This window comes from Pelodiscus sinensis, chromosome 10 (genome assembly GCF_049634645.1).
Source record: "Pelodiscus sinensis isolate JC-2024 chromosome 10, ASM4963464v1, whole genome shotgun sequence".
Lineage (NCBI taxonomy): Eukaryota > Metazoa > Chordata > Testudines > Trionychidae > Pelodiscus > Pelodiscus sinensis.
Window position 1 is genome coordinate 16,472,786 of NC_134720.1, and position 52,086 is coordinate 16,524,871.

The window sequence follows — 52,086 nt, forward strand, 5'->3', positions numbered from 1 at the left end:
TTGGTTTCATATAGTTTAAAGACTTCTAGTACAATGTGTCTTTTCTGCTGAATAGATCAGCCTCCTATAGAGCCATAACCAATCATCTTATGTGACCAGATTGTCAAAGGATTCCATGAAGCCTCAACTCCAAATTATATCAGGAAAACTGCAACTAATCAGCATCTTCATTAATCAGGCCAGTACGTGACTGTGGAGCCCAGAAACATTTTCTGCTGAATGATAATATTCCTAGTTTTGATTCATTTTTAGAAATTAATTTTCAAATGTTTTCGCCTAAAAATCAGTCTATCAACTGTCATAAAGAAGCACAGTCTATTGTCCAGAAATAATATTTATTCATCAACAATAAAACACAGAATAGAAAAAGCCTTGTAAATAAAACTATATATATGCTGTATTTTTATTCAGTACTCCACAAAAACACTACAGACAGTAACAAAATAATCGAATTAATTTAGAAAACTTCAAATATGATAGCACTGTTCATTTATCATGTTTTATCAACAATGCAATGGTCATTTGTTTACATATTACATTTTTACTTAAATTTGTAATCTTGCTTCTTAAAACTATGGAACCAAATGTTACTTGATCCAAGACTTATAACATATATGTATATCCATAAACAATAACAACTCTTAGAAATTTATGCAGTCTGTTCAACGGTAACTGCAAGTTGTTTGGGGGAGGAAACATAACTGAATTGGTGTAAAAACCAAAACACTGAAGAAAAATTATATTTGGGGTAACAATTACATATTTTCCATTGCCCGTTTAGTAATGTGATCTCTTCCTTTTTCTGATTGCTCCTGGTTTAGGTACTCCAGCACCTTTACCAGCATATCTTCATCCAGAAACTTCCTGTTTTGTGTGTCGTCGTTCTCCGGGGCCATGGACAGCCTTTTGCTGAGTGAAGTGAGTTTTTCAGATTCTTGTGGTCCCAGCTGATTTAAATGTTCTTTAATTGCTTGCTCAAGCTGGTCATCATCCTGTAGTTCATTTTCAGAGGAAACTGGGCCGGGAACACGTTTCAGCTGATTTGTATTGATAATTTCAGGGTATTTTGCCAACATCTTTGCCAAGTAATCAGCTAGTTCTTCATCTTTCTCATTTAGTTTTTCATATTCCATTTGTCTTCTTTCCAAATCATTAATCCAAGTAGCTTTAGGAAATTGATGTCCTTTAGGTCTTCTAGGGATGTAGGAAAGTCTTGGCAAACTGTTCTCGTCATTAAGCTGATTTATAAAGTAGGAGGCTTTCTGATTAGCTAAACTACCAGTCCCTAAAAGATTGACAATATCTTCAATATTAAGATCTTCGGGCAGTATTTCTGGCATAACATTAAGTGGCTGCTTCATGTAACCATTTTTATGGTTCATTTTATTTTTAAATACATCTGTGCGGTCTAGATTAGTTTCAGAGATGTCATCATCCAGCTCTTCTGGGAGCTCTGGCTCCTGTTCTGTCTCTACCCTGTCACTCTGATGTTGCTTTTCTCCAGTTTTCAACATGTCTAGTAAATCCTCTGGAGGGATTTGTAAATTCCTTGAAATTTCTATTAGTTGAGATATAGACTGAGGATCAAGTTTTTCCAAAAATGTACCTGCCCTTTTTTCTTCATTTCCAGTCCTTAACCTCCCATTTCCAGCATCGCTCATCAGCCTCTTCAGATAATAATTAATTAACTTTGTAATGTCATCAGACATTTGATCTTTACTGTCTCTCCTCATATCATTGTCCAGGAAGCCTTGCTTCCCTGACCTATTCATTTCATCATCAATCTCTTCTTCACTTTTATCAATTTCCTCTTTATGATCTTTTATCTCTTCTTGCGTTTGGCTTTCCACTTTTTCCTCTATTGGATTCCAGTCTTCTCCTCCCACTACATCTTCATAAGCAATATTATTCACTTTATATACATCATCTTCATCTTCTGTGTACAACTTCTGGTCCTCATCCACTTTCTCTTTTTTGTGATTACTTGGTCCTGTCATCTTCCCCAGCTCCTGAAAGACTGATTCCAAAGTAGCAAGACTTTGGGGTGTGTACTGTTCTTCTACTATTTCATTGGTCCGCTTGAAAGGACTGTCTCTTGAACTTTCTTCATCATGTACATGTGGCATTTTGACAAGTTTATGACGTCTCTCAGGCCACTTATAAGCCTCATAATCATCACTCACATCTGCTGGGAAGTTATCTGAACTCACAGCATATGGTTTATTTTCTTTTGATCCAACCTTTGACTCTTTTTCTGTTTGCCTCAAGGCTTCCAACATTGACCTAACCCACTGGGACTCATCTTCTGTCAAAGAATCTCTTATATTATCTGATAGATGACTCTGATCTTTGCTTTCCTTCTGCTGCAGAAGGAATGGGGCTCCTTGATAGAAATTATAATCTGGGCCATTTTCTTCCTTGTTAGCTTGTTTGTGGAGATTTTCTATATATTCCAAGGCTTTGACCATATCTGGGCTTGGAAGCCTTTGTAAATTTTTCACTAAGTAGTCTGGGTCTTTCTGAAGCAGCTGATAGTGTTGGATTGAAGCTGCTTCAACACAACAGATTAGGACAAAGAAAAAAGTGAAAGAGGATGCTGCTCCATGCCAGCACATTTTAGCACATGCCATGTTTGAAATCTTGCCTTAAAAAAAAAAAAAAAAAAGGACAGTTAACATACAGAGATAAAATTTGAAAATTATGAAGCAAAAGCAAATTTGAGATTACTGCTTTGAACTGGACCTCATGGTATTAATAAAATCTTTATGGTTTTATTAATTATGAAAAGCCAATATAATTCCCTTTATGGCAGTCCTAAAATGATAGTGAGAATTTGTAAGTCTTCCAGGTCTTTGGCACCTATTGGTTTGCAATGGTAAAACCATTTTATCTTTAGTGTGAACTTTTTATCTGCCAAAGACTAAAGTTAATTTATAAATTAAGGAGCTTGGTTTTCCCAATATAGGTGCCAAAAGAAGAAAATCCAGATCCTACATAGTTTATTTTATAGGCATCCAGTATGTAGATACTGATTTGAGCATCAGCATTTGAAAATTTGGCCTAAAATATTAGGACAAGCTTAAAGATAAACTGTTCATTGAATCCTGGTGCCCATTTGTCCAGTCTGCTACACTAACTCCGCTGAAAGATTTTGTTCCAGGTTAATTCTAAAGTAATAGTGTGGACAATCTGGCCAATAAAATCATGAGGTTTACTTGTCTCAGTATTGTAAATATATTAAAATATTCTCCTATGCTGGTTTTCAAAAATATTATTAATATCCAAGTTTGTTAATTTTTCCATAGGCAGCAAGGAAAACTAAGCCCCTTTGTTCTGGTTAATTTATTTGGTCCCTTAAGGGTGTCATGTTCATAGCCTCCTAAATCACTCTTTTGTAAATGGAAGTGGTCAGGCAGAGACTGAATGGCAATTTCTTCTGTGGTAGCTAAACTGTATTTCATTTTTGTTTTGAAATGAAGATGGGCATTTTGTCATTTACTTCAAGGCAGTAGGATGGATACACATGTGAAATCTTTGCATTACAAACCAAATTCTCTGATGGGTAAAAGCCTTATGAGTTAGTCATATATAAGCATCACAGTCATGTCACTGCAACATATGAAAATATTTCTATAAAGGGTCCAATCCTACAAGGTGCTGGGTATCCTCACCACCTACTGATGTTAAAGACTCCACTCCCAGGAGATGCTTAGCATCTCATGGGAATGGGCTGTAACAAATACTACCCTCTGATTTTACCCAATTCAATTATATTATTCTATGAGTCATGAATAAATATAGTAGATGAAAAAAAAACCCCACCCTTAGCTTAATTGACTTAGTTTGTTTCATTCACTTTCCCCATGAGCCTATGGAAAACATCCTGTTGAGATGTCAGTGACTCATACTACTAGGCCAACATACATAGACTAGAATTTACCTATGTCTGTAAGTAAAAAAAAAAAATTACTGTAGGTATGTTCACTTCAATTCACTCACAGGGTTTCCATTCAGATGATTATTGTAGTTTGTCATAAAATAAGTTGACAAAGTAAAGCAAATGAAATAAGTTCAGCTACCCAAAATTACTTTTTTCCCTCTATGCATTCAACAAATTAATTTTGAATATCAAATACTTTCCCTGGTCAACTATTAATACACCAGACTGGATTATTTTAGAGAAGTCTATAATACAGTCTCTTTTTGTCCTTATACAAAAGCAAGAGAACCCCATACCTTTTGTTATGGAAAAGGCTTTGGTTTTGAAAGAGATAAAATCAGTCAAAAACAAAACAAAACAAAAACCTGCATAGTTACAATTTTTATGTTGATGCCTAAAGTTGCAATAGAATGAAGCTAATATTTTTCAATGGAGAAGCTGTATATTGTTTAACCATTAACTTATTAATAAATAGAATATTGTGCATTTTCAATAGCCGAAAAATTATTTCATAATGATAGATATAGCTCTTCCTGGTAAGAAGTCTGCTAAAATCCTTCCTCTGATGAAGATGATTGTTTCAGCCTCTGACAGTACATACAATTCATGTAGTGTAAAACTCAGGAAAATTAAGTAAAATCATGGAAGAGAGATCCAGAGGCAAAGTGTAGACAGGCATTTTATTCAAAAATATTTCATTTTGAGAATTGACACCTTATTAATTCCTTTCTGAATATTTCAGATGAAGTTCGTTCAGGATTAGTTTCACTTCCAATTTATTTATACATGATATTTGAAATATTTTAAAATATTATTTGGATATAATTTGTTTTATACCTCTAAAACTAGATTATTTGATTACCTTAGGTAGAGGAAAAGGTTTTCTCACCAGTCTTCAGACCTTTAACTTATAAATATGAAAAAATATAATACATTTTTTCATGACTTCACATCTAGAAAAAGCATTCTCTATTATTTATCACTTTTAAAGCACATTACTATAAAACAGTTTTTTTCCTAAACGTTGTAGAATGGTGGTGCCGGTCTTGGTGGATTAATGTATTTATCTTTATTGTAAAATCTGTCCAGTTAGCATCCAACAAAGAGAGAAGTAATCTCTTATTTGGACTCTTATTCTTTAAATTAGATAGTCACTGTTTGTAAAATGAGGTGTTTGAGTTCTCAGTGTAATATGCATTGTCAAAGGAAAGGAAGAGTGACAGTGGGGAGTCTTCTGAGAACAGGCAAACAACCAAAAACAAAATTCCCTTTCTGGGGTGTTTCCATGGCAGCAGTAATATTTCCCACTGAGCCCCTTCCTGTAGATTCACATATTGCTCTAATGGGAATATAATATCTCCAATTACAATTTTGCATAAAAACTCATAATCTTTTCTATGGAACTCACACATAATGCATAATGCTCTGTGAACTACAGCAGAAATCTCTATGAGATTGTCCATAAGGAAAATATGAAAATGCAATATATCCTCTTTATCATTTGTATATTTCTGAGCAATTAACATTGATTGCAGTCAATTAGCATTCTTAAGAGTTTGTCTTAGTGCTAATATACAAATGAGGGTTTATATTAATTTAATTTCAGTATTTTGCAAATCAAGTGGTTTCTGAATTGGAATACTGATTGTTTAAATGTGTGAAAGACTAATTGAACTGAACATGTATCCAAGGCAACCTCTTATTTTACACATGTCAGTGAACCACTGAGAATGAATGAAATTACAAAGAGAAACATCAAATGATGTTTTCCCTTCAGAGAACAAATAAAGCTGATGTCAAATTGTAATTACCAGCTGTAGAACCATTAACTTTCCCCACTTATTCAATATTTTAATTATTCCCTTTTAAATATTTTTAAAACCAGATTTAAATCCATATGTATTTTTAAATAATAGGTAAGAGGGATAAAAAAGAGAACGATTCAGCCACCTGGGAAGCACTATTTCTATGCTAACTGAAGTGCATCAGGTTGTCATTGTGGTCCCTAATTTTACTGGTTTCCCAGTGTAGCATGGAATGGGAAAAGCTTTGAACAAAGAACATTACATTTAATCTCCAAAAGTACAAAGGAAAACGCTCCCTTACCTGTATGACTTAGAGAGCAGAGTGAACCCAAAGCATGGTCTTCCTTGTCTTTTTGCGATGAGTTTGTGGACTGTTTTCAGCACTAGGACAGCTCCCTCTGCTTATACTGTACATCACCTGACTCTGCACTGCCACATTGACGTCACCTCACCCAGTCACAAACCACAAGCACAGCAGAGCAGTTGAGAGAATGCTGGAGAAAAATAATAGTTTGGGCTATTTTTGAGTTAATTTTTCTGTACAATTATGCCCCCTGTCTGCCTCTAGAAAACACTACAAGCTTCATAACATCCTAAAGCCTCAAAGCCAAAGAGACTCTCTGAATAACAGAGACTTAAATCACTGGGGGAAAACCCTCAACAAAAGTAAAAAGAGCCACAAAAACCATTCTGCAATCTGCACACAATTAATAAACAGCATTGTTAATTTCAACTCTCGGCACTCTTTTTGAGAATACCAGCCAGCATAGCTAACAGATGATTTTCCCAATCTAACACAATAATACATGCTTCAGTTTATAAGTTTATATGTTCAATATTCACCTACCTTAGCTTTTAGCCTGTGTACAGCCCCCGCCGTGTACCCATTGCAAAGAGTCCACATTACGGTTTCCAGTTTAATTTCAATAGGCCCACACTGGTGTAGGATTATATAGCAAAGAAACGTAGCTAATACATACATTTTATAAACTGTCCCCCAAACATTAGGACACAGTTTAGCATGTGCCTTTTCTGTGGGTGCACTGTGTCTCTGTGGAGGTGGTTTTCCACAATCTGAGTGGGTCATTCCTGCCATTCTCATCTCCCTCTGCACTGGCATGGTATTCCCCACTCTCCCCCAAAAAAACAGTGATGAGAGAAACAGAAACAGGCCAGAAAGAATGTTTCTACATAGGTTGTATATTGGGGAGGAGGTGTTATAGCAATTCCACTACACTATTCACTGACCAAAAGCTCAGCACAGAAGTGCAGAGTACCATGCAGTCTCTACTGCATACTCATCATGGCAGTAGAATGGCTCTTATCTTAGGAATGGAACAAAGGTCCAGAATTAGCTCTCCCTTTTTGTTTCCTTTTTGGGGCAGAAGTGGATAGGAAGGGCTCTTGCTCTTAATTATTCACGTAGGGTCCATCTACACAGCACCCTAAACTCGAAATAAGATAAGCAAATTGCATATCTTATTTCAAATCTATTTTGAAATAGCATATTTTGAAATTTGGCCCATCTACACAGTGCCAAATTTCAAAATAACACGCTATTTTGAGTCATCCCTTATCCCTCATGCAATGAGGTTTGCCAGGTTAGTGAAAAAGCATGCCCATTACTTAGAAAAATATTTTGAAATAATGGGTAGCTTGTGTAGACGTGGGGTAGCTATTTTGGGATGTGTAGACTTACCCTTAGTCACATGTAAACATTGATGAGTCATTTTAGTAAATGCTATCCTCAGTTATCAGAGTACGAAGACGTGTACATGTAAGCAATTCAGACAAGAATGCTATTTGGCTGTAAATCAGAAAGCACAAAATATAAAAGCCATTCCTTAAACTGCAGTTTTATCTGTTATTAATGCTTTCAACTTCCTTTCTATTCTGTAATGGTTATTTTACTTCCGCCAACAAAACAAGAGCTTCTTTTCTCTAAATAAATCTTTCTTGACAATTCTGACCTTTTGCAGCACAAAATTTAAAAACTGGGATGAATGCCCCTTCCAAACCAATAAATAGTACTAAACTAAATTGTTGTAAGAAATAAAGAAATTCTACCCTGAAACAACCCACCCACCCACCCCCCCAGTATACTTGTTGCATTTAGAGTGCCTGGTATGGACCTCTAAACAATATAACAGGCTTTGCTTCCTTTTCACCTAACATACTTTGATAAAATACATACATGTTGTGTCTGGCCCCTGTACAGCTACACAAGGGAGACTGTCTTTTCCCATTGCATTCCCTATTTAGGATCTGGTTAAAATCCAGCATTTTCTGTTAGGAGCTCAAACCAAAGGGGAAGGAAGCGACAAGGCCCTTTGCAGTTTCCCTGTTGATAAGCATGCAGCAATGATTCGGTTGCAATCTACGCAAAAGTGATTTTCCTCATTAGAGATATCAGACGTATGCTGTGTAGGCTTGTTGACTCTCAGGTTTACAGACTGTGCAGTGTTGTGAGGCCTCTTTCCCTCACACAGTCCAGCTAAACCCTGGTCTGGATTAAGCAGCTGTGGAATGGATTGCCGAATACAATGTACTCTCACTCACTCAGCATGGACGAGCACTTACAAGAGGCTACAGTTATAGGGGTGCTCCTCCAACCGACTGAGGAATACTTTGAGGCATTAGACTTCTTTAGGACCGATTTCCCAATATAGCAAAGCCACTCTGTAATGCAACAATGCTACAGTGGCACTGAAGGCCCATGAGACAAATACAATCTGTGTTATTTTCATTACACAGTTATAGGCCCCCTCCCAGTGTTATCAGTGGCATAGATAAGCTTAACCTGCTCTCCTGAGCTTCTAGCAATAGGGCCAGCATGAGACTCTGGCTTTGGAAATATATCAGCTACTGCAGCTGTCAGTCTGCATTTTCCTTTCTCAAAATACCAGTCACCATTCTGGATCTCTAAATCACATCTCTCTTTATAACACCTAATCTCAGTTGAAATCAATGGATGTTATGCACCTAATTATCTTCATGAATTTGGGCCTCAGGGCACAGCATTGTAGGATGCTCAGTGTCTCTAAAGAGCTACTATGAAGCCTCCACTCCTATTGAAATCAATGGCACTACATGCATGAGCAAGTCTTCGATGGACAGTGTACCCGCCTGAAGTCCCTAACTAAGTAATTATGTCTTGACAGTGGCTTTCCAAAGCATTTTAGCCATATCATGCTCACCACTAAACTTGGGGCAGCCAGAACAGCCAAATCCAATGTTTTAAAAATGATGTGTCTACATGGCATGTTTGGCAGTGCAGATAAGGTTTAAGTGAGTGCCCCAAACACACAGATATTAATATAGTACGTAAAGTCTCCACCTGACCTGGTGCTGCATGATGGAAAAGCTGGAAGAATCAGATCCTTGTGTATAAGTTTGAGAGCAAACTTTAAAAAGAGATTTTGGGTACGTCTAGACTACCGCGTTTTGTCGACGGAAGTTTTGTCGACAGATACTGTCGACAAAACTTCCGTCGACAATTTGCATCCAGACACATGGAGTTCTGTCAACAAAGCAAGCCGCTTTGTCGACAGAACTCCGTAGTCTGGACGCAGTGTTACAGGCAATAACACCTTCTGTCGACAGAGTTCTGTCGACAGAAAGTGTTATGCCTCGTAAAATGAGGTATACCAGCGTCGACAAAACCGCGGAGTTCTGTCGACGTTATGTCGACAGAACTCCGCGGTAGTGTAGACGCTGGTATTGTTTTGTCGACAAAAGTCCACTTTTGTCGACAAAACTAGGTAGTCTAGACACACCCTTTGTGTCACATGTTAAGGAAAACATGTTTTTATTGCAATCACATCCAAAGTGACTTCAAATTGCAAGTGTCCCTCACCATCAAGGTAATAATAATGAAGAGGGAAAAATAAAAACAATTTGGAGGAGCTGTTGCTAGAAAACAAGAGAGAGACAGCATGGACTGGAGGGCTGGGAGTCAAACTGTCTGGGTTCTATTTCCACTCAGCCCCTGATTTGCCAGTTGACCTTGGCCACAGCCCTTCCCCTCTCTGTGCTCATATTACCTTTCTAACCCTTTCTCTAGTTTGTCTAGTCAGTCTAAGCGCTTTGTGGTAGGATCGGTCTCTCATCGCGTACACACACAACCTGTAGCATGATGAGGCCCTTATCTTGGGTGGTATAAGTAACAAACAACAATTGCGAGCATGCTTATTTGTTGATGCATCTATGTTTGCCAACACCAAAGAGATTGTACTTTGTAAAGAGTTAAACTCAGTCTATTACCTACTTCATATAATTGGTATCAACAAAGGTCAATGCTGCCTAAAAAATAAATTGGATTTTGTCACTTTCCCCCTGACAACTAAAAATAATGTACTGTAAATGCATAGTTAATATGCAGTCACAACATTTCAAAATTGCTTTCCTATCTGACATCAATATGCATAACATTTTCCTCTGGGAAGGAGGAAAGGGGAGCTTTGCTTTAACTCAATACATGATGTCTTTCTTTGTAGACAGAAGTTGGTCCAATAAAAGTTATTACCTCACCCACCCCCCAGTCTCTCTAATTGCCACTATTGATATTTTACTTAGTTCATACATTTGACAAGAAAATCTAGTCCTATATTGGACCACATTGTTCCAGCACATGGTTGGTGCTCAAAATATCAGCTATATCTATATGCAAATCTCTCTCAGCTCAATAAATGTAGTTCAGAATAAAAGGCTTGCATTTGATTGTCTGATTCATACAGAAAAAAAAAGAATAAGTTTAGGAAACAGTTAGGGCTTTGCTGGTTTCCAGTTGTAAGGGCAATCTTGAAGGACCAAAGAACCAGAGTAAGGCAAGAGTCTGTGGGGGTCCTAGAACATTAGGAGAAATTCCACACTGTAACAGGATTAAATAAGTTCAAAGTCAGGTGGGCCAACATGCCTCACTGATCAGCTAGTGCTAGTTCCACAGGGCCACTTTTAGAACATGGATTGCTGAGAATAAGCAAAATCCACTTTCATCCAACATTTACGTGTTAAAGATCTTAGTCCACTTGCATTTTTAAAAGAAGCCTAATCCTGCCTTCCGATACATGGGTGAATAACTACCGCAGCTGCCCTGACCTTGTAGTCCTTTCCTCTAGGGTATTCTCCTGAGCACCCAATTCTGTTTTAACTTCAGTTAAGTGGAGTTACATCAGTAAACTGGGGTACGCGAGATCAGATTACGTATGCAATGGCGTGCAAACTCTCCTGTCCCAATGGCTATGGGAAATATTTGTCCTCAAATACACACGTAACTTCCACTACCAGTGGTGGGCTCTTCCCTTATATGGCTATGACTATTTCAGGGTAAGTTGTTCTTTACACCCTTTTTAATCGCTCTCATGTACATCCTTCTCATAACAGCTTTTGCTATCTTCCCCCCTCTGTAGATGGTAGCCCACCCTGAGACTATATCTGCACTACTGCAGGATTTGACAGAGTGGAGATCGATGCACTGGTGGTTGATTTAGTAGGTCTCCTGAAGACCCACCAAATCAACTACAGATCACTTGCCAGTCAATCCTCGTACTCTTCCCTGTATGAAAAGAGTAAGGTAAGTCAATATGAGACTGTCTCCCATTGACCCTGAGTGGTATAGCCTCTACAGGTAGTCAATCTAAGGTATGTCGATTCCAGCTATGTTATTCACACAGCTGGAGCTGCGTAATTTAAGTCAACTTCCTATGGTAGAGTAGATGTAGCTTTACAAGTGGTTACCAAACTTTTCAGCATCACGCACCCTTTTTGATTTTTGAGAAACTCTCATGCCCCTCTCCCCAAAAAATAACAGCAAAACTTTTGAGGGGGTAAAAAAAAGGAACTGAGCGGGGCCGAAAAGCAAAACTTGTTGGGCTCTTTCTTGGGGTGGGGGGATTAACAGAGGGGGAGCTGGTTTGCCTTGTGCTCCCCCTGGAATTCCTTCATGCCCCCCAGGGGGGGCATGTCCCCCAGTTTGGGGACCTATGCTTTAGACTTAAGCTCTAGGTTTGCAGCCCTCTGAAATTTGCCACCTCTGAAAAAAAAGGAATAGCATAGCTACATTTGGCATCTGCAAGATCTTTCTCTCCAGGATCCTAGGATCAGTAGCTAGTTAAAGGGACTCAAAACAGTTTCTTCAAAATACAGTATGATTGATTCACCCAAAGGTTTATACCTTCAGAGAAGTGAGGCCTACATACCTGGGTCAACCGAAACACTATACTTTCTTTGAAAGTTTTGGCAAGTTTCACTTGGTCCAAACACCACTGCTCATAGACTGGGAGATATTGGTTGCTACTATAGAATACTCTGCATCTCTCTTAGTCTCTATCCTGAGTAATTACTGCTCACTCACCTCCACCCTTATTTTCTAGGCCAGAGTCTAACCATTTCATTGGGGAGGGAGAGGGAGGTTTTACTTTTAATCTTAAACTCAATCTGCTGGGCATTCTTGAATTCATAGCTGTATTATTCTCTTAAGGCCCTTTGGTATTTTTCCTGGCAATAGCATAACTCTGTCACTGTTCATTTCCTAGCTTCCATTAAATTAATTCTGTGTAGTCAGGCAGAATAGTATCAGGCAGGGAACCTGAGTGGATATAATAGTCATACAAAATAATACAGTTCTCTCACTCATTCTTCCACAGTGTTTTACGTCAGAGTTTTGCTCAAAGTGCTTGGTTTCTACAACACTTGCTTGCCTCAGTTGCTTAGGAACCAACACACCCAAGATCACGCCCAAAACAGGAATCTATGAAAATATAATGGTTTAGCTGGGATGGAGCATTCACATATAACAATAGTTTCACGGCACCTGCTCCCATTCCCACAACTGCTTCCTATGGCACCAATATGCCTGGGGAGCTGAGCAGAAAATCAAAACACCTTCAAACCCAAATAAAGAACAAAGAAGAGCATTGGAAGAAGAGGTCCAGCACCATGACTATTTTGCTTTCAAGCACTTAGAAGAAGTGTATTTCATATGCTAGAGACTGTGATTCTGAAACCTTAGCACCTTCCCACCTCAGGACAGAGGAGAATTGGGATAAGGCTAATATTATGTTTTTAGAGCACATAGAGGCTCAAATAGAGAGCTTGGCACCATAGCTTGCCCAAAGCCAGTAGCAGAGCTGGGAATGGACCCCACTACTCTTTGAGTTTCAATCCAGTACCTGGTCCACTAGCCCATATTGCCTGTTAGACCCCAATTAGTTGTTCCCTTTATGGTTTCATTGCACCAGTCTAAGTGGTTTTGCCTAACTGCAAAAACCCACAAAAGGCCAGAAACGACGTGTTCAAACCCAGTGTCTTTGAACGGATATCTGTTTTCAGAGGGCTCTGAAATGATACTGATCTGAGTTGCTGCCATGCATATCACAAGTAATCCCACTGCATTTGATGGCATTTTTCACTCCCATCGCTGATCAGAATCTGGGCCCCTGGATTTCCCCTTCCTTTAACCCTTCAGGAATCTCTTGCTTCACTTGTATTTGTAGTTGTGGAGTTGTGCCCACGCATCTCAATTTGTCTAGCTTTACAGACAGGGCTGTCTGTGATAACATAAGGCGTAAATGCTAACGACCATGGGCAAGATTCTCAGCTGGTGTAAATCTGCTCCACTCCATTCAAGTCAAGCCAATGTTCATGTTGGTGTACCTCCTTTGAAGGCAAGAAATTCAATACAATTACACAAGGAAATAATTTAGCCACCCATGCCAAATCTCCATCAGACTCATGGTTCTCTAGAAATGCTGGAAGGTAGGGGGAGGAGGCAAGAAAGAGGCTGGGTGGGAGTTTGAATGAAGGGGTGAAGTGGGGGCAGAAGGGAAGGTCATACCCTGCAGCAGAGAAGAGGGTCAAGCAGCCCCTGGCAAAATGAGAAGGGACACACATTTAAAGCAACAGCACATACGAGATGCATGCTGATTGCACTCATCATTGTGAGAACCATACGCTCCCTCTGCTCTTTTATGTTACATTTGCCGGCAATTTAATTTGCCCCTAATAATGGATCAGTTTGTGTTGAAAAAGGCATCATAAAAGGAGAAACAAGGGCAATCTTATATCTTGCATTAGGGTCATGGTTAGTGCCCATGCCTGATTTCAATCCTGCAGCCCATTGGATGAAGAGGGCCACTCATGTAGCCCACTCACTAGCCCATCGCTGTTTTACATGGAAGCTTGTGTGACCCAAAAACTAAATACACAGCACTTCTTCTCATGAATCAGCCCATATTTTTACACACACCTATATTCAACTCAAATCAGACCTAACATTGAGGCAGCATGTATTGGGACCTATTCCAGTCCTCCTTTAGCAGCTCTTGCAAGGACTTGTGTCTCACCCTAGCAGAAGCAAAGTTAATCTTCAAATAGTACCAGGGTGTCATTGTCTTCCTGAGTCTGCAGACACCCCAAAACACTGAGCCCATTCTTTGGATCTGACTGAGATGCCACAGCCCCTGGCATAACATAGAAATGATTTTCACCAGCTGGCAATGGCCCTTAACTCCGACAGCCTATGAGACACCACAGCAGTGCAAATTAGACCAGAACAGGGCCCTAGTTGTGCCCTGGTTCTGACCCAGCACTCGCAGAGAGATGTGAACTAACCACTTCAGCTCAACTCTTAATGATTTCACTATTATCAATGTAGTTAAAGATCACAGAATTTCAAGATGGGTTGAGCCTGTGCCCACTAAACTCATTGACAAAGCTATTTTTTTTTAATTTCATGATAAAATTAGCTCCTTAATTTGCTCACTACCAGTATAGGTTTGTCTCTTACACTAGTTCTTCCAGCATTTGTTCATTTCAATTATGTGCCTTCCACTAATTATTTTAAGACTCTTCCATGCTATGGAGGTGCCTGGAAGCAGCTCGTGATTTCATGCCTTGTCTCTTAGATATATTCCTGGTCTTGAACAGAGAAACCAAAATGAGGTCAGCAGCCACCAGAAACGGAAGAAGGGGACAGCACCTACCACAGGAAGGAAAATGTAAACAAGAAAGCAAAACCAGCATTAATAGAGTTCCACTATTCTTTTCTAATTCAGCCCCCGAGGTGAGTAATGTTCACTAACGCAGCAAAACATTCTAACAAATGAAAATGTGCCTTTTCTTATAATTAGCAAAGTATTTTTATTCCCTTCCTGTCTCCTCCACCCTCTTCCCCGGCAGTTTAGATGCCTTCATGGGCATATGACATCGGCTTTCCAACATGCGGTGTAAAAATATCAATATCTGTTTTGCATAACTGCTATGAGCGAGTTACATTTACCAGCCAGCAAAGATCAAGAGTCTTCTGGGAGCTTGCTGGATCAAACTGTCATGGTTTCAACACTGCTTTGCGTCAGACAGCTGAATTTAAAGTCAAAACACACAGTTTCAGGGAATAAGACAATGAGAAATTCTGAGTCATACTCTACTGAGGGTGAAGAGAACAGATTAATAGACAGCAAACATGAATGAAAGTGAATGTCTCATTTCAGTCATGCTGCCAGTTCTTAAACTCAAAATAGGCTTTATTTTTAGACATCCGGAATGAAGAGGATTTCTTTGCACCTTGCTAAAGAGAGTTTAGAAAAGATTTTAAAATAACTGAGCGCCAAACTTCGGTTTCATTTACACCACTCAGGAATGTGGTTCTATACATTCAGAGAAGATTTGCTGTTCACAATTCACTCTTAAATGATATTTCTTCAGCCATCAGCTTTAGCACAAATTGCTCTTATCGTGGCTTTCAGAGGTGTCAGGGTGCAGTATGAAATAGTCCTGTCCCACCAATTCAGCCAGAAGGGGAAAAGTTGTGGCAGACATACCAAAGTTCAGTCACAATGGAAAAATAAAATAGGTTATAGAAAATAAGGCTGTGTAAATCCTCACTTGCTGGGTCACAAGAGAACCACCAGAGACGCGTGTTGACGTGAACCAAGCCTCTGACCTCTTCCCACCAGCAATGCTCACGAGGGGCAATGTTAGATATTGAAGGACCATTATTTCTGCTTTTCAGAATAAAGGTAATAGGCTGGGTAGCCTGATTCTGCTCTCACACACACTGGTGTAATGCTACTGACTTCATGGGTGTTATTTCAATTTGGCAGTCCCTCTGAATGTGGGTGCTTGAGATTCAGTAGAAGAATTTACGCTGCCATTTAGGCCTTTTTAGACCAAGGCCACTGAGCATGTGTGTGTCACAGTTTGAATTAATCTCAGTGCATTAAACCACCTCTAGTGGCATCACAACCCACCCCCCAGTCACAAATTTTCCTAAACGTTAGCAAATAAGCAGAGCTTGCGCAAGGTACCAATCGCCATTTCTCCCATAGCAGGAAACTGGGGTTGTAAGACACAGAACCTCCCCATACTGTGAATAAAATAAATCAATTTGGGGCTTATGCCAAAGAATATCCCCTCCCTAACTAATCAGTAACCTTGTATTTACATCCTTTATGGCAGGGCCAATTAAAAAACTGATTTGCAAGCCCACCCAAGAATGCAAAGTTTGGCTCCTGTGCCGAGCTCCACAGAAAAACGAATGGAGAAACCAACCAATTTGCCTTTGATAATACAGGCAGTCCCAAAGTTATGTGGATCCAACTTACGTCGGATCCGCAGTTACGAACTGGGCTTTTCTTGACCCAGAGGACGGGAGCGGCGGGACGCCCAGATGCGCCGCGGTCTGCCACCCCCGTCCTCCGGGGCGAGAAAAGCTGCTCCCCATCTCCCTGGTCTGCAGGGAGACGGGGAGCAAAGCCTTGGAGCACGTCTACAGCGGGACAGCCTGGGCGCGCTTGAGCTGTCCCCATGTGGGCGTGCTCCGCGACTTTGCTCCCCGTCTCCCGACCAGCAGACCAGGGAGACGGGAAGCAAAGCCGCGGAGCACGCCAGCAGTGGGACAGCCCAAGTGTGCCCGTGCTGTCCCGCTGCGGGTGTGCTCCGTGGCTTTGCTCCCCGTCTCCCTGGTCTGCTGGGGGGGGGGGGTGCTGCTAGTGCCCCCCCCCCCCAAGCAGACCAGGCTTTTCTTGCCTACCCCTGGGGTAGAGCAGCTGGGGGCTGCCGGGTTGGTCCCGCAGCGCCGCTCCGGACCAACCCGGCAGCACCCCAGCTGCTCTGCCCCAGGCGTCCCCAAGTCAGCCGCTGCTGAAACTGACCAGCGGCTGACTACAGGAAGCCCGAGGCAGAGATCCTCGTTTGGTGTAAAAATCAGTGCAGTAGCATTACTGGCAATAGAATTAGGCTATGGCTCTGCCTTCTGCCACCACAAATCAGTAGAAGGGCTTTACTTCTGTGTGAAGGAAAGGCTGGAGTTGTTAAAACACTGAGATTATATTGCACATTTTCTGTGCTTGTTCCTGAGACTTCAGCAGAGCATAGCTTTAGAAAAACCCACCCTGATTAATAGCTCCTTGATGTTTTCAGTAAGTTAAGACAGGCAAGGCTTCCAGAATCTGTGGTGAATTCACTTGGACATGTCAACCCTCGCCCCTTCAGGTAAGACATTGTAATAGAGGCATTCATAAGTTAAAAAAAAATCAAAAAGAGCACAGCATCTTTGAGCTGCCTGAATCTGAGTCAAAAATATTTGCAATAAAAATTTGATTACAAGACACTCAGATTTTTGAGGCAAAGCTCATGTGGGGGAGGGTCAATCAAGAAGAGGTTTGTAGAAGGGATTTGTTAACCTTGTGGAGATGGCAGGGGGCAGAAAATATCCATTTCTCCTGCTTGCACGTTATCCTCCCTTTACTCTCACCTGTGCACTGTAGTCCTGTGCTTTGCATCTCTCATTCCTCCCCACTCTATATTGGTCATCATTACTGCTTTCTCTGCCTGGCTTATTCGTTCTGGGTCACATTTCTTTATGTTTCCCCTCACCCTACCGCAATTTGCCAGGCACTTGAGCTTAGGGAGAGGTTAGCAGGAGCATGGGGGCTGACCCTAGCCTCCATCTTGTATGAATGGGGAGCAAGTTAGGCTGCTTTCAGTCTTTCCACCAACATTTGTCTGTAGATGGATCAGTTGCTATGGGGGGGAGAAGGCTGGCTTGAGAAGGCTTCACTGCGAGCTTCATAGAGATTACGATGACAGCACTACTAGAGATAGACCTGGGGGGTAGTCCCTGAAGTGCTCTCCCCCGGCACCCCTTTCCCACTCCAGTCATTTAAACCAACTCATCTGGCTACTCCATGAGGCAGTGCCTACGACTGGGTTTAACAAAAACCAGCAGCTCTGTTTGCTGAAAAAGGAATGGGCATTACCTGGGGTCTAGGGACTTATGCTTAGCCTCTTTCTTTGTAACCAGAGCGATTCAGTCATGCAGACAGGGCTGTGATATTCCTGGCCAAAGGCTAATCTGGCAGCATCCATAATGTTGAGGCTGATGGTATGTGGGGGGATATGTGGCAAATGGGTCACACTCCTGGCAGAAGAATGTTAAAGCTGGCACTGGAGATACACAGCTGAGGCCACAGCATTCTGCATAGTGTTCAAGTGGCTTTGACAAGCCCAGGAGGAATTAATGAACTTCTTTTCATACCGGTGTGCTTTTAGGAAATAAAACCTACATTTTCACAGCATATGCCATCAACAATTTACCTTGAATGAGGGTTTCATGAATGAACAAATACCCAGTGTGGGAGTGCAGAATCAAATTAGCTCAGCAAGGGAGCATGTATTAGACTCCTTCACTGTAATCACTGGGTTGGGCTTGCTACATTTTAAACACGTGGATAGAACAGTTGAAATGCTTACGGGCAAGGATTATTTACAATGACTCCTTATTCTGATAAAGGATTTGCAGGTACTTGGCTCCACGAGATTTTGAAGCTAAAGCCATTCGTATCCCTTAATTATACCAAAACCTCATTCAGTGGCACATTAGTCATTTGCAAACCCAAAAATGTTCAGTGATTTTTTAACCCGCTGCTGGCTTACAATGCCTTGTATTTTTATCAGCATGTCCATCTGGGGATATGAGGTAGCAATTTATAGTAACACAATTGCCATTCATTGTTTGCAATATTAAACGAGTCACAAAGCGTAGCCCAGCAATAATCAAAAAATTCACCAGGTGACTGATCTTGTATCCGTTGCTGTGATTGCTGACATTCAACATCCTTGCCCTGCTCCCCACTCCCATTCTTGCCTGCCTTGTCGCTGAGGCCCTACCACCTGCTCACTCCATACCTTCACTCACTCATTTTCTGCTCAGGTTGCTGGCTCTGGGTGGGGCTGGAGATGAGGGGTTTGGGGTACAGGAAGGGGCTCCAGACTGGGGCCAAGATGTTCGAATTAAATATCCTAATTTGAACTACCTTTAATTCTCTACTTACTCCGTGTCGCGTGTAGCTGCGGGCACGGAGTTCGGACTAAGGGGGATTTAAATATGGTGGTGCCCGGGAACATGCAAATGAAGCCCGGGATATTTAAATCCCGGGTTTCATTTGCAACTCTACTTGCCCTAATTACCCTACCTAGCTCGAACTAATGAGCTAGTGTAGACGTACCCTTCGGGATATGGAAAATCATGCTATGGACTGATGATAGTGGGCGTCCTGGAAGGCATCACTTCTGTCAGTAATGTTAGGATTGATCACATGAATATGGGTTATAAACATAGGTCCACACAGCCCACTAAAAATAGTTGGAAACCAGAATTTCTGTTCCCCAGGAATTAAAAAATTAAATTTAAAAAGTCATTCTAAGAACCAAAAGGTTTTCACCAGAACAGAAATCTCCCCCACCCTCCTCAAATTGGAATCATCAAAACATTTCATCGGGATAACGTCAGTTAATTTAATTTAAACTTTCATTTTACATATTTAAAGTTATAGATAAATATTTTAATAAATATTATTTTAAAATACATTTCATATAAAAATCAAAACAGTCAAAATGATAAGGTGGAAAATTGAAAATTTCATCAAAATTAATGCAATCCAGCTAAATGTTTAGATGAAGCAGTGTCTTTTCCTGGGAAATTGTTCCCCTGAAATTAATTTTTGACCAGGCCTAGTGTTCTTTGCAGATGAGAGTTTCTATTTTATCAATTACATTATTTTATTCAAATCATACATAAAAGAACAGCAACATGAGCCTTCTCATTCCTCCATCCCACCCTAATCTCTGGAGTCCTGGCCCCACTTTCCAAAATGATAGGTAATATTTGATCTCTGTAGCCATAGCCCATATTCTTCTGCTCGGACAGCTGCTCTGCAGGAGAGAGTAAGGATGGGCTCTAGAACTGCCAGGAACATGTTTGATGAAAGTTTCCAACTGGAAAATGCTCTTTCTGTAAAACTGATTTTGTTGTTGTAGAAAAATCATCTTGATTTAATCAATATACAGTGACAATTTTTTTTTATTATTTTTTTTTGGGGTAATTCCAGATTTTTCATTTTGGAAAAATTTTGAAGTTTCTCTTCAAAATGGAATTTCATTTTATATTTTACTTTTATTATCACTGTCCTTCTGGCAGCCTCAGATTATGTTCTCAGAGTCCTAAAAATAGCTGCATCTCTAATCAGTAAAATGAATGTTTATTCTTCCTTTCTTGTTTGTAAAGTCAGTAAAATGAATGTTTATTCTTCCTTTCTTGTTTGTGAAGTCAAAGTGTCAAATAATTTCATTGCAACAAAAAACAAGCAACACTTTGAACAAGAAGAGATAAGAAAATGTTTCAAGCTCCACTAACCAACAGCTGCTCTTAATGATTTTAAAAATAAAATAGAATATGCTTTCTATCATAGCATATTGTAACATGTTAGTAGCACATAATGTGCCTTGCCATCTCATAATATATGTCATAATATATAACTAATATTATGAAATACTGTAAAATAAAATATAAAGTTTAAAATAATTTCAAAGAGAGTTTACTTTTAAAATGAAATTTCAAAAAAATAATTCTAAATGGAAAAATTGGATTTTTTTTGTTTTATTTTAAGTTTCAAAAACTGGACCAACCTTTTTCTATGCAGGGTCAATTGTAGGGTCCCATTATTAGAGGAAAGTGAGTATTTCGGGGCTCTTGGATGTCACTATTTAACAAATGTAATCAATTTTCCAGGACTTCAGGGACTAGTTAAAATCCAAGATTTTTTACAGGGTATTATCTTAGCTGTGATTTATAATTTATATAAAGGATTTTTATGTACATATAAATATAATATAATTTTTATTTATATATAAAAAGCACCAACCTGCTGCTGTTCACCTGCTTAATACTGGATAACTTTGTCTCTTATTTTGGTATTCCAGACAATAATTTGGAGCCCATTATGGATCATTTTGGGGGCAAATGTTCCCTTTTCCCTCCTTCCCTTCTAATAGGAACAGGCCTATGTCTATGGAATCCTTAAGATACATGCTGATTTGCCCAATGCACTCTGTGGTTTTCATTTGAATCAAAGTGCCTGTAGCTCTGGTTAACCTAACAAATTTGGCCATAAAAAAAATCATTACAATATTATTCAATGCATACAAGTCATCAAGAAGGTCATTGGACTTCAGTAGGATTTTTGCCTGAGTAATGAAGGTAAAATCAGGACAACTACAGCCACAACTCTCAAGAAACTATGCGAAGAGAATAGAAGACATCTAGGTTAATAGGCTACCTCCAGACTTGTATTTAAAATACTTGTTAATCAATACTGCAAGGTGTTCTACATCAAACTTCATAGATAGTTTGTGAGCACGTTTGGTACCTTTAACATTCTGACAGAAATATGGAATCCATAAACCTGATGTAGAATTGGGAATGGGAGGGAGAATTTTTTGAGATAGCAATGGAGCTGACAAAGCCTACATTTCTCTGCCATTTGCGGTTGACATTTCTCCATATTGATTTTGGCTTTAAATGATTTTGACTGCCTTTGCAAATGATTGACTAGGTCCTTTTAAAAAATATTGAAAATCGGGGAAATGCAAAAATGTTGCAGCTCTCTGGGGCTGCAAACAGCCAGAAATTAGTTCTGTGATGTTTTATCATTTTGAAAATGGAGTTAATTATTAGGCTATGGTGTTTCATATCACTCAATCTAGAAAAGTTCATTTGAGCTAGACGAAACAGACAGGTTGTTCTATTCAATATCCATCAAAAGTCAAAATGCAATCAATCAATATTATTCCAACATACTACCTGCAAGACAGCTGAAAAGTAATAATATATCTGCAGGCTGAGGAGGGAAATTGCCTTAGACTTCCAAACTGTACTCCAGATAATCCCTGATGGATGAGAAGTAGAGCATTAATGATAGACTCCTCTGCTTGAGCTAGTAGTTGTATAAAATCCCTACTTTGCTTCTCTCTCTGGTTGCCAGGTATAGTCTATATAAAAGTAGAGGAAAGTACTGTTATAGTATATTACACTACAGTAAATATGTTGCTCTATAGCAGCAATGGGCAACCTAGGCTAGTGAGTGGGCTGCATGAGTGGCCCTCCATCTGAGTGGATGATACACAAATATTCCCCAACGACAACAGGAACACACTAACTCCTAAACAATAAGATCAGCATGATAATATGTAATAAAAATCATAGAATACTAGGACTGGAAGGGACTTCGAGGGGAGTTATTACCCATTACCTTGTATGTTTTGGTTTGAGTAAAACATTTTGTGTCGGAAAGATAGAAAATATGGCAAAAGATCACATTGGCTTAACCACGAGATCTTGCATGATCTAAAAATAAAAAAGGAGTCATATAAAAAATTGAAAGTAGGACAAATTACAAAGGATGAATATAGGCAAACAGCACAGGAATGCAGGGGCAAGATTAGAAAGGCAAAGGCACAGAATGAGCTCAAACTAGCTACAGGAATAAAGGGAAACAAGAAGACTTTTTATAAATACATTAGAAGCAAGAGGAAGACCAAGGAGAGGGTAGGCCCACTGGTCAGTGAGGAGTGAGAAACAGTAACAGGAAACTTGGAAATGGCAGAGATGCTCAATGACTTCTTTGTTTCGGTCTTCACTGAGAAGTCTGTAGGAATGACTAACATAGTGAATGCTAGTGGGAAGGGGGTAGGTTTAGAAGATAAAATAAAAAAAGAACAAGTTAAAAATCACCTAGAAAAATTAGATGCCTGCAAGTCACCAGGGCCTGATGAAATGCATCCTAGAATACTCAAGGAGCTGATAGAGGAGGTATCTGAGCCTCTAGCTATCATCTTGGAAAATCATGGGAGACAGGAGAGATTCCAGAAGACCGGAAAAGGGCAAATATAGTGCCCATCTATAAAAAGGGAAATAAGAACAACCCAGGAAACTACAGACCAGTTAGTTTAACTTCTGTGCCAAGGAAGATAATGGACCAAGTAATTAAGGAAATCATCTGTAAACACTTGGAAAGTGGCAAGGTGAGAGGGAACAGCCAGCATGGATTTGTAAAGAACAAATCATGTCAAAACAATCTGATAGCTTTCTTTAATAGGATAACGAGTCTTGTGGATAAGGGAGAAGCGGTAGATGTGGTATACTTAGACATTAGTAAGGCATTTGATACAGTCTCACATGATATTCTTATCAATAAACTAGGTAAATACAACTTAGATGGGGCTACTATAAAGTGACTGCATAACTGGCTGGATAACCGTACTCAGAGAGTAGTTATTAATGGTTCACAATCCTGCTGGAAAGGTATAACAAGTGGGGTTCCACAGGGGTCTGTTTTGGGACCGTCTCTGTTCAATATCTTCATCAACAATTTAGATATTGGCATAGAAAGTATGCTTATTAAGTTTGCAGATGATACCAAGCTGGGAGGGGTTGCAACTAATCTGAAGGATAGGGTCATAATTCAAAATGACCTGGACAATTTGGAGAAATAGTCTGAGGTAAATAGGATGAAGTTTAATAAAGACAAATGCAAAGTACTCCACTTAGGAAGGAACAATCAGTTTCATACATACAGAATGGGAAGCGACTGTCTGGGAAGGAGTACGGCAGAAAGGGATCTAGAGGTCATAGTGGACCACAAGCTGAATATGAGTCAGCAGTGTGATGCTGTTGCAAGGAAAGCAAACATGATTCTGGGATGCATTAACAGGTGTGTTGTGAGCAAGACACGAGAAGTCATTCTTCTGCTCTACTCTGCGCTGGTTAGGCCTCAATTGGAGTATTGTGTTCAGTTCTGGGCACTGCATTTCAAGAAAGATGTGGAGAAATTGGAGAGGGTCCAGAGAAGAGCAACAAGAATGATTAAAGGTCTAGAGAACATGACCTATGAGGGAAGGCTGAAGGAATTGGGTTTGTTTAGTTTAGAAAAGAGAAGACTGAGGGGGGAAATGATAGCAGTTTTCAGATATCTAAAAGGGTGTCAAAAGGAAGAGGAAGAAAACCTGTTCATCTGGCCTCTGGGGATAGAACAAGAAGCAATGGGCTTAAACTGTAGCAAGGGAGGTTTAGCTTGGACATTAGGAAAAAGTTCCTAACTGTCAGGGTGGTCAAACACTGGAATAAATTGCCCAGGGAGGTTGTGGAATCTCCATCTGTGGAGATATTTAAGAGTAGGTTAGATAAATGCCTAGACAATAGGCATGGATGGCCAGGGATGGTCTAGACAATATTTGGTCCTGCCATGAGGGCAGGGGACTGGACTCGATGACCCCTCGAGGTCCCTTCCAGTCCTAGTATTCTATGATTTTTATTACATATTATCATGCTGATCTTATTGTTTAGGAGTTAGTGTGTTCCTGTTGTCCTTGGGGAATATTTGTGTATCATCCGCTCAGATGGAGGGCCACTCATGCAGCCCACTCACTAGCCTAGGTTGCCCATCACTGCTATAGAGCAACATATTTACTGTAGTGTAATATACTATCACAGTACTTTCACTGGAAGTCTGTACCCTTTGACTGTACACACAGTGGGGCAGAGAGGAGGAAAGATTGTCAGGATGGACAGACCTCGGAGCAGGGGTTGCCAACCTATGGCTCGTGAGCCAAATATGGCTCCTAGAAGCCAGATATGGCTCTTCCGGAGCCCCAACTCAGCCATCCCTTGCTCCCCCCACAACAGGGAGCCAGCGCAGCCGCCACAGTCGCGTGACCTCCTGCAAGACTGGACTGCCAGTGCCAGCTTCCTGGGAATGGAGGGGAGAGGAAAGGGGGAGCGAAAGCCCCAAGCCTCCACACCGGATCTGGTGTGCAGGGAACAAGCAGAGCCAGAAATGGCTTGGCACAACAGCATTTTCCTTCTCCTCAGTGTGCAGGGAAACCAGGAAACAAAGATGGCTCCCTGCACGCTGATAATTTGTTCCCCTGGGACACACTTCCCTGGAGGCTTCTCTTGCAAATCCTGCCTGGATGCTTCCTGCTGGGGAATGGGAGCAGTGGGAGACGTGTTACATGGTGCCTGCCACGTGGCACAAAAACAAGTAAGTTCCCCCCCACATGCCCAGACCCCCTTCACTCGTTCTGCCCGGTATCCCGAAATAGCCTTGCAGTGTAGACGTACCCACACTGATCATGTGGGGGCAGCATGCTCTGCCATACAATGGGATGAAAGGGGAAAGAGAGAGAGGATAAAAGAAGGAAAAAGGAGTTTCCATGTTCTTAAGAAATTGAAAAGGATCAAAACTCTTCATCTAATTATACTATAAAACAGGAGGATAATCATCCAAAATCAGAGGGGACGGTTTCTTGACTGGTTAGTTGCTCACTATGGGTATGTCTACACTACAGCATTATTTCGAAATATCTTATTTCAAAATAGTTAATTTGAAATAAGTTATTTCAAAATAACACGTCTACACACAAAATGCATTTCAAAATGCATTCCTCTGTCTAGTGCGGAGATCATGGATGTTGGGGGCATCCACCCCAAACCTGAATAAGGTCCATGATCTCTACCCTGGACCAGGAAGGCGCCTGCCTTCTCCGGGCCCTGGCAGGCTCCCAGGAGCTGGCAGACTGTTCCTGGGGAGCGGTGGAGGGCTGGCTGCCAGTGGCTTGCTGGCTCATGTTTTGGGAACCCATGGGTCAGAGGCAGTGACTGCTGGCTCTGGGCTGGCAGGCTTGGAGCTGGCACAGGCACTGTGGCCAGAGTCAACTCCTTTAAGGGCTCCAGGGAGGGGGGAAGATGAGGAGTGTTCTTGGTTGAGGCTGGAGTGGCCACCAGAGCACCCTGGGAAGGGCTGGAGGCCCCGTATTTTGAAATAAGTGTCTACACAGCACTTATTTCGAAATAGATATTTTGGCTTTGGTATTATTCCTCATGAAATGAGGTTTACCAAATTGGAAATAAGTGCTCCGCTATTTCAAATTAATTTCAAAATAGTGTTTTGGCTGTGTAGATGCTAGTAAAGTTATTTCAAAGTAATGGCTGTTATTTTGAAATAACTTTGCTGTGTAGACATGCCCTACAATAGCAGTAGGTGAGCATGTTGGACTCTCTCCAGCTTAAGTATACAGCCAGAGGAAAGGGAAGGGGGGAAATATATGGCTTTGCGCCCAAATAAAAGAATTGAATGAAACTTTGAAAGATTTTACAGAAATTGTCATTTCCACAGTAACACAGAAGAACTATACGCGATTTAGAAAAATGTTAGACATATGCTATTTTTCCAGTCTAATGAAATGTTCTCAAACATTGTTTGTGTCAAGGGATCCTCAGCGACAACAGAAGGTTTGTCATGAAACCAGCTGTCAGAGTGTTGGTCTGATGAGTCATTTTCAAGAGGGTATGAATTCTTGAAGGAAACAGACACCCAGTTGATTCTCCTTCTCCAAATCTGCCGCATTCCTACTTCTGTGATTTCTCCCATGGCAGATTTAAAAATGAGCATCAGATGCAACAAGCATAAAACTTCACAGGCACTGGATGACTCAATTCCAGGAGTCGGAATCCACCATTAGGTTCTAGTGGAAGTAAACAAACTTTCCATAGGATTCAGCTAGATTATTTATTTTATTTAATTTAACTAGACTAATTCAAAGGGTCTTTATTCATAGCGAGTAGTGCCTTAATCCACTCAAGGTTCCACTGATGTCATTGATGCCACCCATGGGGTAAGTAATATTTGAATGAGTAAGCACATTGGAGTCTGATAGCATATTAGAGTGCTGGACCACTTTCTCTTGCTTCTGACCCTAAACTACATCGCTGTTCTCAAACATACAGTTTCTTGCAATCGCTCATCACTTTAATTTGCTCCATTCACATCACATATGTCTGCAATCAGATCTGCATGTCTGCATCTGTGAAAAGCAGAGTGGTGCTTGCATTTATGAGTCTGGACTATCAAAGTGTTCATCTACCAGTCTTCTGACATCCTCCAAATTGGGCAAGTCTCTGCATTTTCCTCTCCTTACTTGTGCAATGAGGGTTCCATTCGAAGGAACATTGTTCATCCAAAAAACGTCTGTTTTTCACTCAAAATGATTTATTCATTAACTATTGTCTAAAAATATGAGATGGTCGGAAGTGACTGCCAGGCTTACCAGGAATAAGCTTTGCGTATGTGCCTGTGTCAATGTGTAGACAGTCAATAGGGAGTTGTCTGTGACTTTATATTGCTAAATCTTACAGTTAAATCAGAGAGCCAGATACTAAATCTAGCACTCCAAGATCTTGTCTTGAAGACTAAAGGGATTATGCATCCATGCATGGAGGTTTTCTCCATCTGTTGCAGATGTAATATTAATGAGTTGCTTAATGTTATTTAACTGCTTCAGCATATCCTGTGACAAACAGCTCACTGGGCGCAGAGGACTTTGTGTTGTGCTGTAAACAAACCCCCATATTGCACTATAATTAGCCATTTTTTTCCATTTAAATTAAGGGCTATGTCAATTACTCACACTCAATCTTTGTGTGGCAAGGCTCAATTTGCTGATTTTCTCATGGGCAGAGGAGATGTCCTTTCCCACTCACTTGACCTTTGTTCTGCTGGCATGACTCATCTGCTGGCACAATACTGGTTGAATGCTGAGCAGAGGTGATTCTCCTTGCTAAAAAGGCCATGGAACAATTTCCTTTTCCTTCTCTGTGTAATGATGTTGTGAAGGTTGGCAAATCCACTTTCTTTTTCTAAGTAAATGTATATGTTCTAGTCAGTGACTATTAAAACTTCATTTAAGATGTTTGCAGTTACGACATCTAGATCACATCTACCACAGGGATTTGAAATGCTTAACCCTCACTTCTCATTTTTGAAGCCTTGAAAGCAGGGCTTGGTCTAGAAGGAGCATGCACATGTGGAGAAAAAGGGAGAAGGTCTTGCCTTGTACATCAAAGATGCTTGCAAGTGCACTGAGGTTGAATTTGAAGCAGAAGGCAGAGCTGTTCCTGGGCAAAGATAGAAAGGGTTAAAAAACAGTGACGTCATGGCAAGTGACTACTGTACTATAGAACATATAACCAGAAAGAAGAGGTGGGTGAGGGTTATTTTTAAACAAGATCATTTTACACACACCCCAAAAAAACACCCCACCACAGAACTTGGTAGTGATGAGAGATTTTGACTAACCAGACATCTGCTGGGAAGATAATCCATCTGAGAACAAATTATCCAATAAATTCTTGGAATGCATTGGAGACAGCTTTTTACCACAAAAGGTGGAGAAAATGATTAGGGGAGAGGCTATTCTCGATTTGATTCTGACAGAGATGATGAAACTAGCTAAGAATCTGAAAATGGAAGGCAGCGTGGGTGAAAGTGATCATGAAATGATAGGAGGGAAAAAGAGTAGAATAAAGACAATGCACTTCAAGACCTTTAACAAACTCAGAGAACTGGCAAATAAGATTCCATGGGAAGTAAGTCAAAGAGTTAAGGACAGCTGGAAATTTTTAAAAGAAACATTAAGGGTGTAAGAGCAGACTATCTCAGTGCATAAAAAAAAAGATATGAAGTGTGGTTAGAGGCCACTGTGGCTTAACCAAGAGATCTTCAATGACCTGAAACACAAAAAAGACAGTGATACAAAGCGGAAAATAGATCAAATTACAAAGGATGAATACTGGGGGGAAAAACCCACACGCATATAGGCGACAAAATTAGAATATGAAAATTAGAAAGGCCAAAGCACAAAATAAGTTTAAGTGAGTGAGGGTAAAAAGGAAGCATTTTACAAATACTCAAGAAGCAAGAGGAAGACCATGGACAGGCTAGGCCCATTACTCAATAAGGAGGGAAAGACAACAACAGAAAATGCAGCTATGGCCAAAGTGTCAAATGCCATTTTCATTTCAGTTTTCACTAGCAAAGGTTAGCAATGATTATACACTTAACATGGTGAACATCAGTTAAATGAGGTAGGATCTGAGGCTAAAATAGGAAAACAACAAGGTAAGAATTGCTTGAATAAGTTAAATATCTTTGAGTTGGCCAGGCCTAATGAAATACATACTAGGTTACTTAAGAAACTGGGTGAAGAACTCTGAACCATTAGCTATTATCTTTGAGAACTTATGGAGAGAGACAGTAGGACTGGAAAAGGGAAAATGTAGTACCTATCCATAAAAAGAAGAATAAGAACAATTCAGGTAATTATAAACTAGTCACCTTAACTTTGGTACTCAGAAAGATAATGGAACAAATGATCAGTCTGGGTACAAATGCACAGCAGCGTTCTTTTGGAATAACTGATATTATTTCAAAATAACGAAGTGTGCACCTATATAGCAAGTCATTATTTCAAATTAATTTTGAGATGGAGGACTTCTTACTCTGACTCCTGTAACCCTCATTTTACGAGGAGTAAGGGAAGTTGAAGAAAGAGTGTTCTTTCTTCGACTTCCAGCTGTGTAGACAGCGCCAAAAGCCGAATTAAGCTATTTTGACATCAGCTACGCAACTGACGCAGCTGAAGTTCTGTAGCTTAATTTAATTTTAGCCTTGCTGTGTAGACGTGCCCTCTGTAAGCATCTTGAAAATAAGGTAGTAAGTAACAGTCAACATGGATTTGTCAAGAACAAATCATGACAAAATATCATAGAATCATAGAATACTAGAACTCAAAGGGACCTCGAGAGGTCATCAAGTCCAGTCCTCTGCCTTTATGGAAGGACCAAGTACCATCAGATCATCCCTGATATCTATCTAACCTGCTTTGTCAGAGATTAACCAACCTCCCTAGGCAATTTATTCCAGTGTTTAACCACCTTGACAGGAAGTTTTTCTTAATGTCCAACCTAAACCTCCCTTGCTGCAGTTTAAGCCCATTGGCCAATCATCAGAGGTTAAGAAGAACAATTTTTCTTCCTCCTTCTTGTAATACTCTTTTAGGTGCTTCTCTGACAGAGTCACAAGTCACTGTGGACACACAGAAATCAGTAGATGTGATTTCTCTCAATTTTAGTAAGGCTTTTAAAACTGTCTCACATGACTATTTCACAGACAAATTAGAGAAATATAGCCTAGATGAATCTACTATAAGATGGGTGCACAACTGGCTGGAAAACCATGCTTGAAGAGGAGTTATCAAGGGTTCACAACTGAGATAGAAGGGCATATCAAGTAGGTTCCTACAGGAAGAATGGGTCAGTAAATCATCAAGAAGGTCAACATTAAAGGTATGAGAAGATCACTTTATGTTAGCAAGTGGGAGACAAGTTGCAGTACTCACTTTAGGTTTTATGTAACACAGCTACATATTTTATTGGTTTCTATGTCCAACACCATGTGACTTTTCAGAAGTGTACTTCTGTGATTTACTCCTGACCCTTCTCCATATAAAAGATTTGTCCTATTCTTTATCATCACATACAGTTATCCTCCTTTTTAAGTGTTAAATTGATTTATTAGTTACCTGAATCACAATACCTCTTTAATGTGTTTTTAACTATTGAAATTAGTTTAGCAATTTATAATCAAGTCATCCAACTGCCATTTCTAGCCTGTACTTATTAAAACTTCTTGGTGCCAGATTTTGTACCTCTTACCTAAGTTGAATTCACTTCAAATAAGACTATTCACATGAGTATTTCTGCTCAGTCTGAATAAAGATTAGAGAATTTGGACTAGAGCAATTCCATTGGAAATCTGTCTACCATTGACCTTTGTGTCATGACTATTATACAAAGCTGGAAGACTTGCTAAAGTGTTTTTAGAAGAGTGAAATAGTTACTTAAAAGTTCAAGAGAAAGCACATAAAACACAGACTTCATCATCTCCTCCTCCCTCCCATCCTATCCCCTGATCTGCTCGAAGTTGGCTGAGTCAACACACTGGTGGGTGATATTTCTTTCAAAAAAAATAAGTTTCAATTTTCAAGCCCATTCCTAGTCCTCAGTAGTCAGAGATGATGGCATGTACATATTATAACATTCTTCAGCAATTTTCTGCACTTCCATGCAAACAACCTTTTGCAGAGATAGTGCCATCTGCTTGGTTCCTTCTTATGCTTGGCAGTTCGTTCAGTATCAAGACACAGCAGGGTCTCTGTTATAACAGAAAACTAAGCCATAAATTCACTCAAGTCATTTGAAATAAACAAACACTGAGGCTTTCCAGACAGAGAAAACATGTTTACTGTTTCAAAAATGAGATTTTGGGTCACAGTGTTTGTCTCCATTATGTTGTAGGGAGGAGAGGCAGAACCAGCCCATCATGGTACCCCACCTGTCAAGCCCTAGGCTAGCACAAGTAATGAAGAATCGGCAGTTGTTCAAACACCAGGGCTATGTCTAGACTGCAGGCTTCTTTCGAAAGAGGCTCTTTCGAAAGCATCTTTCGAAAGAGCCTCTTTCAAAAGATCGCGTCTAGACTGCAGGCGGATCTTTAGAAAGAGAAATCCGCTTTTTCGAAAGAGAGCACCCAGCGAGTCTGGATGCTCTCTTTCGAAGATGGCCTCTTTACATTGAAGAACGCCTTCTTTCGAAAGAGGAACTTTCGAAAGAAGGCGTTCTTCCTCGTGAAACAAGGTTTACCGCCATCGAAAGAAAAGCCGCGTTCTTTCGAAATAATTTCGAAAGAACGCGGCTTGAGTCTGGACGCAGGGGAAGTTTTTTCGGGAAAAGGCTACTTTTCCCAAAAAAAACCCTGAGTCTGGACACGGCCCAGGTCTCATTTACAATGAAAAAAACACATGGACCAAAAAGTTGGGTATGTTTTTCCTCCTGTTTCACCCCAGACTAAGTCATGTTCCCAGAGTGCACTTGTTTGGGCAATGACCTTTTTTTTTTCATTGCAAAATAATCAATTTCTCAACAGTTGGGTGTTGTAAAGATGGCTACATTAAAGATTTGCAAAAGCGACAAGGAGTCCTGTGGCACCGTGTAGATATAGACTAACAGATGTATTGGAGCATAAGCTTTCGTGGGCAAAGACCCACTTCGTCTGCATGTGACAAAGTGGGTCTTTGCCCATGGAAGCTAATGCTCCAATACATCTGTTAGTCTATAAGGTGCCACAGGACTCCTTGTCGCTTTTGCAGATCCAGACTAACACGGTTACCCCTCTGATACATTGAGGATTGTGAGGTTGCTCAGTCATTAAGGTAAGAAGTGCCATACAATCATTCACCTGTGCACACACTTGGCAGGAAAATAAAGAGTACCCATAAACTAAACAGTGAATGTTTAAGAGAAACTTCTTGGTGGAATATTTAGTCTTATGCTTCAGAATTAACTAGCATTTCATGATTCTCTAACAACATTCCTATGCTTTCTGAAGTTACTGTCTTCAGGCCATTCTAGTGCTGAATCATAATGAATTGGAATGTGCCAGATTTTACCTTTCTAATTAGAAATGGTGATAACCTTCTTACATCATAGGTTTCACATTCTCAAAGCAACTCCATAATCAAAACATGAAACGAAAGAGTCCAGATTCATCTATTCAGGACATTTTCGACTGATATTTTGTATAGTTAAAGGCATTAAAAGTGTAAGAAAAATATTCAGAGATCTATCACTAGGTGCCATCTAGATTGAAAGGACAGATTCCACAGGGTTCACTGTTGACAGCATTAAACAAAGTAGTTTCTCCTGGAATCACATTTTACTTCATCATGGTGAACATTTTGGACTGGAAAGACTCTGCTTCAGCTTTGAATGGCTTGTCACTTATTAAACAAAACAGAGATTAAATCAGCCTTTCATTATTGCCAGTTTCGAGACCCCCAGCTATGACTCTGCTACACTGATAGCTAAAAATCAAGGATCAACTATTTTAAATATAGTTACTATCAATTTCCTCAGGTAGTCTTACATCACTTCCCATTCAACTCTTCGGTGTGTTCCTATTTTCTGCATAGTTTCAGCCAACCAAAGCACAACTAGTTCAAATGAATAGTTGCACTTCGTCTTTTTTCCTAATTTTTCCAGTTCTTTTCCTGGTACTTCTCTGACTCCCTCACACTGTTGTATCTAAGGGTTTGTCTAAACTACAAGCCTCTTTCGAAAGAGGTTTTTCCAAAGAAACTTTTGAAAAAGCCTCTTTCGAAAATAAGGGTCTAGATTACAAGAAGATTTTTCGAAAAAGCGGCTCACTTTTTCAAAAGAGTCTAGACCCTCTCTTTTGAAAAAGCCCTGTTTTCATTCAATAGCACCTTTTTTCAAAAGATGACTTTCAAAAAAAGGTGTTATTCCTCATAGAATGAGGTTTACCACAGTTGAAAAAACTGCCGTATTCTTTCAATTTACTTTCGAAAGAACGCAGCTGTAGTCTACATGCAGGTGAAGTTTTTTCAAAAAAAGGCTACTTTTTCGAAAAAACCCTGTAGTCTAGACACACCCCGAATTCCTCTCAATCTAACATTCATCCTCATACATCTCCAATAAAGTAGAGATGGGCTATCATGCCCATTTTACAGATAGGAGACCTTAGGCACAGAATGGCTAAGTGATTTGGTCAGAGTCATACATGGATGTTTATGGCAGAGCAGAAAATTAACTCTCAGCTCTCACAGCTTGGGCTAATGCTCTAACCACTAGATGGTATTTCTTCTCTGATGCACAAATCTCACAAAGCACAGACACACACAAAGTAGAACGGCCAATTGAATGTAAACGTTTAACTCATTTTTTCAAGTTACAGTTTGCTGGATTTTAGACTCTCCCACAAGAATCAGAGAGCTACTCTACTCTCCTTAATCCTGAGGCCATTTGCTGCTTAAATCCACTTGAAGGAAGAAAGACTATAAAAAGTCACCTGCCCTTTCTCCAGTGACTGCCAGATTCATTCAGGCCTTATGCTCTTCCATAGCCACACAAAATGCTAATAAGGCCAATTTAAAGATGAAGGAATTTCAAAAACATTCAGCATTGACCTCATTCTATTCCTTTTGAATAAAAAGGCTTTACTAGTAATTTCAACAACAGAATTCTGTTACCTGGAACTCCCTTAAAAATCCCACCCTAAAAAATGACATTACTAAAGATAGAAATTGAGATGTCAGCTCGTTAATGCAAGGAAATTAAGTCTAAATGTTACTCCTTCCTTTGTGGTGCATTTAAATATTGAAAACAGCTGGTGCTGTCTCTTACACAAGCAGCAATGTGTGGGCAGAGCTGGATAAAATGAGGTTTAAGAGGCAGGCTATTTTTCTTTTTCATTGCATTACTAAGTTTAGTTGAGATTCTGGATATTGTTATTTTAATACTTCTCCTCCCCCCAATTTAATCAAAAGGGCATATTTTTCAGTTCTGACTTCCAGTTTTGCACAATCTTTTTGGTATACAGGCAGTCCCCGGGTTACGTACAAGATAGGGACTGTAGGTTTGTTCTTAAGTTGAATTTGTATGTAAGTCGGAACTGGCGTCCAGATTCAGCTGCTGCTGAAACTGACCAGCGGCTGACTACAGGAAGCCTGAGGCAGAGTTGCTCTGCCCTGGGCTTCCTGGAATCAGCCACTGATCAGTTTCAACAGTGGCTGAATTTGGATGCCTGGGACAGAGCAGCTGGGGCGCTGCCGGGTAGGTCCCCGCAGTGTCGCACCTCAGCGCTGCGGGGACCAACCTGGCAGCACCCCAGCTGCTCTACCCCAGGTGTCCCCAAATCATCCGCTGCTGAAACTGATCAGTGGCTGATTCCAGGAAGCCCGGGGCAGAGCAACTCTGCCTCGGGCTTCCTGTAGTCAGCCGCTGGTCAGTTTCAGCAGCGGCTGACTTGGGGACGCCTGGGGCAGAGCAGCTGGGGTGCTGCCGGGTTGGTCCAGTAGCGCCGAAGAGCGGCGCTGCGGGACCAACCCAGCAGCGCCCCAGTTGCTCTACGCCAGGCGTCGTCGGGGAGAAAAGCCTGGTCTGCTGGTGAGGGGCGCACTAGCTGTGCCCCCCCCCCAGCAGACCAGGGAGACGCGGGTGGCGGGACCGCTGAGACACACCACGGTCTAGCCCGCATTCTCTGCAGCTTTGCTCCGCATCTCCCTGGTCCCGGAGCACCTGGGCAGCGGGACAGCCCAGACGGGGAGACGGGGAGCTTAGCCGCAGAGCACCTGGGCAGCGGGACAGCCCAGACGAGGAGACGGGGAGCAAAGCCTCGGAGGACGCCGACAGCGGGACAGCCGCGGTGCGTCTGGGCTGTCCCGCTGCCCGCGTGCTCCGAGGCTTTGCTCCGCGTCTCCCTGGTCTGCTGGGGGGGAGTTTCCCCCCAGCAGACCAGGGAGATGCGGAGCAGCTTTTCTCGCCCCGGAGGACGCGGGCCGCTGGACCGCGGCGCATCTGGGTGTCCCGCCGCTCGCGTCTTCCGGAGCGAGAATAGCCCCATTCGTAACTGTGGAGTCGGATCCACGTAACTCGGGGACTGCCTGTACATTCAACAACACACAAGGATTTCCATGAACAGCTACCAATCTGCATGTACAAATGGGTTACATTTGTCAAATAAATGCTCGTAAACGTGTACAGGTTGTACCACCAAAATCTGGGACTCTCTGGTCTGGCAAGACCACAGATGCTCTTGGAGCAGAGAACCCAGGAGATAAGGGCAGGAGGGTCAGCCAGGGAGAATATTAGAGTTAGAAGCCCAGCTGGGGGCAGTGCAGGACCAGAGTTGGCAGCCCCCAGGAGCAAAGGGCCGGGACCAGAGCCCCACAGCTTCCCCTGGCTGCATGGGAATGGGACCAGAACCCTGCGGCTTCCCCCGACTGTGCAGGGCCAGGAGTCAGAGCCCCAGCCCTACAACTGCTCCCAGCTGCACAGGAATGGAGCCCTGCAGCAAGAGCTGGAGCCTGTGCCACCCAGGGAGCCAGCAGTAGCTAGGCAAGCAGCCCAGCCAGGTTGGGGAGGAGAAGGCAAGGTTGCCCACTGGGGCAGACTGCCAGCAGCTGGTAACGGACCTGGGGGCCAGTGACAAGCGACTTCTCCATGTCTAGCACATTCTCTTGTTTGGGACCAGTTAGGTCCCGATGATGCCAGATCACAGCTGTCCAACCTGCAGTCATTTTACTTGTGTAATCACAGGTGTGTAAAACCCACCAGAAGGCTAGCTGTACAATTGCCCCTTAATATATGTTTTGTTAAATTAAACAAAGAGTGTACATCTACAGAGCAGGGCTACATTCGAATTAAGCTACATAACTTTGGCCACCTCAATTGTGTAGCATAAGTCGAAATAGCTTAACTCGGCTTTTGGCACTGTCTACACAGCAGGAAGTCAAAGGAAGAACACTCTTCCTCCGATTTCCCTTACTCCTCATGGAATGAGGGTTACAGGAGTCGGAGTAAGAAGTCCTCCAGCTTGCCATTATTTCAAAATAAAGACTTGTAGTGCAGATGCACACTGTGTTATTTTGGAATAACATCAGTTACTCCAAAATAATGCTGCTGCGTAGATGTACCCAGTGTGTGCAAATATAAAGTCAGATAGATGTGCATTTCTTCATAATTTGCTTTTATTGGAATCATATTTGAAACTCGGCTAGATGTATCTTTCCACTTTAGCTAAATACCAAGTCATTTTGATTAGCAAAATTATATTAACAGCAGCTGCTGCAAGAAGATAGTCAAACTGCATTGGAGGCAGTTTTACTCCCCTCTCCTTTATTCACATTTTAAAAGTGTGTGTGGAACAGCAGTGAATACTATGTATTGCATTTTAGAGAGCTGATCCTATTAGTTTGTGACTGATTTGCAGTTGTGGCCTTTCATGAGATCTGCTAGTGAAACTGAGATTTATCAAGAAAGCAATCGTGCAGAACATCAAGCAGCTTGCAGTCAACTTGTTTACCATATTAGCTGCTCTCCAGTTCTCCTGGATTTGGAAACCTTGAATGCTGTCACTGTTCATCACACACAAGAAGACACGTGTGGAACAAGATGCTTCTATGATTTTACATTTGTCTGCAGGGAACAACTACATTTATATTAAAAACATGAAAGGACAGATTTAAAAAATTGTGGCTACAGCAATTTTATACTAGATTGATTCTAAAGAGCTAATGGTGTTTAATGATAAAGTCTTGAGGGTAACTCACTCAAGTAAAATGTTCTGAAATAACACCTCCCAACAAGACTAGTGCAGGGCAACAGGCTATTGTCTATTCTCTGATGCCTTTGACAAACATTCTAAACAGAGGAGTTGTTCACAGTCAGACATATGTCACACTGCTCCCCTGCTTGTGAGCAAGTCAACATCCCCCAAGATATTGACGTGGAAAGAAATGTGTGCATTTCATCTTCATCTTGCAGTTTGCTGCACTCACATGGAATGTTGGTGGGGTTCTGTGAGATCACACTGGCTGTGTCTAGACTACATCCCTCTTTTGCCAGAGGGATGTAAATTAGACACTTCAAAATTGCAAATGAAGCGGGGATTTAAATATCCCATGCTTCATTTGCATAATTGTGTCATGGTGCTCTTTCGAAAAAGCGCCGTTTCGAAAATAAAACTGTGGTCTAGTCGTGGTTCTTTCGAAAATGGCAGGCTTTTTTTGAAAGATCCAGGATCTGTATGTGTTAAAGAAAGTGATGTTTTAAGTGTTTCCTTCCACCTCATACCTGACAAGTCAACCACTATTTCAGGAACTTACCATATCTGGATTTGGGACCAAGCAAATTTAGCTGGCCAAATATTCAATGAAAGTGCATCACTCAGAGAAGCTAGAAACAGCTTTGAGGTTTGTAGGCAAAAGAGCAATAGAAAACAGTCAATCCTTTTCCCCATGACTTTGCCCCCACTTCTCAGAGTACTTTCCCAATATCATCATTCATTTATTGCCTTGAGAGTGCGTGAAAATGAATGAGTGTGTGATGCTTGGTGGACAATTATATTTAAACAATCAAGACTCTCATGTCTGGGATCTAGGTAGATGTTTGCCTACTGGATCATTTATATGTCGCCGTTTTGCATCTGGTTTTCAAGTCACATCTTTTGTAAGTAGCAAGGACTCAGTTTATGATACATGTACCAAACTGGAATCTTCAGTGTTGCTAAGATCAGTACAGGAAGTCATGTGCTGAAGCGAACACACTGGAACTCCTAATTGGTCAAGAGTACTCCTGAGGCTCAATAGAAAAATCTCTGATTCCTACATTGTGGAGAAGGGGAAGGGGCCTTTTCTCGCAAACACCTGAAATTGTGTCCTACTCTCCTCTTCCTTAGACTAGCCACCCAAAGGAAGAGAATTGAAGGACTCTGACCATCAGCTGATGAGCATGAAATGCAACTGAGAGGACAGATCAAGACCACTGCACGTGAAAGCACGAGTACATCTTACAATCAATGATGATACAGGTAAACATTTACTTTTTCTAAGAGCTCAGACCAATCATGTGAGCTACAGATTTTGAGCAGTTTGAATATTCTATAGGGAAGCTTGAGGATATCTGAATGACACTAATGCCCACATATGTAAATGAGTGTGTGTGTCTGTCTGTCTGTGTCTGTGGCATTAACCCCTACGTCTGTTGTCAAACAAAAAAAGATCTCTGAACCAGGGTTGCTCTAAGTGTGGAATTTCAGAAATCAATCTGTTGGAACATACAAGGATTGTAGTAAGTGGGGAGGGACCTACATTAAACAACTCAAACTATGTAATCTTTGTGAACAGTGAAGCTTAATGGGAAAAACGGTGAAAGAAGCTGCTGCCAAGAAATTATTTTGAGAGATGTGCTTCCTTAAAACCAAGGAACAACACTGAGTTAAACAGATTACGTTAACAAAACGCTGAGCTAAACAGCTTACATGAACACAAACAGATTCTCCCCGTCTCCTTATTGTAAATTGTTAAAATAATGTTGTTTCATTTACTCAATGTTTGATTTAGTTAGTAAGCACAGTAATGGGTGAACCCAATACATTGAATCATTGGATCTATTGACTGTCTCAGTGTAACCTCAGTTTTGCCATTGTTTTCATTGTTAGGAAAATTTGGCTTTAATTTACTCAGTGATGATTTACTTAAAACTTTTATATAACTCCTGCTTAAATCTTTTAATATAGATGTTAGAGTTACTATGAATTGGTTTATTTCTCAAACCTTTAACTCAAACAAAATATGCACGAGAAAAAGCTAAAATAATTTAAAATCATCCCCAAACCCATACTGTATTTTAATTACTCCTATAGTTGAGCATGCATAAAAATCAAAGCTGGTTACCATCTTTATCATATTAATAGTATCTCCTTCATTTTAATGAATTAACTCTATGCATAAAGGTGTTGAGATGTGCGCTTCACAATTACTGTGTGACATTTGGAAAAGGGTTAATCAGCACTTGGTGGTTGCTAGGCAGTTAGGGGCCTGCTCAGGTGGTATGTTCTGCCAATGAGAGACTGTTCTGGTGAGGTAATGTTTCTATAGCTTTCTGTGAGAATTTTATGAAAAAAAATCAGTCTGCAATGGAATTAGATTTCCATGTTGCTCATGCTGTTAAATTTAGCTACTTATTTTTAATTGCCTGTGGACTGCTGAACATTCTAGTAAAAAATGACCAAGATCTATTTAACTCATATTAGCAAGTTTAAAAAAATGACAGGGAGCACCAACCAATAACCATTTTTGACAACTAAAAGGACTTCCGTGCTGTCTAGCATTTCATTATTAATGCACCTTGACAATGACTCTCAAAATAGTAACAATGGAGATTGGCCAAAGCAAAACTTCAGATTCAGAACTGTGGAAATGTTCTGGATTCAAACTTAATAGCTGGTCCTTTCTTCCTCTCTCCTCCCTGGAAGGCTGCACATCACAAAAGAGAAGAAAGTGTCTAGTCTTTTCTCATTTATGATCCATTTCTCTCTTCAGAATCTTGTTTATTCTCCCAGAAACCAAACGCCTCCTTTGTGAGAGAGCAGCCTCTTGCTTCATCACTAGCTTGCGTTTCTCGCAACATTTGTATTTCCTCATCTTATTCAGAGAACTGGTCATATTCATTGTGTTCTTGGCTTCATGTGGTGATAGGTGTAGGAAGTAGGGTATGGGGGGCGCTTATGCACGCCCTGGGTTGAAGGGAGTCAGGGAGGTTTCCATCATACCCAGGGTTTACACCTGGATTCAATGGCTCTCAGCTCCCCCACATGTGAGTATCCTCAAAAGGCAGATGAAGAATTCCACAATAACTATTTTGGCGAATACTGGCCAGATCTAGAAAGATGCTAAGCACTCACAATACCACTGACTCAGTCAGGCCTGGTTTTGTTTGCTTGTTTGTTTGTTTGTTTTTTGCCAGATAAGATGGCATCTACATAAGGAAAATCATTGTAGCTCTTAAGAGGTCTTCCCCCAGCAAACAATCCTAAAGCAGACTGGGTGTACTGTCTTGAAGTAAGGGGCTTGTTGAGAGAAGGGATGTGATTACAGCCGCTCCCCAAGTTACGAACAAGTTACGGACCAACACTTGGTCCATAACTTGAAGTGTTTGTAACTCGGATCCCAAAGAGTTACATGGCGACCATGCTGTTCGTAGGCGCGGATCACCATTCATAACTTGGATCTGCATTTACAACCTAAGTGCGGATGGTCATAAGTGGAGGTGGTTGTGACTCAGGGAGCGGCTGTATTCTGAAATGAGCCTTTTTTATTTGTCTCTTGTGATTCATCTGAACTAGGCATTTCCACTCAGACTTTTCATTAAGGGATTGCTAATGCATGTAGCTTTCTTTCAGTCTGTGAATGCTTACCCTTTAACCGCACTGGTCTTTGCTCTCTGGAGCTTATGAGAAGACAAATAAGCAAGTCATTTTGGCAACAGTTCTAGGCTTTACAATGTTTGCAGATTTATTGCTCTCAAACGAGAAAAATTATTTGAGAAGAAATGTGGCTATACTGATAAAAGGTCAATAAAGGAGAGATTATGTTCAATTAAAATAAATGTAAGACATGATTTGCTAACTGCCTTCTCTTGATTTTCAAAATAAACCTGGTTTGATTTAAAGCAGTTGGCTCTCCGGCTATTGTGGGGATAGCTTACCCAGCGTGGTGGGAGGGAAATAGGATCTTCTGGCCTGTGAACAGAAGCAGAAGCAGCTTTCAGTCTTTACAGACAGTTCAATTTCTTGGGCTACCAAATGGATTGGAGAGGCCCTGGAAGGGTCATGAAGCACACCAGTGATGAGAGACAAGCTGTGAGGAGGTGGCAGCATTTGTGGAACAAGACTTGGCAAGCCACAACTTTCCAATCACCAAGGAGAAAGAGACGCAGCTTGTAACTAGATCTCACACTTCCCAGCTTCTGCAGGTTGAGTCCATTGCACGCACCAGGACTCGCTGGCAGCCCAACATTCCATCCCATGTGCCAGCCTCCCGTCCCTCTCTCATTCAGGGTTTCCCTGAAGATCCATAGTTGCCCTCCCTTGTGTCTGGAGTTGTGCAGTCTCCCTGGCCCCTCCACTACAAGCTAGGGAGCCCTGTTCTAATAGCTCAGTATGTATTTCCAATCCTACCTCCCCTTCATTTCCTCCATACCCTTTCCCCATCCTACCATGTTGGGTTTGGTATACCCTCTATTCCAGGGGTGGACAATAGAAGGAGGGGCCACTTCACAAATATTTGAAGTGTCCCCAGGCCAGGGCAGAAAGGGCGGGGCTTTAGGTGGAAGGGTCAGGGCCAGGAAACTTCAGTGCTCCCTTCCCATAGGGTTGCCAGATGGTTTCAACAAAAGTACTGAACACACTTGACATTACATCCCAATCCACATTACATCTTATTTAGAAAATACCAGACATTTACATTTTCTCAATCTGTTTCCTGAACAGAAAGCTCAAATACTGGACTGTCCAGTTCAAAACCGGACACCTTACAACCCTACTTGCCCACAGACCCTGGATTGACCTGGGAGTGAATGAAGTCTTTGGCCCCCAGACTCGCGAGAGAACCACCAGCTTTTCTGAACATCTGGCAGTTCCCTCTAAGTGCCCGCCCCCCAGTGGTGGGAGACTTGGCACACTCCCCTCACCCTGAGGCCAATCAGGGCCTGGGGATGGGAGGAGTGCACAATGTCTCTCGCCTTCTGTCCCTCCCTGCAACGGGCATGTGGCACTTAGTGAACCACCAGTTGAACTGCTGCACGCTCCTGGCAGGGGAGGAGGTCCTGATTGGCCTCAGGGCAGGGGAGTGGAAAGGCCCACTTGGTGGGCCAGATCCAGCCCGTCGAGGCTTTCCTGCCCAACCCTGCTCTATCCCCTTACCAAATTCCCCCACCAAGAATTCCGTGTACCCCCCCCTATCCCTCCCTCTACCCATTCTAGGGTCCTACACCACCCCTTAGCAGATGCTCTATGAATCCAGTTATTCCCTTCCCTCTATAATAGGGATCTTGTCTGCCCCCTGTGTTACCTCCTGCAAACCAGGATCTCCCATTTCCCCCCTCCATTCTAACAGCTTTGTGCATGCCCCTACCCCAATTATTCTTCTTTCCTTCTGGGAGAAGTGTTATTCAGTGTGTCAGCACTTTCAGCTCTATTGAGATTCTAGGCAGGGAGGATACAGGAGTGTGGGATGGCATTAATGGGGGGGGGGGGGCTTAAATTTTAGCTCCACAAAAAGCTGATGAGAATTCATGCAAGCCCCCATTCCTTTCCCTCAAGTCAATAGGGGTTTGATCATTATGCCTAGAACATTACCTGAAATGTTGGACTCAGACGGCTGCAACATTCAAATTTAATGAATTGTATAGACACAACCATATCTAGCTGAATGTAAGGTTTCCACAAGCTTGGCCAATTACACGGTCCCATCAGGTAGGCGAGTCCCTTCAGAAACCACTTTCACTTGGAATTGTAGCTCATGAACCATAAGTATCTGGCACACTCAACATATTGTTATGAGACTAATGAAGTGCTGGTAAGGCCAGGTCAAGAAAGAGGGCTGGAGCTGAGGAACAATGAAATGCTTTAGAACTGGGTGGAAAGGATTTTAAAGGGCTATTGTCTTCTCTCAGTGATTGGCTTTTGTAGAATAAGTACTTTCTGCTGAGAATTAAAGCGAAAACGAGATAGGCCCCAGCCTTAAAACTTGGGTCTGGCTTCAAAGCCAAACTTTCCTCACAGGTTTCTGGTGTTGGTAATCAGGATTTTAGGTCAGGTCTGCTACAGCTAACGGCCCAATAATTTTGGCTCCACGTATCGATTTAGATCTAGCTCAAAGTCAGTGGGATGTTAGGTCCGAGTCTGGGTTCATCTCTAACTGCAAGTCACAGGTGAAAGGCAAATATGTAGGTCCCTTTAGAGGAATAACCAAATGATACAACTCTGACTGATTTCTCAATGCAGCTGAAAGAAAAGCATATTTCAAATGCCTACTCCCATGTCTAAAGAAAAAGAACATGAAGTACCCAGGAGTTCATTCTGAGACATTTTCATGCCATTTTAAAGCATAAACAGGAGCTCTGACTCAGTGACTAACTAAAGGGAATGAGTCATGAAAAAAGTAGGCTTAGTGAAAAAAGTCTGTGTCCGAGTCTTTTAACCAGTTTGTACAAAAGCACAACCGACGGGATTGAATTGCTATTGTATTTGCTGAAGAGAGATGATAAAATAAGGTTGAAATCTAAGAACTTTGAATTACATCTTTAAAAGCCTTGTCTCATTCTACAGTACTGTGACACTCTGACTTCTATGCTTTATTCCACAGGGGAAATAGCCTTCTATTTTTGTCCGTGGCATTTCCAACATCTGCATGACTTGATTTCTTTTGGATTATGCAGAATACAGAGGCGTATAAGGCACTTTTTCCCCCTCTAACCCAATGGATAGTCAAAATTCCAGCAAAGGGAGATCAGGAATAGATATATAATCATATTGCATTGCATCTCAGACTATTACGTTAGTCATATATTGCTACAAGTCGAAAGCAGTGGCACAGGGGCTATTTTTAGGACAGAGGCATGAGCTGTGCTCCTCCATTTACCTCTTGTCTCACTGCCCCAAATTGGGTAGGGTTGCAAGTTCTGGCTCAGATGCCAGTGCAGCAAATGGTGTCTGGTCCAGGAGAGTTGGCAACTTTAGCTCCAGCTGGAAGTAGCTATGGAGCTCTGGGTCAGCAGCGGGACCACAAGCAACAGCAGAATCTCCAAAGTAAGTGGCCTGGACCCCAGGGACAGCAGGCTGTAGCACCCACGGGGACAAGAGTGACATTTTGGGAGAGTGGGGAAGGGGCTTTAGCCATGCATACTAGAATGCTGCTTGCTCTTCTTCCTGTTCCCCTGACTACAGGGAGTGAGGGGGAAGTACACAGTTTGCATGAATTAGTCCTCTGCTCCTCCCCTCACCTGCCAGGAGTGAGAGACATGCTCACAAGCTATGTACTTTCCCCTCACTTCCTGAGACATCAGTGTCCCAGCTTCAGTCCTCCCGGTCTTCCCAAAATGGTGCTCTTCTCAGGTGGCAGGATCCCAGGGAATAGCAGGTCCCATGGGCTGGCTTCAGGGCATGAGGAAGCCAGCTGCAAACTGGCAGATGCCGTAGCACTTCTATTTCTGCACCCATGGTTAGAAGAGTAGTGTACTGCTGTCACTTTTACACACTTATTCAAGGCCACAGGAAGTTAGCTATCACATGCCCGGTTTATTCATGTGTGCTTATGCTAGCCCACAGTGTGATATCTGTGACCATCCAGCTGTTACTTCAATAACCAGACTAGGTTGTTTGAACTCACAGTAGCATCTCCCGGGAATCCAACAGCAAGAATAACAAGCTGCTTTCAACATGGCTACATCTACACTGGCATGATTTGCGCAAATACTTTTAATGCAACAGTTTTTGCGTTAAAGTATTTTCGCAAGAGAGCGTCTACACTGGCATGTGCCTTTGTGTAAGAGATGTGCTTTTGCGCAAAAGCATCCATGCCAGTGTAGACACTCTCTTGCGCAAGAAAGCTCCGATGGCCATTTTAGCCATTGGGCTTCCTTGCGCAAGAAATTAACGTTGCCTGTCTACACGGGCCTCTTGCGCAAGAACAGTTGCGCAAGGGGGCTTATCCCTGAGCAGGAGTGTCAGAGTATTTGTGCAAGTAGCACTGATTTCCTACATTAGAATGTCAGTGTTCTTGCACAAGTACTCACGGCCAGTGTAGACAGGTGGCAAGATTTTGCGCAAAATCTTGCCAATGTAGACACAGCCCATGAGATGGTCCAGCACATTCCATTTCAAACTCCCCTTCTAATCTCTTGCTGCCCTCCTTTATACCTGGCCCAGCAGGCACTGAGGTGGAGCAAAACCTCCCTTCTCTCCTTATTTTCAAAGGGAAACTTTAACATGCAAAGCAGGTGAAAGTGGGGCAATGCACCCTGCTCTGGTAAGAAAGGGGCAGCCGGCATGGCAAGGGGTGCTCCCCTACAAGTGGAGGCCCGGTGTGTGTTCCCAGCCAGGCTCCTGCCAGCTGCCAGGGCTCCCAGTATCCTAAGGCTGGCCTGCTTCCCTAAGCATCAAGTGTGCCAAAGGAGCTGGGTGCTGCTCCCAGCCTCTTCTGCTGCCCCTCTCACTGCTTGGAGGCTGGGCAGTGCAGACATGAGCTGTCCCTGCACAGGAGAAGGGGACATCATCACCCATTTGCCTGCATGCATTGGGTACCCCCACACAGCCAGAGTTCCCTGGGCAGGAACAGGAGCAGTATGGGGGTAAGCACTATCAGGTAACCGGAGACCAGGATTGCCCCAAGCCCTCCACTCCCCTCCAACCTGGATTGCTTTGCCCTGAGGGCCTCTGTACTCCCTCCTACACCCCCAACCCCACCCTGAGTCCCCTACCCTCACCCCTAACTCCTGCACCTCTCCTCAAGCTCCTGCCCTGAGCCCACACACACCTGTCAACTCCATGCCCTGAGCCGCAGCACTCTACTTACACTTACATTTCTTACAGGTACTGTCTCATAGCAATTCCCCAACCCCCTGCCCAGAGCCCTCCCTCCATAGTGGCAATATGACAGAACCTGTAAGAAATTTAAGTTTCTTTCACCCCCTCTGGAAAATCTGAAACCCAAAACAACATTTCAGAAATGTTTTATTAAACATACATACCGTTATTGCACTAGTGCTACATTCTGAACGTGTTTAACCCTGTATATTCCAACATGCTTTTCAAGTGTGACTAGACTGGGAGGTAATTGGCACCTATATAAGAAATCTCCAAGGCTATGTCTATACTGCACCCTTCTTCTGCAAAAGCTTATGCAAATGAAGGACAGATTAGCATATTGCCACGCTTCATTTGCATAATTAATTAGGGGACGCTTTTGCACAAGAGGCTTTTGCACAAAAAGGAGCTGTCTGCACAGTGTAGACAGCTCCTTTTTGCACAAAATCCCCCTCTTGTGCGAGAGCTGTTCTTCCTGAAAAAAATGAGGAAGAACGGCTCCTGTGCAACAGGAGGTTTATGCTAATCCATGCTTCATTTGCATAAACTTTTGCGGAAGAAGGTTGCAGTATAGACGTAGCCTAAGTATCGAGACAGTCTCTGTAATACTGAAGCAAAATGCAGGACAATGTAGCACTTTAAAGACTAACAAGATGGTTTATTAGATGATGAGCTTTCGTGGGCCAGACCCACTTCCTCAGATAAAATAGTGGAAGAAAATAGTTACAACCATATATACCAAAGGAGACAATTAAAAAAAAGTGAATCATTCTGCTGATACCATTATTGGACCTAACCAAGTGAGTTATAAGATCAAGAACACATATTCCTGCACATCCAGAAATATAATTTATGCTTTCATGTGCCGAAAGTGTCCGTCTGCTATGTACATTGGACACTTTGCCAAAGGATTAATGCCCACAAAACAGATAACAGACAAGATCACAAAGAAAAAACAGTTTCTTGCCATTTTAACCAGAAAGGACACTCTCTCAATGACTTAACCACCTGCATTCTGCTACAAAGACCTTTTACATCTGCACTTGAAAGGGAATCCTCTGAACTGCCATTCATGTTAAAATTCGACACTCTCCGGGAAGGAATGAACAAACACTCAAACTATCTTACCCATTACGAAGATAGCTTCCCCAATTATCACCTCTAATACCATTAGCTCACAGACATCCCACTCTCCCCACCTCTAATATCATCAATTCACAGACACTTACCTTCCTTCCTCCCCCCCCCCCCCCCCCGCATCCCCCTTCTGTTCTGAAATGTGATTTGTCCTTTTCATATGTGTTCACTTTTTTTTAATTGTCTCCTTTGGTATATATGGTTGTGACTATTTTCTTCCACTATTTGATCTGAGGAAGTGGGTCTGGCCCACGAAAGCTCATCATCTAATAAACCATCTTGTTAGTCTTTAAAGTGCTACATTGTCCTGCATTTTGCTTCAGCTACCCCAGACTAACACGGTTACATTTCTATCACTATTCTGTAATACTGGGACACCTGGTACACCTGAAGGGCTCGTCTACATTGGCCCCTTTTCTGGAAGGGGCATGGTAATTTTTGAAATCGCAATAGGGAAATGCGCGGGGGATTTAAATATCCCCCGCGGCATTTAAATAAAAACGTCCGCCGCTTTTTTCTGGCTTTTAGAAAAGCCGGAAAAGAGCGTCTACACTGGCCCCGATCCTCCGGAAAAAGCACCCTTTTCCGGAGGATCTTATTCCTACTTATTCCTTACTCCGGCGCTTTTTCCGGAGGATCGGGGCCAGTGTAGACGCTCTTTTCCGGCTTTTCTAAAAGCCGGAAAAAAGTGGCGGACATTTTTATTTAAATGCCGCGGGGGATATTTAAATCCCCCGTGCATTTCCCTATTGCGATTTCAAAAATTACCATGCCCCTTCTGGAAAAGGGGCCAATGTAGACGTAGCCGAAGTGTGATGAAGACTAGATGTGCTTTTATCAATATTACGTGACCGTTAGTGATTACTATATCTAGAATTAAGCCTTTTCTGCTAAAAAGGAACCAAGTTCAGACTGTTTTCACAGTCACAGACAACTAATGGCAGTAAGAAGAGAGGAATCTTATTCATTTTTAAATTCATAAGCAATTGTTGTGAAAGAAACAAACTCATGAATATAATGCCATCAGACTATGGCTTCATGTTCTTTTCACTAGAATTGTAGCTACCTCTGCCCAAGCTATTACTTGATTTACTTACAAATTTTCTGGAAATGAATTAAAGTGTAAGGTCCTGCCAACACATAATTTAGAGAATGACAAAACCTGCTGCTGACTGCATTGCTGTGAACACTGCTTAAGGGGGGCAGTTGTCTTCTACGTTACTTTATTACTGATGATTCAGCTTTGAAGCTTTGTACTTGTCTCTTTGGAATTTTCAGCTACCTTGCCTTGTAAATTCTGCACCTTGTTGTAAGATTGTTGAGCTTTGTCACTCTCAGCCATTTTGCTTTATAAGTTCAGAAACCTATTGTAAGCTTGGTGATTGTCGAGCCTTGCAACTTCATAATCTTTGTAACTCTCAGCCACTTTGCTTGCAACTTGCTCTAAGCTGCATTCCACCCTGTGATAAGACTGAGTGAATGGAGCGTGTTTGGGGTGAGGGAAACAGCAAGGCTAAACAGGGGGAGCCAGGAGGTAACAAAGACACAAGAACAAAACATCAAGCAAATGGTCTGGTAGCACTTTATAGACTATAGACGGTATTATGAGCTTTCGTGGGCACAGCCCACTTCTCAAGGATGCCCTAAGCAAACAAAGGACTCAGATTGAGGGAGGTCTGGGCATGTTCCTTGAGGAACGTGAGGAACGTGGAGGTAGGACCCCTGCATGCTTGAGAAGAGCCACCCAGTTCTTATAAAAGGCAAAAGAACATGGCAGGGACCAGCTCGCCTGCAGGGATCCATAGCTAGAAGCAAACCTCTGGAGTCAATAGTCCTTGGCTCACTCTGCAACCTTTTGCATGTGTAAGTCCTGCGACATGAATGAATGTGTGTGTGTTTGTGTGAGATAGAGATAACTCACTCCTCTTCAGTTTAACCCTATAGTGGCACTCAATGACAGCTCAGTCCCCTTAGCTGTGTCTACATTGGCACCCCTTTCTGGAAAAGGGATGCTAATGTAGACTTTGGAATAGGCAAATCCGCGGGGGATTTAAATATCCCCCGCGGCATTTGCATTAACATGGCTGCCGCTTTTTTCCGGCTTGGGGAAAAGCCGGAGAAAAGCGCCAGTCTAGACATTATTCTCCAGAAAATAAAGCCTTTTCCGGAGGATTTCTTATTCCTACTTGAAAGTAGGAAAAAGCTCTGTTTGCATTCAAGAATGCCTTTTTTCGAAAGAGCACTTTCGAAAAAAGGCGTTCTTCCTCATAAAATGAGGTTTACCTTGGTCGAAAAAACCACCATGTTCTTTTGATTTAATTTCAAAAGAACGCAGCAGTAGTCTAGACGCAGGGGAAGTTTTTTCGAAAAAAGGCCACTTTAAAAAAAAAAGAAACCCTGTAGACAAGACACACCCAAAGAGGAAAATTTTTAACTTCCCTATAAGGAGAAACAGAGAGTCCCAGGAGCATGAGAATAAGAGTCATTTAAGACTAAAACCTAGTTACTATAACTGTTGGTACTATTCTTAGTCACATAAAAAGATACAAGCAATAAAACACACATGATCTCACTTTTAAGTATTCTGTAAATAATTAATAATGACATAGTAAGCTGAACATCGGTGGCATTAGAAGAAATCCCCAGTGTCTTACTGAATGCGTAAGATACCAATTGCTGTATAACAGAGCCAATGTTAGGGAATAAGTCCAGGCAGCCTCTTCTGTCTTAGCAGGCCCAAATTTAAAATGAAGGACCAAAAGTTAGCAAACAATTTAAATATTTGATTAAATGGCAGGTTGCACTTTGAGATAATAAAATTCACAGATAATGGTGCAGTATGCGATAAAGGAAGAAAAGTAGATTTGTCTCTGTTTACACATTTCTTACATATGTAGACTTCCCCAACTTCAAAAGAGGGCTTACAGACACCATGTCACTTCCATATCCTCCTCTCCCCATGCTACATGCAAGCATAGCTCAGACTGAGTGGGAATAATCAAGGCCATTTTCTATAGACCAGTGGTCGCCAACCTTTTTAAGCATGAGATCACTTTTTGAATTTAACTGCAATCCAAGATCTACCTCAAACCCAAATACCTTTGCCCTGCCTCCTTTGTGTCCCTTCTCCAAGGCCCCGCCCTTGCTCACTTCATCCTCCCTTCCTCCCCCATCCTCCCTCACCTTTAACAAGGCAGGGGCAGTGGGTTGGGGTTCAGGCTCTGGTCTTGGATTAAGGGATTTGGAGTGTGAGAGGGGCTCTGAGCTGAGCTAGGGGCAGGTAGTTGGGATACTGGAGGGGGTTCTAGGTACAGGCTCTGGGAGAGCATTTGGATGCCCTCAGGGCTAGGGCAGAGGCCTGGGGTGCAGGAGTGGGTTCATGACTGAGGTAGGGGTTCAGGATGTGGGCTCCGACTGGGCACTGCTTACCTCAGGTGGCTAAGGAAGGCTCAACCCTGCCCTGGCCTTGCACTGCTCCCAAAAGCAGCCAGCAAACTCCACCCCAAGTCCTGTTGTGCTCCCTCTCTGCTCTGTGGAGATAAGATACAGAGTGGGAGGAGCACTTTGACATTAGCACCCTCCTCTCCCTCCCCTGTCCTGCCCTGCCCTGACCAGCAATCAGGAGGCTCCCAGGGTGGGAGGAGGCAGCTCCGAGGCAAAGGGCAGGAGGTACACAGCAGTAGTGGGAGGGGAAGTTGAAATGCCAGCACTTGATAGCCTGTTGGCCAGACCACTCAGGATCACCTGTCAGAGGCTCCAAGATCTACCACTGCTCGGCTACGTCTACATTGGCCCCTTTTCCGGAAGGGGCATGGTAATTTTTGAAATCGCAATAGGGAAATGCGCGGGGGATTTAAATATCCCCCGCGGCATTTAAATAAAAATGTCCGCCGCTTTTTCCCGGCTTTTAGAAAAGCCGGAAAAGAGCGTCTACACTGGCCCTGATCCTCCGGAAAAAGCGCCCTTTTCCGGAGGATCTCATTCCTACTTATTCTTATTCAAAGTAGGAATAAGATCCTCCAGAAAAGGGCGCTTTTTCCGGAGGATCGGGGCCAGTGTAGACGCTCTTTTCCGGCTTTTCTAAAAGCCGGAAAAAAGTGGCGGACATTTTTATTTAAATGCCGCGATGGATATTTAAATCCCCCGCGCATTTCCCTATTGCGATTTCAAAAATTACCATGCCCCTTCCAGAAAAGGGGCCAATGTAGACGTAGCCCTATAGACCATCCATCTGTTAGCTGATCTTTCATGTCCACTTAATGTTTGCTTCATTAGCTGATACAGACAAGGTTACCAATTAATACTAACATTACACAGAATTCTTACCTTTTCCACTGGGAACTAGATGGAGATTGACTCTCTTTTCTCACACAAACTATTAAATAACAATCAGAGGGTTAACAACTTTTGGCTACTACTGACCTAGTCTGGAATTGTAAAAGATGAAAATTTCTGTTCCTCTTTACTAATGCCCAGATAGGTCCAGGCCATCACAATAACATTTTGTTTCTCTCTTCAAAAGACTGTTTAATGTTTTAAACTTTTTCCAGAAACAGTCTGGAGAATTGCTGGAATAGCAGATATAGTAAAACTAAGCAATGGCTACACCTCATTTAGAAAAAAAATAGACATGTTTATGGAGAGCTGAGAAAGTCCATTTTTTTCCTACTCAGCTCTAGATAATACAAGTCAGTGCAAATATGACAACAAAGGACAATTTATATTGTCTTCAGCTCTTGTAGTCCACCACACTGTTCGCCATCTCATTGTCCTCTGGAGCGCTTTCATGCTCATAACTAGCATAGTAGTATTACCGGACAGCCTCCTACCTTTTGTTGCCATATAAGATCTTCTGACAGCTTTATCTACCTATGGCTCAATCTCATCTAGATATTGAGATAAATCTCATTTAGATAAATCTCTGATTTAGACATTGGCATAGAAAATACGCTTTTGCAGACAATACCAAGCTGGGAGGGGTTGCGACTGCTCTGAAGGATAAGGTCATAATTCAAAATGATCTGGACAA

General features: G+C 41.9%; 1 protein-coding gene across 1 annotated transcript; it reads right to left on the reverse strand.

Annotated features, from left to right (window-relative positions):
- Nucleotides 1-389: 389 nt before the first annotated feature.
- Nucleotides 390-50,564, reverse strand: SCG2 (secretogranin II). Its single transcript, XM_006131937.4, is given in 5 exon segments — nt 390-2,644; nt 6,047-6,059; nt 6,062-6,239; nt 41,042-41,075; nt 50,487-50,564. Coding segments are annotated over 3 exon segments (2,001 nt in total). The 5' UTR covers nt 6,161-6,239; nt 41,042-41,075; nt 50,487-50,564; the 3' UTR covers nt 390-755.
- Nucleotides 50,565-52,086: the final 1,522 nt, after the last annotated feature.